Source organism: Blennius ocellaris, assembly GCF_963422515.1.
Source record: "Blennius ocellaris genome assembly, chromosome: 2".
In the NCBI taxonomy this organism is placed as follows: domain Eukaryota; kingdom Metazoa; phylum Chordata; class Actinopteri; order Blenniiformes; family Blenniidae; genus Blennius; species Blennius ocellaris.
Window position 1 is genome coordinate 4554687 of NC_137651.1, and position 61055 is coordinate 4615741.

Here is a 61055-nt window from a genome sequence, read left to right on the forward strand (position 1 = left end):
AATACAGAAATGAGAGTTTGTAACAGGACGATCTATGAAAATGTCATAACAATAACAGCCTTTTTCTCATTTGTGTTCATGGGATTGGGATTATTTTGCAGACATAAAAAACTCACATACATGATGGGTGTTGGACAGGCTCCTGTCGTGGACAACCACTGCATCCACAGCATCGTGTCATCTCCAAGCAAAGCAGCAGCGAGAGGCTACGATCACAGGCTCCATTAAATTGCAGACTTCCCAGGTTAGGCCTTGGACAGTAGGTACAAACTTAAGCTGGAGGTCTATAAATGTCTCATTTCCTGTTCTTCATGCCACCTCGAGAAAACAAGCAAATGTCTCAGTTCTTACAGAGTATGAATTCATTTACACCAGCATCCAACCCTGGCAGCTCATCACCCTCATCCTCCCCCACCTCCACCTTTGACTCGATTGTGTCTATGTTTGCATGACACCTGCTTGGATCTCCTCAGAGGAGCGATGTAAATTTAATATACTATCACTATTATTACAGTGATAGTGTGCAGCCAGTCACTCAAGTCTGCCCTCCAACTTTCATGAACAATAGTTCACACTGTGTTCATGGAAGCTGGGAACTCAAAAAGTCAGCTGAGAAAAGTCTCAATTTCAAGTTCGCATGACAACCTGATTGAGCCAACAGGCCTGCCTCTGAGCCATCAGCAGAGGAATGACAAACAGAGTTCTCGTCCATTGTGAAGCGACCCCACAGTGTTGCCCCGTCTTTGATTTCATGGTGTTCTTGTACAGTTTATGTCTGATTCCCCCATCGTTTCCAGACATCCCACTTTCCGACCAGAAAGGGCGGCCGTGGCTCAAGTGGTAGAGTGGTCGTCTTCGGAGTGAGAGGTCGGAGGTTCAATCCCAGTCTACACCGGTCTATATGTCGAAGTGTCCTTGGGCAAGACACTGAACCCTAAATTGCTCCCAGTGGTCAACTAGCACCTTGCATGGCAGCTCTGTCCCATTGGTGTGTGAATGTGAGCATGAATGGGTGAATGAGCTGATATGTAAAGTGCTTTGGGACTACCTCAGTGTGGTTAGAAGGCACTATATAAATCTAGACCATTTACCATTTTACCATTTTCCATTGGATCGATGTTTCCATGTTAAATCCAGGCCTGCCCTCTTCACGTCCAGTGTAATCTGATTACTAGTTACTCCTTTAAGTAGCTTAGTGACTTTACTTACTTGTTTTCAAGAGTAACTAAGTTAGATTACAAGTAACTTTTTAGTTACTTTCAGCAGCTGCCAACGACACCCCATCGTCTGAACATAAAAATGACAACCTTTTTTCCAGAAACTCTGTGCTGATCACTGTCTGCCCTCCTGCACCATGTTTATACATAGTTTAACCTTTGACGTTCATTCTTTGTTGGATTTATATCTGACTCATGCTCTTATTATCAGATTTTTACTATTACTTGTATTTATCTACCCGGAGATGTCGTTGTAGTCTGTTGTTGCACTATTTAAGTGTCTATTTATTTGCACAACCTGCTCTATGAAACCTTTTAATTGCCCCCCTATGGACAAATAACATCGCTCATTATTGATTGATTGAAAAAAAAAAAGGGTTGGGCATCATGCCAATGAATCTATTTTTACTCAGGAAAATTTGTGGCCTGTGATTGGCTGAAAGTGGCGAAGGGGGCGGGTCAGACTGTGTGTGTGCGTGTGTGTGTGTGTGTGTGTGTGTGTGTGTGTGTGTGCGTGTGCATGTGCGTGTGTGTGTGTGTCTTTAATCTGATTACTAGTTTGGAAATAGTAACGCGTTAGATTACTCGTTACTGAAGAAAGTGGTCATATAGTAATGCGCTACTAACTAACACATTACCGGCATCACTGTTCATGACCCACCTGTGTCTCGTTCTGCTCCTGCTAGTTTCACGACGCTCTCCTGTGTCCGTACCTCCTTTCCTGGTGTGTCTCATTGCGTGTATAAGCTTCTTCTTATGCTCTCATGCAGTAGCTCCATTTGTCATAGGGGGTATAGGAGCCTCCCACTGGGAAGAGTGGGAAGTTTCAGGGGTGTATTTTTATTTGTGCTGTGATTTGTTTGGCCTCACTTCAGCCGCAGCGCATCCCCCCTTCTGCTACGAAGCCATAACGGTGACCACTGAGAGTGAGGAGTGTGTTTCGCAGCTCAAATTTGGGAGTGTGACGAGCGCACCATCTGGGCATCCACGGTGCATGTAGGCTCAGTCGAGAGTGTGAACGTGTTCACGCTCTCAGAATAGCAAACATAAACGTTCCACACAAAACTTTTCCTGGAGTATCCACTGCTTGGCAAGTTACACACGTTGCAGTAATATGTCGGATTCAAATGACACCAGCTTTGTTGACTCAGCAGGATTTCTTTTGCAACAACACAACCCTGAGTAGGGGGAAACTAAGCCGTCTCGCGACGGTCTAATCCCGGCTCACGTTCCCTATTAGTGGGCGAACAATCCAACGCTTGGTGAATTCTGCTTCACGATGATGGTGTCAGATCTCTGTGTCTCACCTCGTGTTTCCAATTAACCACCTGTGTGCTTCCCTTACTTGTATATTTAAACCCCTCTCCCTCTGTTGTCTTTGTCGGTTCGTCTCGTCAACATGTCTCGTCAACATGCCTCGTCAACATGCCTCATCATCTTGTCTCCTTGTCGCTCCTGCCGTCGCCCTCGTGTCTCCTCGTGTTGCCTGGACTGCAATAAACCTGGGTTTTATGGAACTATTTGAGTCTGCGCTTGGGTCCGGCCGTACACAACAACTGATCCATGACAGACGGGAAGAGTCGGCATCGATCTGTTGTCACAGGAAGACATGCCAAATGCAAATAAACAAACTTCCAGTTGCTGAGTCATAAAAACTGTTTGTTGTCTGAATTATTGTGATTCACTCCCTTTTTTAAAAAAAAAATCTACACTACTTTAGCTGTTATGATATATACAATTCATTTTTCTTTTTAATTTAACTTGTCTAATTGTTTAATTAGATTTTTTTGTCTTGTCTTTTCTTGTTTTTTCTTTTCTTGTCTTGTCTTGTGATATTACTCCTTATCCTGCCCTGTCTTGTTAGATCCAGTCTTCTTGTACCCCATTGTATTATGTCCTATCTTGTCTTTCCTTGGTGTACATATCACTTATATATGATAAGCTTAAAAAGTATTTCATGAGTCATTTAGTCATTTAGTTGTTCATTTAGTCACAATATTTTTCTAAGATATCCCGTTTGAATTCCATTGCTGAAAGGCCCTTTACCCCAGCAGCTCCACTGAAAAAAAAAAAAAAGAACTTTTGCATCTATAAATAAGGTTGTTATTGCACAATTGTGGTTGATGTTTATCACATCTTTTAATTAGAGTTTCATTAAGCTTGCATCCCCCTCGAGTCTTTCTTTTTTTTCTTTTTTTTTCAAACGCAGCATTTTGCACTTACCATCTGGCCGAGTTGTGTTCCAGGTTAACGTGTCATTTTCTCTCGCGTCCCTCGTGACGATGGATGTTCGAGAGAAATGAAATGGACTGTGACTCTGCCAAAGAGACGGTGGACACATGAATAATCCTCTGGATGCTCAGCCCTATTTCAGCAGGATCGAGCCGCTGGAGCAATCACACTGAGCTGAGCCAGGCGTTGTGTCCCATCAATAAAGTGGACAGGACTCTTTACTCTTTGGGTGGTCACTTTCCCGCAGACCCTTCATATTTCTTTATCTGTCTCGCTCTCAGTCATGTCCCGGGTCTGTCCGTTGCCTGGCTATTAATGATTGATGCTTCACGCAAGATTTATCTTTAAAACCATCAAATTCTATATGTCTTGAGAGCTGGCAGTAAAATGTTTGCAGGTTTGTCCTTCATTCGTAGGAGCTCCCTTTTATCTCAGATTTTAAACTCTGGTGTAGAAATAATCACTGCTTCTGTGATCAAAGTGCATCCCTCTCTTCTAATATCCCTCAACGTATGTGCTGAAAATGTTTCTGTACTCTTTTCAAACAGCCAAATCATATTAGGAATGTTCTACATCCTTTTGTTGTTAGATTCCACTCGTATAGTTTCAATCACATGCAATATATTTTTTTTCCGGAGTGAATTTACAGAAAGCTTTAAAATCAACATCTGACATGGAAAATGGTTGTTCCCCGATGGGAGCGTGTTATTCACACTGCACTGTGAACTATGTACATGCTTTAAAGTGCATTGTTTAGGAGATTTTGGTCTACAAATACATTTTAAGTCGAACAAACAGATAAAAGGACTGGTAAACAATTGGTGGGTGATAACTTGACCGGTGGGTTTTGGATCAGATACCCCTATAACGCAAACAAATTGAATGCTTTTTGTATTTGATCCGGTTTTCCACACCAAAGTATAAAATAACCAACTTTGTCATTCAGTGGCTGTACGTCTGCTGCTGGTAGGGATGACACGGATTGGTTTCGCTTGTCTCCGAGGACGTCAGCCGATATCCGTCTTTGTCTGTTCACATTCCTGAGGTTGGGTTGGGGTGCCGGCCTCCATCTACAATACTCTTCCTCAAATGCTGTTACCCTGCTCTCCAACCCCTGGTGGGGCCCTTCAGCCGGTCCAGAGTCCAGAGACCTTCATCCAGAGCCGTCATCTGAAGCTAAACCTGTTTTTGTGTCACCTATCCGCTGATGTCTGGTTTTACACTCCCTGATTACTTTTGATCATTGTCAGACGTGTCTCTTTTCTCTGTGTTTGTATAGAAGAATATTTCCTAAGTTCATCAGTCCCGCTCCATCCTGTCCAGTCCACTGTCTGCCCTGAACAAGCGCACAGTTCATTAATAAGCCCTTACGTCTTAACTGTAACACTACGTACAGTGGGGGGTAAAACATCTTAAAGTTTCTTGCCCTTTCTAGACTGAAAACTTGACGCGGACATTTGTTTGTCTTATGTGCACTACTGATGCCATAAATGTGACACTTTAATAACTGCTGTCTAGCTGGTGATGAAATCTCTTTTCCACCCCCCCCCCCCACCCCCCCACCCCCATGTGTGTGTGTGCTTGAGTAGCACAGCTTTTGTGTGTATTTTGCACAAGCGTGCCTGCGTAAGTGTGGGAGTGTGTTGGTGCCTCACGCTGAGCTCTCTCCATTTTGATAGCTCTTGTATCCCTCAGTGTTTCTTTCCTTATGTAAGATAAATAATTTAGGCCTCCAGAGACTGAGAGCAGAGCGGGAACATTCATGGAAAGAAATGAAAGAGTCATGAAGCCCCAACTTTCTCTGTGCATTGTCTTTCAGGGAAGGATGGTGAGTACAAAGGCTGTATTTCCTCTCTGGTGGAGCATAAAACCCAGCGATAACACTGCAGCATGTGCACACACACACACACACACACACACACACACACACACACACACACACACACACACACACACACACACACACACACACACACACACACACACACACACACACACACACACACACACACACACACACACACACACAAATCATCCTTCATCAGCTGTGTGCAGCCCAGACGGAAGGCTGAGCTGCTGCATTTACATTTTGCCCAAAGTGCTTGGCACACAAACAGGATCTCTTGTTAGCACTTCTCGGTTACAAGGATAATAGATTACATCTTGCGAAAATATCAATACAGCCCCCGGAGCTGCTTCACAGCCAAAGAAAACGCCAACAGGCTCGTGAGAAGAGCATTCAGGACACGTGTGCACATAATTTTAGTCTCGGTACTGAATAAATGAAATGACATGTTATAAACCAGCCACACAGGTTGAACATGTTGGAGCAATAATCATGTTTTTGGACAGTGGAGAGGGATATTGTTTCCCCTCCTCGGTGAGTATTAGATTAGCTGTGTTTTCCCTACTGAGCTACTTACCACCTCAGGCTCCCAGCTAATACTACCCCCCCCCCAACACACACACACACACACACACACACACACACACACACACACACACACACACACACACACACACACACACACACACACACACACACACACACACACACACACACACACACACACACACACACACACACACACACACTTCTCTCCCCTCTTCCTATCCCCTTGCAGGGTTTGCTGAGGTGGCCATCCATGTGGAGATGTTGCTGCCACAGCGCTCCTAAAGGGAAAACACAACCTTACTAAAAATATCGAGCTCTGTTCTGTTTGCCCGCAGCTTTTTGGTTGTTGTGGATATATTATTTTTCTTTACATCTCATTAGGAGTAACGACACTGAACTTAATTTGAAGCCTAATGACACATGACGCTGCCGAAAACCCTGCTGCGGTGTGTGAAGATAGCGCCGTTACATCGAGATCAGCCGCCGACCCGTGGCGGGGTCGTCGACTCAACACCTTTTCACTTGGAAGTTGCCTCAATCCCTTGTTAGCTCATTATTCTTAAATCGGCTTGTGGAAAATGACTGACGGGGACGGCGATAAGAGTCTTATTCTGTCTAAGTTGAATGTCCCTCAACAGCCTCACAACTGATTGGACAACTGAAGTCACACTCTTGTATACGAGGAGCTTTAAGTTGAGAAGTTGAGGCGAACAGCAGCGACAGTGTTGAAAGGTCAAAGCCTGAAGAGGATAAGTCCAGTAATAGCTGTAAAAAGACATGAAGACCAAGTGTATTTGAGCCATAATAGTGCTTATAGATACCACAAATCATCAAGGTATGTGTAAATCACAGCTTGCTTTGTATTTCACTTTGGTTTATGCTTCAGGTTAATATTGTAGTTAATATGAATTTGTTTCTCCATAAAATGATTCATTTAGTTTTATTTTACCTTTATTCTACCAGGCAGTTGTTTATGAGCACCAAAAACATTTTTTCATCGATTTATGAAACTCGTGACAGCTAATTCAGTGAAAAGGACCAATGATATGTCCCGGATGTTAATCCACATATATGCATTTGACATTATTCCCATGAAATAAACTGGTTCAAATGTGCTCGAATTACCTGTGAATAACCATCAGTTTTCTTTACCCATCTGCTTTTATCCAATCCCAGCTGGCATTGGGTGAAGACGGGACACACATGGACAGGTCTCAGACAAACTCACATTTACACCTATTCAATTTTTCAGTTGCCAAACTCATGCTCTTTGCCAGGAAGGGAACCAGAGCACCCAGACAATAACCCTTACATGCACAAGGAAGCATATGCCGAAAGCTCTGACCCAGACAGCCAAACTGTATGTGGACGCCTGGTAAATGAGACCATGAAACCACAAGAAAAAGGACTTAGCAAGGTTTGTTGAGGTCTAAAGTGGTCCAGAACAAGCTTTTGATGGTACAATATTTATTTGAACATGTGAGACGAGACTGAACTTCAACTTGCAAGCTGAGAATGTGAGGTGAATGGGCTTCATGAGTGTAGCCCATTTACTATTCAAATCCACAAATGATATACTGCGATCGGTCCTTTCCCCCTCCACAGCCACCTCCATGTCTCAGCTACGTGAACAAACAAGATGTAACAGCATAAAAGGTTGAAACCGATATTACAGCTTGGCAGTCTTGTTGTGGTGTTGACGTGACAAACCTTCATCAAATTTGTGAAAGACAATGTTGCTTCCACTCTAAGATCAATACGGCCGTGATGTGAACAAAGCAGGTATTGGGCGAACCCTGCGCAATATCATTAGTGTCCTCATTTCTCTCCTCCCACCAAATCAATCCCCCCTCTCTCCTTCTCCATCTCCCCTAACTCTACATGTTTCAGCCCATGTGTAAAACAGCAATGATGGGAAAAGAGAGGAGGAGGAGGAGGAGGAGGAGGAAGAGAGGCCAATGGAAGAGTCAGAAAATGGAGTGATATGGGGAGGCTGTGCTCAGGCTAAGGAGAGCGTATTGATCTGTGCTTTATGATGGACTGAGCGGCCGCTTGTCGCTCTGGCAGCCGGAGACAAATGGAGCATCGGACAGGCGGCTTTGCGTCTGTGCAGACCGGATGAAAAGAACCAAACAACGTGAACAAAAACAACAAAAAAACAAACAGCCAAAAGGTTAAACCGTGTCTGGGGGAGGGGGGATTCGAGCTAAGAGCAGTGCACCTCATTAAATACTCAGCGTAAGCCCCGTGGATTTCATTGATTGCTGGTGTCCAGCGATGCCTGAGCTTTATCCCGCTCGGCCTCCCCCCTGAAAGAGGCGAACAGCGCACGGGCCCGAAGCGGGGATGATTGTTGTTGCGTCTTGGGTCTATTTCTGACCGGAGATCTTAACGTGGACTGGCCGGGGTGACTAAAGTGGGTCACAGGGTGAGGCCAGCACGGAGGGGCTGACACAAAGCAGAGTCATCCTCGCCGGGGGGCACCTCACTGCGTCCACGTTGGAATGGCACACACACACACACACACACACACACACACACCCATCAAGAAATCCACTGCATAATCCCCCCCCCCCCCCCCCCCCCCCCCACACACACACACACACACACACCCTTCAGTTTTGATTGCTTCCTCGATTCTACTTTTGTGTTTGCTACTCACAGCAGCATCAGGAAGAATTTTCTGATTTTTTCATCCCATGCTTGCACCTTGCCTGCGGATATTGCATTTGCAGCTTGTCCAGAGTCCTCACATCAACCGCGTGTCCCAATGAACACCATACATTTGTGTTTGCTATAACCTTAAACCCCCCCATTGCTGGATCCTCAAGTCTTTACCCTCAATCCTAATTCCAAAAAAATCAAGCCCTGACCCTGTTAATCCTCTTAAGGGAGTAAGAAAAGGCCAAATATCCTCACTTTGCTTGTGCACGTCCCTCTTTATACCCTTATGGCAACCTTTAAGTAATTGGAGCAACAAACACTGATGCAAAATCTGCAACACCAGGCTTTAGGACCCAGATCTCTCCGCCATAATGAGGCAGCAGCAGAGCTGAGGACGGCAAAGGCTGGAGGAGGAGGAGAAGGAGGAGGAGGAGGAGGAGAGGGAAAAGAAGACAGAGAGGGGTGGAGAAGATGAGAGAAGGGAGAGGAGGAGAGCTGTTGTTTGGGAAGTGGAGGAAAAAGCTGAGAGTGGCAGAAGAAAGTTGACTGCAGCAGGGATTTAAAGGGAGATCCTCTGCTTTCTGTTGAGGAAGAGGAGGAGGAGGAGGAAGAGGAAGGGAGCTGTGGAGCTGGATGCGAGAGAAGATGTTGCTCTCTTTGACAAAGCGTGCACGTTATCACTGCGGGGCCACACAGGTGTAAAAAAAAAAAAAAAAAAAAGGTGCACTGCACGATCCATGCACAGCTGATGGAATCCGGACAAGTTTGATCCTCCAACTTTACGCACACTCCACGTCTGGACACAGTGTGTGTATATTTAGATGCACACCTTCCTCTGCACACTCCCACGCTAAACGCCAGCAAAGAGAGGGGGGGGAAAGAAAAAGAAAAAACAACGCAAGGATCAGCGTGCAGCAGCCCCCTCCAGTTCCCGTGGATGCTTTAAACCAGGGCACCGGATTGCACCGTTTCCTCTCGTAAGGACTCATCCAGAGGACATCACAGGACAGGAGAGGACAGAGCAGAGTTTCCAACAGAAAGGTGAGGAAATACTACATTGCTCTGCATGCCCTGGATCTTTTGCATTACATTTTATTTTTGCGTTATTGGAGCCACATTCTTATTTTTGAAAGTTATAGCGGTAACAGATGACACTCAGGACATTGCTGAAGCCTAGGACAAAGGTCTGTACCTTTAATTGTATCTGTTAATATTCAACTTTTGCCTGAAATTTCAAGAATTGACATTATTACTGTTTTGATCCCAGTCAGCAGTCCTCTTTCCCTCTTGAATCTAAAGTGGCGGTATGACTGCTGATAACGTGGCATCCCGGCAGTGAAATCTCTCTGGTTGTCATTGTGTGTACATTCATTTCTTTTTTACTTGCTGCTTGTATTTGTGATGGAATAGACAGCGGAGGGAGGACGTGCTCCTTTGGAGTGGAAACCCCAACAGTAGCAGCAGCCCCCCCCCACGCGCACGCACACACACACACACACACACACACACACACACACACACACACACACACACACACACACACACACACACACACACACACACACACACACACACACACACACACACACACACACACACAGCTCTGCTCCATTGTTTACGTTTGTGCAGCTATGTACAAGCCTTGGGTGCAGCAGGAAGCTGCAGCCCACTGATGCAGTCAGATAACCTGACAGACATGCATGCATCTATATTTGAGATTAAAAAAAACCCAAAACAAAGCAAAAAATTCGAAAGGCATCCCAAGTGCTTTCAAAGGACATGCAGGGTGTTTTGCTCGCCAGCAGTCCTGATTAAGAGTAGGGCTTTTATCTGCTGGGACTAGGCAGCAGGGGTGGGGTGGGGGGTGGGGGGGGGTTGTTATACACAGTATGGCCCCACTTTGTGATGGTGATGGAGATGTAGTGGTGGTGGTGGTGGTGGTGCTGAGGATGAGACCATGCAGGAACTTGCATGAAGCCAATTTCCTATTACAGCTCATTACTGTGCATGCACATGCACACACCTACATGCACAGTCCTATTTCTTTCCCAACGGCCGGCTACCCTTGACCTTAATCACATCTCAAACATCTCCAGCAATTGAAAAACTTTGATAGTTTGAACCACCACAGATGTGTGTGTGTGTGTGTGTGTGTGTGTGTGTGTGTGTGTGTGTGTGTGTGTGTGTGTGTGTGTGTGTGTGTGTGTGTGTGTGTGTGTGTGTGTGTGTGTGTGTGTGTGTGTGTGTGTGTGTGTGTGTGTGTGTGTGTGTGGGCGCTAGTATTAATCTCAATATGGTGACATATAATCTGTTTACACACACGCACAGACATAAGCATACATGGGTCATTACACTGCATAACAACTGATGTAAACACAGCCTGGGCAGCTCTGTCAGTGCAAGTCATGTTCACAGACATTTGCACAGTAACAACTAACTGGATTTAAGTTTATTGCCTCGTCTTATCAGCCTTTTTCATTAGAGGATTAGTTATAATGCCTAAAATACAATTTCAAGAGATAAAAATTCACGTTTTATTTGTCTGTACTATGGGTTGTTGAGTTGGTTCTGCTTCATTTCATCAGTAATTCAAATATTCACACACAAAAAACTCGGACCTATCACTGACATTTTGTTCAAAATGACATCAAAAACACAAATTTATAAACACATTATTTCTATTTTTAGCAATTGGGGAGACCAGAGGCAGGGCCAAAGACTTCCTGCTCTGAGATTGTCAAATTAGATGTTCACATGTCTAATAAAACCAGATTTAGACACTTTAGTAAAAGCGAGTACAGGCCTGAAAACTCCACCTCTTATCTTGGAAGCTCCTGTTTTTGTATTTTGGGAATAGTGACTCAGTCCATTCTGACAACACTGTAATGTTTTGGCAGCTTTTCTTTGTTCTTCGTATCGAACAACGAAGGTGGCAAACTACTGCCGTCAACACATTTGAATGCTGGCCGAACATTAGTAATGCAGTTTATATTTTATGCATACACCGAGAATACAGGAAAGTCCCCTCTATGCAAGTGCAACTCCAGGTAACAGATAACAGAGTAGAATACTGCATTTCATACTTATTAAAACATCCAAACAGCACATGATAAAATGCAAGAAACTAAAATGCACACACATTATAACACAAATACATTTAAACCAGCACATGCAGACTAATATGTAGCTCAGGTGGAAACTATTAGACCAAACACGTGAAGCACTTTATAAATCAATACATTAGTAAGCTTTAAAGTACTTAATGAAATGTATTAGTGAGAGCATCTCTTCTATTCATTCTCGTGATTTATATTCAACGAATTAACAATTGGATTTGTTCCTGCAAATAAATGTTCTTTTTAATCTCTCTTTCAAGGCATAAAATACTTGTCATAATGAAACGTGTGTCATGCTTCTAATGTGGAGTCTTTACAGCTGTGTCACGTATGGGTATGGATTGTGTTGCATGCCATCGACACACAGCACAAACAGGTAACCCTTTCTGAAACGGTCACATTTCTCTCACTCAGGAACAACAGTCATGCATCCTTTACATGTACGCCCCGGACAACGTTGGCAGGCATATCTGCTGCGGGAGCCAGCGAACCACAAACGATTTGTGCACAACCACACAAAGCTGCACACACAAGAGAACATTGTGAGATATAGCCAGTCCCTGTACGGCGCGTCCCCAGATGCTCGCAATTCCACGTATCTGAACACTGAACACACGCTGCAGAGACGCTGGAGCTGTGTGCAACATATTGCAGATGGGTAACTTCACATTCCTTGGGCCTCGCTGCACACGGGCACCAGCTGGGGCGAGTTTTGTGTGTGTCTGTGTGTGCGTGTGTGTGTGTGTGTGTGTGTGTGTGTGTGTGTGTGTGTGTGTGTGTGTGTGTTTATTTTTCATGTCTGTGTGAACACGTGGGAGGTTGTGCATGTGACGGGAGAGGCTTCAAAGAGTTTGCATGTCGGAAAGGGCAAGATGATACAAGGGCCGCATAGGACTGCCTGTATGTGACTGCTTGTAATGAGGAATATTAAGTGTGTGTGTGTGTGTGTGTGTGTGTGTGTGTGTGTGTGTGTGTGTGTGTGTGTGTGTGTGTGTGTGTGTGTGTGTGTGTGTGTGTGTGTGTGTGTGTGTGTGTGTGTGTGTGTGTGTGTGTGTGTGCGTGGAGTTCGAGTCAGGTTTGCTGATTAATGACCTCATGCTGTCATACGCACATTCTGCACAGTTGGGATGGAGTAAACCCAGCGCCTGGCGTGACTGCACTCATTTGTTATTATAGAGTAATTCTGCGGAAATTGCAGTCTGAAACGACAGTAACATCCTCACTGCGAGGCAAAGCAATGCCAGAATTATCCCATCCAGTTATTATCAAGCCAAGCAGAGGAGCAGCACTGAAATGGCAAATTAGCCTCTGCTTCATTTATCCTGCAGTGAGCACTCCACTCCACGGTGAATGTGTTTCCATAGGAACATGGTGTTACTTTGAGCTTCACGAGCCGTGCAGCGCTCTCTACGCTCCCTTTTTTCTTCTTGCTTATCCTTTCTGTTCAGTTTCCTCTCCTCTTGTCAGTCACTCCACATGCATCAAAGGAAGAGAAAGAGAGAGCAAGAAAAATCGTTTGGAAATTAAATCAATAGGGCCATTTAACCACCACTTGGGTTTTTTTCAATGTATTTATTTTTTTCTTGCTTGAGCATATCTCAAAGCCTGCTTTGGTCTAATCAGTCTGACATCAGTGTTTTTCAATCTGTCTTTTTTATTAGAGCACGTAGGCATTTAAAGCTCCAATTTCCTACAGCCACTGTGGCGTTTCTCTCCAGAGCACATTCACTGTATCTGCATCTCCTCGATCTGTATCAGCAGAAATATTACAGCCATTACATCCAGCACGAGTGTAAGCGCGCGCGTGTGTGTGCGTGTGCGTGTGCGTGTCAAAAATATGGCAGAGTTGCAAAAAAATGTAACAAAAATCAGCAGCAACTTCATGTCAATGCAACATTTCACTTTGGCTGCACCTCTCTATGTGGTTGGAGCACAGCGAGTAGAACATGGGCTTTACCAAAAGTATTGTCAGACAAAAAATTTAAAAAAAGGAAAAGATCTAAACCAGATAGTGGGATGGAAGTAGTGGAGGTGGCTGAGCAGATGTGTGGTTGTGTACGAGTGTGACAAAGCAGCTGACTAAAGAGGAGAGAGAGAGAGAGAGAGAGAGAGAGAGGAGAGGAGAGTATCTCTTGTAAAAGTGTCGCTGGTGATTTGCAGCAGCGTCCTTGCAAACCTCCCCTCTACCTGACTGGATGTTTTATGAGCGTTGCAGAATCAGAAAAAGGAGGCAGGCTTATAATACAGCTGACAGAAGTCTTTTTATGGTGGATGGGCAGAGGTGGAGGCGGGGGGGGGGGGGGGGGGGGGGGGGAGTGTAATAAAGATGAGTGCATCTCTCCTGGAATGAAGCTGCAGTGATTGGGGGGGGGGGGGGGGGGGGGTGTTGGCAGGGCTGGTGAAGTGCTTCAAATATTTGTGAACGTTTCAGCACAAGTGCGTGTGTGCAGTATGAAATGTACACGCACACGTGTGCGTATGTATGTGTGTGCGCGTGCGTGTGTGTGTGTGTGTGCGTGTGTGTGCGTGTGTGTGTGCTGACGTCACTGTGTAGAACAATCACTCAGCTTGTTCGGTAGAAGAGGTACTCGCCCTCTATAAGGCCGCCAGAAAATGGAGCTCTCACTATGACACTGGCCTGAAGACGCCCAATTATCCCACCTTTTTCCCGCGTGGTTTCTGAAGCGCAACGGGGTCATTGAATGCATCTCCATCCTGCGAAGCCCTCTGCTACGCAGACTGAATGCTTCCTGATAATACATTATGTGTTTTGTTGAGATGACACTTTATTATTCTGAAAAGAGCCCCCCCCCCCCCCCCCCCCCCCCCCCCCCCCCCACCTCTTCATCTCAATTGTCAGTTTAGTGCATTTCTCCACCACTGACTCTGTGCTACAAATATGCAAACTCAAAACACACACTGTCTTATTCCAATATTCAACCCCGCTGGCTATCGTCTTAAGTCATTTATCACATACTTACACCCTTTAAGGGGGTGACACGTGCACAGTTTTCTAAGCAGTTTATCTATGCAGTATGATTCAGGACTGGAGTGACTCCAGCATGAGGCTGGGAGGGGGGCAGCCCCTGTCAGGGAGGCATTTCAGGGATGCCCTTTCTCTGGTGTACAGATCCACAGTTTCCGAATTAGTTTCCCCACACGGAGTGATAAAATGTGTCTCACAGTGAATAAAGTGACTTCACCAGCGGGTCACACAGACCACTTACAATAAATGTTCGAGTGCTTTACATTTGTTGCATTGCAGTTTGTTTCGTCAGTATAATCCCACAATATTCATCACATCGTTTTTCCTCAAACATGAAGTTCTGAAGCTTATTTTTGGCTTTTGAATTTGTTGTTATCATATTTACCCTCACCTTCCGGGACAACTTACGATCTGTCACTACTCCACCACCGTGCAGCTGTCAACTTATCCGATTTCCTCTTATTTCTCATAATTCACACTCTCACCTGAGTCATTGAAAAAACAAACAAAAAAACAAGCTAACAAGCACGTGAGCGGACGTCACTCACGCAGCGGCACATTTTGAATTGATTTAATGGTCTCAAAGCGCGTGGTCTAATCAATTTGAACTAGCGCCTTACGTGGACCAGGTTTCCTTCAGGGTGGGAGAGCAAGAAGCTTTAACCACATTTTACACCCCAAAAATCTTGATTGTTCTTGCCTATCAAGTAGTAATTTATGGTTGGATATTGGATTTTGGACAATATTACAGTAACACCTATAGGGATCCATTTGGCAATAAAAGCCATTTCATTTGGAATCTTGGAGTGTTTTAAGAAGCTAATTGAGAGGTTCAATCCTTAACTTGTTTCATCTTAACAGGGTTTTTCCTTCCGGTTTGGAAAAGTAATTCCCCTGACTCCCAGATTCCTCCTGCTGCTCAGGTTGAGGACCACCAACCTAAATTATTACCCACATGTCACATCAGAACAATGAATGCATCATTCTGTTGTTTTAGTCCCTTGTAATTGCTGTTGTAAACACTGATGTGTTGCGTTATCTTATGTCGAATAACTTCTTTTAATAATGAATGAATTGTGACAGTTTTTCTTTATTTGCTACATTCCAGATATATCCTGAATCGGTTAAAAGTCGGGATACAATTTTTAAACAGTAGGTGGATCTCTGCTTTTGACTCCGCTTATTCAATGGCAGAACGTCGTGTCCACTGGTGCATGTCCATGTGGACAATCGCAAAAAATTGCTTAAAAAAAAAAACACATACTTGGTGGGCATGTCACTTGCAGGCCACGAGGCATGTCTAAAAAGACTCATCACTCTATCAATAACTCTATAACTATCCTGCCTGCAGCTGATTGAACAAATGCGTTGCCTTGGGGACTGTCTGCTCCTGGAGTTCAAACTGACCCAGCATGGCGACTATGTCACAAACCTTCTCTTTTATGACTAAAAGAGTTCAGTGAAAAGTTTTATAAAAAAAAAAATTTGAGATGAGAAGTAAGCTGTGCAGTTGATGACTCTGTCCCGGTTTTGGTTCCACTGCAGCCTATTTAGACATTTTATAAAAGTTTCTGCTCCCCGGCCATAATATGCATGAAGTTGGGGAACTGCAACTTTATGCAAATGAGCTGAGGGGCGACGCCCTGTACCGCGCATGCACACGGTGCATTTCACATAGACAATGTTTTTATCTTCATAATGATAAACTTGGTGTTCCTTGATTATGGACTAGTTGTTGGCTGAAGATATTTTAGGCTCTTATTCTTTAAGAAACTGAAAATTACTTCAATAATACTGTATTGTGTAAGATAAGCTTAATATTACTTTAATGAATAAGTAGCATGTATTTAATTTTCTTTTGATAATTAAAAGAAAAGTGAGAGGCTTGTATTAACTTGGTATCTTAGCAACTATGTGACATAATAATTTTTTTTTGCCAGACTTATCATAATGTGAAGTTGGTCTCTCATCCTGGGTGTCATTAACCTTGTGTTCACTGAAGTTTTATCAAAGGATATTTCAACTCTTTTGATTCGTGTTAAAAACATCCTCATGTAACATTGAAAATATTATAAAACATGTGGAAATAGCATTAAAAAAAAATCACACCCATTTCTACATTTCTAGCTTTGATTGCCGATAAACTCCTCACTTGATTTTGTAAATGATAGAATACTTACTGTTTAGTATCATTATCTTCATATATTGAGTATGATTTGCAAAAAAAAAAACACTTTTACAACGATTACAATGCTGCGTGCAGCTGTAATTTTTCAAATTTCTTTTAATAGAAGTTTGAATTGTTGATACCTGATCACACCATTCCTGCTCAGGTGATCAGGTATGGACTAGTCACCCTGAACAGGAGGCCCCGCCCACAGCCCTTGTCATTTGCAGACGTCTTGACTCATCCAGTAAAAGCAACGACAAAAAGCAAATGGAAAAGACAAAGACAAAGACAAAACAGGAGAAGCATTAACAACATGGAATACACAAAGACAAGATAGAAAAAGAATGTAACTACCTTTGTATATTTTTTTTGTATTATTGATTCTCTTTATATTTCCACATTTATTTCATTTTAATTTTGGCCCTCCTGTGATTCCATACGGAGGACGTTCTGTTGCTTTTTCCCTCCACATGGTGAAAACTCACATGCTTTGTGTTGTCCTTGAAAACCGGAAGTAGTATTATTCGGCATTATCTTTGAAGCAAAATAACAAATCACTGCAAACTAAAGTATTAACTAACCATTTTTAGAACTTTTATAAATTTTTAACACATTAACTTAGAGAGAAAAACAGAAAACAATTGCCCTAAGGGCAACACATATAATATTGTTTCCATATCATTTAATTTAGATGAGTTGTTATTTATATTTAAATCTTGACAGATGTCATTATTCTCATCACATCAGTTTTGTTCTTGTATTTTGTTTTTGAAATATCTTGGCTTTTCTCTTTTAAATTGTAATCAATTATTTAGTTTCTTTCATGTCACTGTTCAGGTTGTCCCATAGTCGTTCTCCTTTGATGGAAATGTTGCTGCCACTCCACTTTGTTGAAAATGTTCTCGTTGTTTGCTGGTAGAAGTGTTTTATGAGACTTGAAGAGTAAAGATGAGCCGTGCCACCACTTTATCTGTGGAGTTTGCATGTTCTCCCTGCACAGTGTTTGCATGGGCATTTTCTCGTGAGGCAGGCTTGTTGACTCTAAATTGTATGAGTCTGAGATAGTTTATGGGTGACTGCCTCGCTTTGTGAATGTACGCGATAGTGAACCCACATGCAGACACAAGGTTAAGATTAGGTCAACATCAAACAAAATAAACAAATGAGATTGAACGAACGAGGTCAGGAAACAGTCAATGGTCAAAGCCTGACCGATTATGAAGCTGATGAGTGTCGTGCTTAAAGGTTAATACAGACTTTGTGAGTTCAGCAGTCTAATAAGTTTATGAGCTTTCACTCTGAGCTGAATCACAGGTGACAACGACTTCAATACCTGTCAATGACGATATTGTATTTTTAACAGCGGTTTGTGTGCACTGTAAACTTAACGAGGTGTGGATACACTTATCCTCACCATGACAAATTTAATTGTGGTTTTCCTTTTAAAGCATTCTGTGAAAAACTGAAGAATACAGTCTCATTGAAAGACAAATATACCATGATAAACTCATTGAATATTGCTTATTACTATTATTCCCTGATGTTTGTGGTTGATACATTTCTACACTGTTTTCCCCACATTATGTGAATAGTATTTTTAAAATCCATGATGGAAATTGCATTAGAAGTAAAACCAAATGTGAGGTCAAAATGATTAAAAAAACAAAAACAAATGATATGATATACAAATATGAAAAATATGAATAAAACCATTAATCAGAAAGTTAATATGATAAAAGTAACTTTGCTCTTTGATCTTTATGCTTCATATGTTTGCATGTACCTATCACAACACTGCAATGTTATGTCATATTAATAACATCTGTAGAAAAAAGATCTCTTTGGCGTTTGCCTGTTCTCTCTGAGTTTTGCGACCGTACATATACGTACATGTATTTGAAGCAAACTAATGACTTTTGATTGTGTGTGCGTGCCTGATGGTCTCTCTGTATTTGTCTCAACTCTTACTGGAGTAATTGAATTATTGCTTTGTCCCCATCTAATTTGCATCTAAATGTGCATCTACTGTGTAGAGTTTAACGCGAAAGTATTCACTCGGTTGACAGAAGCAAGTCAATTAGTTGAAAACAGTCGCAGTTTTCTTTCTTTGGGCTGCTTGTGGACTCATCTCAAAAACTATTTTTGTCCTGTGGAGTCTGGATGTGACCGTCTGCAGTCCTGTCAGCACCTCAGGAGCTGTGCGGGTTGAGGGAACATGTTGTTCTGGGGACAACGACTGAGATGAAGGTCACCAGTGGCCTTCATCTTATGTGATGTGAAGTTGACATAAGAGTTAAGGCTGGGGAGGATGATAATGGGACAGGCTGGAGTTAAGCCATAAAGTCTAAACATTTTCGTGTGACCTTGTTCTTTTCTTAACAGACTCCACCGACCTCGGAGGTCACCTGGATAGAGAGTCGCCTGGATCCTCTTCTTGCCCTGCCCGACATCCTTCTGGGGCGGAAAAAAAAGTGGAGGAAGTGCATTAAAAGTACACTGACCCCACCGGAGTGCTGCAGCGCCGAGTCACAAACTCGCAGCCATTAATCAACATCAGAGGACTTTGATTTCTTCATCGTCGCTTCCCGCAGCAACGACAGTGGAGCAGACATGCTGGCAGGCCTGCTGACCGGCGGACGCGCAACGTAGGATTCTATTTCTGGAGCCTCATTGCTTTTACAGATTAACTGCCCTCAAATACGGCCCCAATCCGTTCATCGCGTCGCTGGTTTGACTGCCGCCGCCGGTCGTGTGTGCTCGAGCTGCAAAACGCCCTGCCACGTGTCAGTCCAGTCATCTGAAGGACCCCGGGCCGCCGGCCTGTCTGTGGAAGAAGTGCACTTTTTCCTGCAGAGGCTGCATGTCGTGACTGCTTCTTCTCCTTCTTGTGGTCTGAAGGGGAAGATTGACTTCTACCAAATCACTGTGCTGAGATTAAAACTGCATTCATCACCTGAGACTTTTCCATTGAAACCCTGAAGGGAATTTACTTAGAAGTCGTGGGGCTTCCTCAAGTTCGGTTCATCATCAAAACTTGATATCCGCTTGAGAGCAAAAGTAGCCGACAATTGTAGATTTGTGAATGCCCACATTCCCAACCATGTGAAGTTTGAAGACAAGGGACAAAGTCTGAATCATAAAGCTCTGAAGACATCACTCATGACATGTGAGGAAAGGAAAATCCTGAATCATTCAGCACAACTTCAGAGCAACATCCCTTAAACACAACGACAGCAACAATAGAAAGACCCAGCACTGTATCTCACTTGCTTTCCGTCGTCAGAGACTCTTCAGGGAGACACTCTGCCGGCCAGTTACCTTTGCTCGTTGATGCGGTGGCCTCTTGTGCTGTTGGTATTTAAAGCGAGGGATGGAGAGTCTAGATGAGCTAGAGCACCCTCTTCTGGGAGAAAACCCCAACAACGGTCGGGCGTCAGTGCCGGGCCCACGGCCGGCGCCGGGCCCGCTGACCGGTCAGGCCCCGGCCATGTTCAAGGGCATCCTGGTGAAGTGCGAGGAGGACCGTGCCTACCCTCCCTTGGCTTGGAGCAACTACTGTGGACATCCTCCTGAGCTCCAGCAGCAGCAGTTCTTAGATCCTTGCTCCTTGCCTCGCACGCTGGAGTCCTACTACCCAGCAGCCCCCATCTGGGGCCACACGGACTCGCTGCTCAGCAAAGACTACCTGGAGACCACCTTTGTGGACATCCGGCCCGGCTCCACGCTGGAGAGGAAGCTGCTGGCCGAGACGCAGGACTTCCACAGCGTCGCCTACAGCATGGACGACGAGGACGACCTGCTGCCGGACTCTGACGTAAGACACGCCCACTGCCACCGCGTTTACAACATCAGTACGCACAACAGTTCTTCCAGTTTAACACAGATGGACAATCTCACACTATCAGACTATGTTCAAATAGAAAGATATGCGACATAAATACAGTGACAATATGTCCTAATTCTGTCTGTTAAATGTCAGAAATAGTTGTAATGAAGTGTGTTTTATTCATTCCATCCAGCAGATTAAATCTAATAATAGTTTGTAAAGGTATAAAAATACACACAGTCTGACTGGAATTACTGGCTACTGGGGGAAATATTTCTACTGTGCTCAAAGTAAATATTTCAGATATCTGCATTCAACGTTTTTAACTTTCACAGCCAACATTTGAAGAGAAATGTCTCTATACTTCTTACATTGTACAAACTGGACCATCACTTGCCTTTATCCTCTATGAGGACAAGTCGAGTGAGTTTGTGCTGCTAAGACAAAGAAAACCATCCATCCATCCATCCATCCATCCATCCATCCATCCATCCATCCATCCATCCATCCCATCTCATCTCAGTGGTGCAGGATGACTTCTTTCATGTAATATTTTTAGTTATTAGGAACTAAAAGAAAACATAAAATCCTGCTAGTTGTTGAACAGGATATATATATATATATATATCATCAGAATATTGGGTGTTTGGTGTTGGCCACACTGTGTTTTCATGGGAAATGTATATAAAAATACTGTATTTACATTAGAATCACTATCATGATCCTGAGTGTTGAGGGACCTGGATTCAACTCTAAGGCATAACAGGAAAGACGTCCAGTGTAAAAACTACTCAAGTCCACGGTGCAAAGACTTTCTGTGGCGACTCCCTATAAACAGTGTGACACCACGAAGCAGCACTGAAATGTTAAAACGCTGGTCTCTTTATGTATTCCATTCACAAAATGAACCTATTAATAGAAATATCTCTCTTTTCCATATGTGTTCTTTTATTCAGTTTCTTCATTCGAGCTGAAATCAATTTAAATGTTGCTTTGACAATAACTATAGTTTCAGTTTGCAGGAGTTTAAAGTTCTCCGGGACTTTTTAAAAATGTAAAAAGAAAAAGTTGCCAGAAAGATCAAAACTGAAGTCACGCGCCTCTTCTCCTGCACTGTCATATCATCTCATTTATAGCACCTTGTGTTTTTCTTTTTTTTTTGCATTAAAAGTGAAGCTTCTGCTCTCACTGCAGGATCCAGGAGCCAGAGAGGAAACTAAAATAGACACAAGAGTGATATATTGAAGGGCAGGAAGCAACTCAATGCTTATTGTTACAAGAAAAAAAACAAAAAATCCAGATTATGTAAAGCTGCTCTCCTGCTGCAGAGCAGGTAATGGCTCCACAGCAGTGATGGAGGATGCCACTTCTATTTCATAGAACACTGAGCAAAACCCACCGTGGAGTGAAATGTAAAGCTCCTATAAAACTCTTGAAGTGGTGACGTGACGTTTAGGAAGTCAGAATACATGTGGTTCAAATATCAAAAATAGGAAGTCTCTGGTATTTATGCGTTTTGCATAGAAGTGTATATATATATATATATATATATGGAATGAAACCTTGCGCTGACCTTAAAGAAGAACAAAACTCCTCCTTTATTTCACTTCACATGGTTAAAGACTTGCCCTATGAAGCTCATTCTTCACTGATTAATTGTTCGTGGAGAGCCGATCGATATCATGAGTGGGCGACGGGGGTGACCTGGTGTTCAGATACCCTTTGAGGAGTGTTTTTCTATTTTTCTCTTCTTTTTTCTTTTATCTTTTTTTCTCTTCTTTTATTCTTTTAAAAAAACAACAACAAAGATTTATTCACATTACATATTGTGAACTTGCCTCTTCTTATTTTCTCGATACATGATTGACTATACTATTTCGATAAACTCCCGTTTACTGGACGAGGAGCAGCTAAATCCCAAACCAACACTGCTGACGTCTACATTAAGGAGCATCATCCTCCCTCTAACTGATGTAACTTGAATAGGAAGATGCGTGATTCAGCCATTAGTCTAACCTGCGACATGCTGAGAGCTCAGCTACTGTATCATGGTAATGCTACAATAATACATCTCTGTGCACATCCCAATGAAATTATAGTTTCTCGAGCAACAAGGTTTATTTTCAGTCATTAATAAGCAGTAAACTCATTATTGTTTTTCACAACTCTTTGTGACACTGCATATGAGTGCTGTATTTATTCGCCTTTTGTCCAACACGATGACAAAACAAGCGGCAGAGTCTTATTTTAACAGACCCAATGAATCTCGCAGACGTATTTAAACAACCTTGTGAACTGATCCTTCTATTTTTGTCCGCTCAAGACAAGCCGGTGTGCGAAGCGTCTGGCAGACTGTAGCAGACGAATCATTTGAAAGTGAATTTCAAGCACAAAATTAAACAAGTGAAGTAATATGACAGGGTGTGTAGTGAGAGAGGAAGTCAGACTGGATATCCAGCTGTTTCAAAAAGATGCATGAGTCACGAATCGCCCGCGGTCAGCAGAGGCTGCACACATCCACGATAACCCCATTCAGTCACATTATCTCTCAGGCACCAGCAAAGTTTCCCAGTGATTGTGAAGGGAACATGAACACATCACGAAAGGTTATATATATTACCGCTTTGATTGAACTGTATTTTTCCCTGCTGAATTGTTATGGAAGCACAACTCAAAAGGACAAATATCTGTCAACTTCACCCAACGAAACCAAAATGAAGTCCACCGCCACTACAAGAGGCCTCTCTATGTATTTCACTGGTTCCTCTGACCTCGACTCAACATAAGTGCACTCTGTTTGAATCCCAGGACTCCTCCATTGATGACTTTAGTGATACAGACAGTGAGAGCAACTTCCCTCTGATGATCCCTCAGGACTACCTGGGTCTGGCCTTTTTCTCCATGCTCTGCTGCTTCTGGCCTCTGGGCATCGCTGCCTTCTACCTTTCACAGAAGGTACACACACACACCCACACACCCACACACACACACACACCAGATGAGATGTAACCTGGCACTGCAGTTCACAGCTGAGGGTTGGTTCTTGCTTTCTGCTGCGTGAGTGCAAATTAACAACAGGTCCGACATTTTATGTTCTGTGCAGACGAAGACTTTCTAAAACAAAGTTAGGGCACAAACCAGCCATGTGTGGGTGTGTGAGTCATATCTAGGTCACTTTTAAGCCAACATACTCAATAACGCTACTGAAGAGTCTGGTGTGAAAAGTCATTTTTGTGCCTGTTGAGGTTATTAAAGGTTACCGTACTTTTCATATACTCCTGCCATGTCTGGAGAATATATAACATTGTGATGTTGGCTGTTTATATTTATTTATTTATTTATTTATTTATTTGACTAAAGTGGTCTCCAACTTCTTCGATGAATATGCTCAGGTATCAGGGTGCTGTGAATACTCACTTTAAAAATAATGTTGGCTTGTCATAGAATTGCCAGTATTTCTTTGCTTCAGATACTGCAGCAGAGTGGTGATGCTGGTGTCAAACTACATGTGCTCATTGCCTCAGGTCAGACTACCAGGGTGAAAGTGTTTTTTCAGAAGGGAAAGTTGATATTACACGACCAAACTTAGTCAGGATTTTCCTTCTGTTACAGCCCTTCAGGGTAATATACCCAGAGATCAAGTCAGTATTTCACAAAAACAGTGGATAAAAAACAAATTGATGTGTTCTGGTGTGTGGACTGTGAACGGAGGGCAGTCTCTTGAAAGACAAAGCTGAAAGAAACAGAGTTCTCGTTTGTCTCTATTACCAACGGTGTGAAAAAGCCCGAAACACCTCTATCTGTATTCGCCAGGGACCTCTGCTCTAATACAGGCATCCTTCCAGCAGTGCAGAGAGGAGGTAAAAAAATCCCATTAAAATGTTTGCAAAGCTAACTGGCAGTAAGCTGCGGAGGCCTTTTCATCAGATCAATGGCCTTCGTTAAGGTTTAATTAGAGTCATAACAAGAAACCTCAAGGTGATGGATTTCCAATATTGTTGAGTGCTTCCTAAACCGGGGGTCAGAGTCAAAGGCAAGGACTGGAGGGGGAGGGGGGGGGAGGAAGGAGGGTAGGTGAAACTGATGAATGAGTCACAAATGGCAGTCGTGATTCAGAGATGGAATATAATACGGGCTTAGTGTGTGATTGGAATGAGTGGAGGAGGGAAGTGTAGGCCAGAGGAGACAGTGACAAACGATGACAAATGGCCCCTCTCCTGTTTATTTCCCCTCCTCTAAATCCTTATCTCGCTGTCTCTCCCCAGACCAACAAGGCATCGGCTCAGGGGGATTTCCAAGGGGCGAACGCCGCGTCTCGTCAGGCTCTGTGGCTCTCTGTGCTGTCCATCGTGTTCGGGATCATCACGTACATTTGCGCCATCGCTGCACTGATTTCCTACCTGTCTGGAAAACCGCCCTAAGACCCACCCCCCCCTTTCTCTCTAGCTCCTGCACAATAAACAGACTAGTCACATGTTGTCACATCACACAAGCCGACTTTTCACCTGTACGATAAACACAGTGTTCGTCCATCGACTTATCTGAACATTTATTTCATCTGCACCTGCTGGAAAGAGCAGCCATCAGACAGTTAAAAAAAACAAACAACCTAAACAGATCCAGTGTATCGATCATATTCACTCCTAATTGGTGATGTTCTTCACACATGGAATGAAAATCACAGCGTCACTTTGTCAAAGATTTCGTATGTAAGTGTCTTTTAATTTACATGACTGTCTGTTTTGTAGTTGTCATCAAATGTTAGCATTCCTTAAGTAAAAAAAATAAATAAAAAGGTAAGACACGCAGACGTGGATGGAAAAAAAAAAGGAGGGCAACATACGTCCTCATCTGCCTGGACGGAGAACAAGTGGAGGACAGTGGCGATGAAGTCTGCAGATTTATGAGAAGGTCACCACGAGGACACGGCGTCAGATAAATCCCGATGGACTCCGCTGTGGGGGGGCCTGAGCCAGCACTGTCCCTCCCGGGGGTGGACTTCTCATATTTATGAGACTTTTCATATTTCTAAACATATGAGAAGTCTGAGGCAGAGAAAGCAACAACTCCTCGCCTGCATCTCAGGCCAGAAAGAAGAAACCCTGTCATCGACCAACACAACTCTGCATATCCAGATTCCACAGTCGGCGTCACTCATCATGTTTACCTGCAGAAAAGACTTTTTTTTCTGCTTTGTTCATGCCAAGTTGACTGAGTAACTTTGTTTAAACACATGTGGGGGGGAAAAAACAACCTTGATAAATACATATAGTGCCATTATATAAGATAATAAATAAAAATATGGAGTTCAAGGGTTTAACAATGAAATGCAGGGTCGAGTTATGGATTTAAAGCTTCTATATTTACACACAGCATACGGTGATGGGAACGTAGACAGGAGTGCAGACCTGCTATGAAAAGTGCCAAAAATATTGAAGAAACTCTTGAGGATTATCCTTTTTTGAGCTGTTCCATTAATAGAAGCAACCAAGCTGTTACACCAAACCTCCCAATATAGTCTGATATTTTCTCCCAAAAGAAACTGGACTGAAATTCTTCTTGAACCTGCTTTTTTTTTTGCGGAATAATAATTTTTTTAAAAAGGTGCAATAATGAAATCAAATGAAAGTAGGTATCAAGCAAAAAAAGTTATAACCCAGTTAGTTTGAAAGGTAAAGTCAATATTATTGATTTCATTGTTTATTTTGGCCTATAAAAGGTGAACAAAATGTCAATTGAATTGTATCTGAAAATTTGTGTTTTCCGAATGCTTAAAACTGGGAAAATACACTCTCCCAACTGGTAACGTTCTCAGTTCCCAGTTTCATGAACGCACCATTACACTTGAGATGAAGGGAAAACAACATTGTTAAAAAAAAAAAAAAAAAGTATTGATGAAGACTTTTCGAGTCCAGCAATATGAGATGTTAGTTATGGTGCGTTCATAAGTGACTTGGGGAAAAAACAACTGGAAGTGGTGAGACTCAAAACTTTCCAATAAAAAAATATAAATTATCTAAAAATCTTACTGAATATGATGTAATTTACCACAAGGACAGTAGTGACAAATAGTCACAACCCTTACTATCAAGTAAAGATAGATAAATGTCATCATTCTTGTTAGGGAGCTGCAAAAAAACTGCAATATTTTCATGTGTGGAAGCCGTGATGCTTGTAAAGTCGTAATCTAAATTACAAGTTTTGTTGACTTTTTATGGCCGTCAACCGTTGGGAAAAGGGCTTGAACCAACTGGTATCTTTCTGAGGTTTTATAGATCTTAAATTTTAATGAAGCACCATTACATTTGAACGAAGTTAAAATACAGCAAAGAAAGAAAAAAAAAGCCATCAGCCACACAGTGCATGAGTCAGTAACATCACAGGTTTGGTGGTAACAGAACCCTGCACAGTGAGTCTGTCACGTCCAAACCGGCTCCAAGCTTCAGGTCCAACGTTTGAGTTTTTGCAAGAACAGCTTTGATAAAAGAAAACCCCTCCAGCCATATTGGTTTGTGCTTCAATGTGCCATTAAAATGAGCCGTAAAGACAGGACACTCCAGTAGATAATTAAACCTGTGGGCGTACGCAGTGAACATTTTCTATGTAGATGTATAGTTTTTATAGACTCCACAGCTGGCTTAAAAGTAGCCCAGATGAACTACCTTGTTCCCTGCAATCCCAGTGTTGTATCAAGACTGAGCTGAATACTACAGTATGGTCACTATAACTGGTATCTCTGTGTCGGACCCTCGTCGGCCACCACCGCTGCACTGACCGTCCACACGGCGTCGTACTGTTCTGACAATCCTGAACCTTCAACTTCAAACTCCTCTGGACAGTTAGAGAGAGAACTAAATAAAGTCTTTGTATTTACAGCCAAGTTACGACAGTCAGTCATTTATATGGAGCATCTATCGCTGACCCATGAGGCTCTGGTAGGACTTGCCTCGCTCGTTCGGTTAACGAGTCGGAGACGCAGTGAAGTGGACAATTCGTGGACTCAAGTCGACGGATGTGAGACGCGGCAGCAAATGAAATTTGTTGGTTGGAGAGATACTCAGTTCACATCCTTGTATTACTTGTAAATAATAAAATGAAAGAGAATCTATGACTCCCAATAAATGCACTTGTTTGACATTCATCTGGTTTCTTTTTCACGGACGGTTTCAAAGTGTCGTCTCAACAACAAAACACACCAGCCACAGCACAGCAGGCTTGCACTGAAGCAAAGGCTCCTCAAAGTAGATGTTAAATATTTTATTACAACATCAGCCATTGTGGGTTTGTGTAAAAAAAAAAAAAAAAGTAGGAAAATAGGAGAGCAGCTTTTTCTTCAGAGGTTTTTAGAGTATCGCCGTCTGACTGAGTCCCTGTAGAACTGGAAGATCTTCTCTGATGCTTTTTGGCTGACAGCGATGCACTGCTGCAGCTGTGGGATGAAGAAAAAAAATACAATAAATATATCACAATTTAATCAATCAGAATAGAAAAAAAAATAAAGACAAGACAAATGTGGTGTCTGACAGAGTTCGGCTATTAATATGCAACTGAGGCAACTCCAGCCTGGCTTTGGACCACGCCTCCACACTCGATAAGAAATATTACCTTATCCACTCATGCTCATGTGCATCATGGCTGTCATGTTGCTGGTTCAGCTAAGGTTTTATGGAGACACTGGTCATGAATGGCTCAGTTGTTACTCAGGTTATATCTCTTGGGGATGAATTTAATCCAGATATTGGCCAACACGTCGTCACTCACAGTAAATAAAGAGCGTAGGGATTTTAATAATACAATTCCAAGACAAAACGAAGCAGCATTGCAGCATTTAAATGAGTTAAATGTGCCGCAGCGACTACAAGAGGATATTTGTGCAAAGTCAGACATTGTAAGGCTCATGCAAACAGTGCAATTATTTTGTGAATGTAAGTTTGACTGGAGGATGACCTCCTCCACTGAATCAGAGGCAACAATGAAGCAAAACAACAATTGAGCCCTTGTTTAGCAACAGTTATAAATGGGGAAAAGTAAAATGATGCAAAGTCTGATAAATACCCAATCGTTCATCTGTGGAATGACAAAGGAAGTCATTTCCAAGTCAGCTGGTAGAAGGAAAGGACATCCAGACCAGATGACCACACACGAGGCAGAATACTAAGGTTTTTTTTTTCTGTTTTATAAACTGACCTCATGAACTGAAAAGGATCCTTTGGTCGATGACATCAAGACTCCCCGTTTGGCGCAGTCGATGGCGAAAGTCATCAAAGCTCGACTTTCCTATTGAGAACGAAGAAACACGTTCACACACTCATTGAGGGAGTTTGAAGCAGCCGACACAAAAAACACTTTCAAATAAACATTTGTATTAATTTAAGAAAATAGTTTAGTAAGAACACATTTTTATTTACGACGTTGACGTTGCAAAAAGGAGGGAGAGCCAGAAGATTCTATTCTGTTAGACTCAGATATGTAGGAGTTGTGTTGTGACCGGGAATCTTCATTTGACCTTTAATGACGTGACTTTTGACATTTCTTAAAGAACACCCCTAATCTGTAGATCTCATTAAAAAGAAGACTTGAATTTGAAAAATAAACTAAGAGAATATTACCTGTAATCTCTCAAACATCATGAGTCAAAAGACATGATCACACTAGCTCCTGGAAATATATAGTTTTATTTACCACGGATGTATAAGTGTGTGTGTGCATTAAGATATAGGCAAAAAAAGACTATTTTAGCATCAAAATAATAATAAAACAAGTTTAATGATAGATGACAAAATGTCTGCAAAAGGGGATGTAGAAGGAAATGTTTGGCTCAATTAGCAGCATTTAATTTAATATCCATGTAACCTTTTTGACAGACTCAACCGTGTATGTGATACGTAAACATGAATCACTCCTGAAAAGGAGTTTCAAAATTTACTTCCATAATTTGCTTAAATTTTTATGGCTCCATTCGTCCATGTGCTGCAACAAAACCCACAGACGTTTTTATCCTCAACAAAATTGACTTCATATTTTAAATGGAACCTGTGCTTCACCGTGATCAAACTGCATCGCATAAACTCTTCAATGGTGTGAATTGGTGGTTGGCAGCTCACATTACAAGGCATTACCGCCACTAACTGTTAAGCAGAGTGAAAAAATACATATATTTTTTTTTTTTTGTGTCCTGGCAAAGATCCAAGACCCATTTTTGAGTTTCCCCACAAGTTGAGAATCACTGTAGGAAGTCACTGATTCTCAGACTGTGGCACACAAGCTCCCTCTAGTGATGAACGCTGGAAAGTCTCCGCAGAAGAGGAAGATGGAACTATCTTATCAGTGTAGCACAAAAACTACAATGAAAAAAAAAAGATTGAAAACATGATATTGATATTTCAAATAAATATAATCTTTCATATATTCCTGTCTGAACGTGAGCCTGATACATTCACTTCTTGTACTTAAAACTTAAACACTTTCAAGATAAAGCACATTGTTAAGATGAGTTTGCATCTGGAAAGCATTTGGAAAGCTCAACATTTTCTCATTTCAAACGGTGTAAGAACCATTGATTTCAGATATAAATTCAAAATTACTCAGGCTTTGGCCATTATAAGTGAAATTAGATGACAATCTGCAGATCTACCTCTTTACAGCAATTGGTTCTAGCTTGTCTGAACTGGTTTATGAACATTTCAATATTATGCAAAGCTTTTCATTTTATGTATTTCACTCATGTGGTTTTTTTTTCCTGTTTGTGGACTCTCATATTTACCTTTTCTTGAGCTGCGGTGGGGTCTGTGATGATTTCCCCATCCGCATTGATGGCACAGGTCACTCCACAGAAGAGGGAGCTCATAGGAAGCCCTGCGTCCATCAGAGCCATGCAGGCGGCATTCAAAAAGCAGGACAAGAGCTGACGAGTAGCTGAGGAAAAACACTTGCTAAAGATGCTACATTTCAACACGTAGACGACAGTGACCCAGGTGTGGAATAAAGGATACGGAGCCGTCATTGTGCAGCACCTGGAGGATAAGGGTGAGCGACGATCGAGGGTGAAGAGACAGAAGCAGAGATGCTTCGCAGGTCTCTCGTACACACTGCTCCTGTGATCGCTCTCGCACAGCTGGAATTAAAAAGAAAAATCAGAGCACAGACTGTAAAGCAGCGGTTTCTGCAAAAACAGACTTGAAAATAGACATGAAAACAACAATGTTAACTTCCTGCCACCTAAAGGATGAAGAGCACTTCATGTGTATATTGGTTCATTTCTCAAAATCATGAATTTTTGATTCCTTTACACATACCGTAACTATGCGACTGGATTAATCTAGTGCTTTCCTTTGGTCATTGATTCCCAAATGTGAGCTCTTCCAGTGGTACGCAGAGAAATGCCAGTACTCTTTATAATCAAATACATTTTAAAATAACAAATATTAACAAAATGGTCCAAAGAAGAGCACAAAATTACACACACACACACACACACGTGGGCACATTTAAATAAATGGAAATAATAACTAAAATAAGAATTATCTAACAGACATTTTTGTTTCGATATCAGCCAATGTCTCATCCATGCACTTAGAGGTGCAAACTTGACTGGTTGAGCCATGAGTCGCGGATAAATAAATAACCCTCATATCGGTGTAAACATGTCACTTTACATAATGGTGGTACTTAGAGATTTCAACAGTTTCTCAGGTGGTACACATTATGAAAGCTCCCTGTGATAAGAGCTTACTTGGCAGTCCCACTTTAGGTTGGATCAACACCTCCAGTGTCGCCCGGTCGTAGATTTCCTTACTGACTTTGACCTCAGCAGGTCCGTACACTCCAGCCATCACACTTGTGTCTCCTAATTATTCAGAAAACAAAACAAAAGAAATATATGTCAACCAGAGGAACAAAACAGAAAAGGAAAAAATAAAGATCTAGAATGTAAAATAGTATATCTGCTGGAAGGGATACTTTTAACACTTTTCTCACAGTCCACCCATGGACAGATGGATTTATGTTCACTCCCTAAGCTCTCACTAAGCAGGTGCAAACAGAGACATTATGCACCGGATGTTTTGTAACTTTATTTCATAACGATTACCTTGAAAGAGCCTCTAAAGATACTTAATTCGACTGTAAACACAAACGGTTGCAAAAGGCGTGTGAGTTATGGTGTTGTAACAGCCATTTAAACACACCAATCTTCATTAAAAAGATGTCTGCACATTTCAGAATCCTCTTGCAGCCTCGATGTCTGGTAAATGACACGCTGGGATAAAGTAGAATACAGTACCTGCACTTCCCGACGAGCTGGGGTCTCACTAAAGCTCAGCTTCATAGTAATTATTGCAATAAAAAAAAGCCACCGGTGACGCACCAGAGGTTGTATTTTGTGTAATCGTACCTTGCACAAAGGACGCGGAACCATCAGGTCTGGATAATAAGTTCTGTTCACAGCCAAACTCTCTCAGAGATACGGTAGATGGGTCGCAGACCTCCATCACGATGTTTCCACGGGCGCTGGATGTCGCCGACCGATTGCGTCACGTGTTGTCATGTCTCATATTGATGACATCACAAGTAAACCGAATTTTCAAAAGCAAAGTGATTGTCGGTTTTTTACTGTAATTAGGAACAATGCATCACAACCTTTTGTTGTACAGAGTGGTATAGAGGCTGGATAGATGACAAGAATGTGAAATTCAGACTAATTTCAGCAATTTAGTGTCAAAAAAGTTCATCATTGTACTATGTTGCATTACGAGTTGTTTTTTTCAGACAAAACTTAATGTGATATTCTCTGCTTTTAGAACAAGTCACTTGTTGTCTAGTACACGCATATGTATTTTATCAACCTGAATTTATATAGCAATTAAGAAATAGACATTTAAGATTTGTTATACTGTTACCACAAAAGGACAGTGTGAGGAGGTGACAGAAAACATGAATGTGACACTTAATACAAAAAAGAGAGGCAAAAGTCACCTTTTGAATGGCAAACGGTCATTTTTTACAACATAAGGTACGGTGCAGACTGGACTCCAAAGAGGCCTCTTGCAGCAATATGACAAACTATAAAATGTGTTCTTTGAGCCTTTGTATGACTTTATGTATGACGGTATCTTTTTTCTTCAAACGTTAATGACAGTCTGATTGCATTTTAAGAACCACTCAACTTTAGTCCAGTTTGAGACCAGTTTGGAGTTTACCTCTGGAGAGTTTACAAATTCACCCATTGTGTGAAAAGCATCCAAAACCTTGAATTGCGGGTTAAATTGTGATTTAACTTTATCCTTTGGTGTGAAAGACCTATCCAAGGTGTACCTCCCTTCACCTTTTAACCAAGATCTACTGATCATGAATTGAAAAAAGAAATGTACATGAAAGGATAGATATACGATTGTTTTCACATTTAGTAAACAGATCTTGATGTATCCTTGTGACGATAGATGGTACATTTTGGTCTTGGTTTAGTTTATTTTTGCAGAAAGCTTTTGGTGTCCCCTGCATTAGCGCTCCAGAATCCATCAGTCTGATCATGGTGTGTCAGAAAGTGCCTCTTTTAAATACAATTACAATATTCCATCAGTGGACGAGATAAGAATCTAATAAATATGACCTTTTTTTGTGATAGACTTGCAATCTCTCATACTCCAATCCATAGTAAGCTGAGATTGAGTCCAGTGCCCTGTGACCTTGCACAGGATTAAGCAGAAGATGGAGAAGATGGATGGATGGATGAGCTTCTGTACAAATGTTTTGACCTCGACTGTATTGTAAATCTGATTCAATTTCAGACACACAAATCTGAACACGCAGTTTTCCACTTCACTGCTTGGGTTATCATATATGAAATATTGTGGTACAGTAAAACTGAGGATAGAATTAACAAACTACAGATATGTTGCTTTACTGCTACAATTTTCAAATATTTTAGAGCAGAGTAGACAAATTCATAGAAAAATCTAAATCATCTAAATTACCATCCAAACTGTTCAGGATAGAAATTAAAAACTACAAACCACCTAGGTCCATTAAAAATCCGCCAAATATTTGAAATAAAGTGACTTTTGAAAAAAAAAAGTCGTCTGGATTTTGCAGTTTACGGTCATTGTGTTGTAATAATGCAGCTGTAACATTTTTGTGTACTTTGACACATAAATGAAATGAATGAAAGGTTTCTTTGTCACTGGTCCATGTCAATTTCCTTTCCGCCTTGTTTTAGAACAATGAGGAAAAATGTTGCACAGACAAGCTTTTTTTTAATGAAGGGTGTTCATACCGGAAACGATCTGCAATACCTTCAAAATCAAAGCAGATGAAGACGATGAAAACAGTTCCCCCTGCAACTCTGTTGTACTATAAGATCCTTAATGATGAGAATATTGTTTATGTGTGGTTTATTTATTTAATCATCTTACTTGTATTAAGGAAGTCTTTTTTTTTTTTTTTTTTTTTTTTGATAAAACGTATGTTTGTGTACCTTAGTGTGATTAAAAACTGGTCAGGCTACTAATCCTTATCCTTATCCTTATCCAATCCTTTATGAGGAAAATTAATACTATACTTTTCTTAAAACTGTGAAGTAGATAATCCATCTCTCCATCTTACATATACTTTATAAAATTGAAGGGAAGGGAGCCAAGCTGACAATGGGTAAAGTGCAGAGTGCAATATGGAGCAAGTTCATCACAAAGTTAGTCAGTTAACTTTACACATAAATTAACACATAGGAGCCATTTAAAGTCACAAGTTGTTCAAATTTTTTGGACTGTGGAAGGAGCACATGGGGGGATGATCCACAGATGCACATGGAGAACATGCAACTCCACATTGGAAGGTCCAATCTGGACTGAGACTTGGGAGACGAGAGCACTACATCCCCTGCAAGCATGCAGTATTATTGGTAATAGTTTTACATAGTGTTTGGTGTTTTGTTCTCCTTCAACAGCATTGTTGCTGTATTTTGAAATCCAACCGGATGTCACGATAAGAGCCATTGAGCTTGAGCCCGGCAGGATCTCTGAAGAAACACTTTGGCCTTGTGTTGCGTGTACTGGCTGCAGAGGAGCCGTGGATGAGAAGTGGAGCAATCTGTCGCTGCTCACGAGTTGATCGCAAGAACCTGAGACATTTCCCGTAAAGCTTTCACGTTTCCAATCCAAACGACCGCCGCAGAGAGAGCCGATGGCGGCGGTGAGCAGTATGAGCAAGATGTATGGACTGTGTTCCCACGCTGTCCGTCAGACGGCAGGACTGAAGGCGACCAGGCTGCTCCAGCGCAGGTCCTTCAGCGTCACTGTAAGTTACAACTTTGTTGATCTGTTCAGGAAAAGTAAACAAAACACACAAGGTCGCGCAAAGCCGAAGAGCTCACAGAGGTTATTGGATCGACTGGTCCGACGTTCGACCTGGACAACCTGCAGGAACGGTCGAGGGGCAACATTGAAACATGTCACATTAGTTCATGTAGCAGGAGATGGTTCCGCGCAGGAATTATGCCTGAAAAACAGATGAGAAATAGTAATATTTACACTAATCTTCAACGACGCGTTGACTTCAGTTCTCGCGATAACTTGGGAGGCAGCGAGCATTGCAACGACCTTTTAGGTGGCGGAGTGATCGTCTTTAAACAATTCCCCACAAGGGCAACACCAACACATGTCGACACTGGAATGCCTTAGTGAATGGGTTTGTTTTTTTGAGATGTATTCTGGTTTGTGCTTGAGTTTATCGTGATTGTTGTTTTTACAACAGCGAGCCAGGCGGCTCGACGTGAAGATAGCTTGATGCTGATTGGTGGAGCGAAGGGGCGTGAGGCGGAAGTGTCCCTGAAATCAAGTCAGACCAGTTTTTTTATTTTATTTTATTTGAACAATTGAACAATATATATACATAATAGCGTAGTTACAAAAAAGGATGAAAAGCCTGACATCTAACAATATCGTTTACATCTCAAATACATAGATACATATGCAAGTAAACAATAAAGGTATACATTAGAAAAACAAAATAAAAGGGTGCTCGAGGTATAAATAAAGATCATATAAATCAAGCAAAACTGTACATCCGACACAGCTGTTGGATATGACTTGCTTTGGAATTTATGCTGTTCTTGTGATTGTTTAGACATTTGGAGATCAATGAAAGCAATTATTTTCGGACTCTGGTGTGCACATTTAGTGCAATGTATGTGAAATTTGGCAAAAATAATTAAAAGATTGATAATATATCTTTTCAAGTCTGACAAGTTATCAAGTTTCACCAAATCCAATGTGCGCGAAGTGGATTGCCACATCATTTAGATTGAAACCTGATGTTTCATTTGTCCTTGTCAGGTGTGTGTGTGTGTGTGTGTGTGTGTGTGTGTGTATTGACAACAGACTGCTTTTATATATATATATATATATATATATATATATATATATATAGTTTTGTTGCAATTTCTGTCAAATCAGCTGCCTTAAAAATCGTAGTGTCAGGAAGGAATAATATGTTCGATCATCCATATTGAGACGGTGACAACAGAAAAGGAAAAACTCAATTTTAGCAGGAGGAAGCTTTGCTGAACCAGGCTCAGAGGTGGGGAGTTTCTACCTTTCGAGTCAGGGTTAGTTCGGGGATGCAGGATATAAAAAGATAGACAGACGGACATAAATCCACTCGCTAAAGACAGAGAAGGGCAGGAGGCTCAGACCACGAACTTCCATTTTCACTGTCAGACATCAAAAGAAAACACGTATATATTGTGGAATTAAGACAAAATGTGTACAAAAACGGACTTACTTTAATTACAGAGGACATCCAAGTAGAAATTTTTTTAAAGAATTGTGTTAAATTTTTTTGTTTGTATTGTTGTAATGTATTAAATAAGGACAATAGGTGAATAGTCTAAATAATGGAATCAAACCTGGGCTGTATTTTGTGAAAGTAAAACATATGCTCCTGCAACCAATGAAACCTGCCATGGATGAGTCTGAAATTCTTGGAAACTATGCCAAGAAGCAAAATAGTTATGATGAATGACACATTTGAAATAGTGAACAATAGTTATGATGAACATTCAGTTGTTCCTAACATTCAGGTTAATTAATTACTTTTTGGTGATACAGCACTGTCCATCCATCCATCCATCCATCCATTGGCTACCGCTTTATCCGGGGCCGGGTCGCGGAGGCAGCAGTCCAAGCAGAGTTGCCCAGACTTCCCTCGCCCCAGACACTTCCTCCAGCTCCTCCGGTGGCACCCCAAGGCGTTCCCAGGCTAGCCGAGAGACATAGTCTCTCCAGCGTGTCCTGGGTCTGCCCCGAGGCCTCCTACCGGAGGGACATGCCCGGAACACCTCCCTCGGGAGGCGTCCGGGGGGCATCCGAAATAGATGCCCGAGCCACCTCAGCGGGCTCCTCTGGATGTGGAGGAGCAGCGGCTCTACTCCGAGCTCCTCCCTGGTGACTGAGCTCTTCACCCTATCTCTAAGGGTACGCCCAGCCACCCTACGGAGGAAGCTCATTTCAGCCGTTTGTACCCGGGATCTCGTTCTTTCGGTCATGACCCATAGTTCATGACCATAGGTGAGGGTAGGAACGAAGATCGACCGGTAAATCGAGAGCTTCGCTTTTTGGCTCAGCTCCTTCTTCACCACGACGGACCGATACAACGTCCACATAACTGCAGACGCTGCACCGATCCGCCTGTCAATCTCACGCTCCATCTTTCCCCCACTCGTGAACAAGACCCCAAGATACTTAAACTCCTCCACTTGGGACAAGGGCACTCCACCGACCTGGAGGGGGCAAGCCACCTTTTTCCGGTCGAGAACCATGGCCTCGGATTTAGAGGTGCTGATCCTCATCCCAGCTGCTTCACACTCGGCTGCGAACCGTGTCAGTGCACGCTGAAGGTCCAGGCTTGATGGGGCCAACAGAACCACATCATCCGCAAATAGCAGAGATGAGATTCTGTGGTCCCCAAGCCGGACCCCCTCCGGCCCCCGGCTGTGCCTAGAAATTCTGTCCATATATATGATGAACAGAACCGGTGATAAAGGACACCCCTGCCGGAGGCCAACGTGCACAGGGAACAGGTCCGACTTACTGCCGGCAATGCGAACCAGACTCCTGCTCCGGGAATACAAGGACCGAACAGCCCTCAACAAGGGACCCTGGACTCCGTACTCCCGGAGCACCCCCCACAGGACATCTCGGGGGACGCGGTCGAACGCCTTCTCCAGATCCACAAAACACATGTGGACTGGTTGGGCGAACTCCCACGAACCCTCAAGCACCTGGTGGAGGGTATAGAGCTGGTCCAGTGTTCCACGACCAGGACGAAAACCGCATTGTTCCTCTTGGATCCGAGGTTCGACTAACGGCCGGACCCTCCTCTCCAGTACCCTGGAATAGACTTTCCCGGGGAGGCTGAGGTGTGTGATCCCTCTGTAGTTGGAACACACCCTCCGATCCCCCTTCTTAAAGAGAGGGACCACCACCCCGGTCTGCCAGTCCAGAGGTACTGTCCCCGCCCGCCACGCGATGTTGCAGAGACGAGTCAACCACGACAGTCCCTGCACATCCAGAGACTTAAGGAACTCTGGGCGAATCTCATCCACTCCCGGTGCCTTGCCACCAAGGAGCTTCACAACAACCTCGGTGACTTCAGCTTGGGAAATGGACGAGTCCACCTCTGAGAACCCAGTCTCTGCTTCCTCAATGGAAGACGTGGTGGCGGGATTGAGGAGGTCCTCGAAGTATTCCTTCCACCGCCCAACAATGTCCCCAGTTGAGGTCAACAGCTCCCCATTTCCACTGTAAACAGTGTTGGTGGAGAACTGCTTCCCCCGCCTGAGGCGCCGGACGGTTTGCCAGAATTTCCTCGAGGCCGACCAAAAGTCCTCCTCCATGGCCTCTCCGAACTCCTCCCAGACCCGAGTTTTTGCCTCCACCACAACCCGGGCTGCGGCTCGCTTGGCCTGCCGGTACCTGTCGATTGCCTCGGGAGTCCTATGAGCTAACAGTGCCCGGTAGGACTCCTTCTTCAGCTTGACGGCATCCCTTACTTCCGGTTGCCACCACCGGGTTCGGGGATTGCCGCCACGACAGGCGCCAGAGACCCTGCGGCCACAGCTCCGAGCAGCAGCTTCGACAATGGAAGTGGAGAACATGGTCCACTCGGACTCAATGTCTCCAACCTCCCTCGGGATCTGTGAGAAGCTCTCCCGGAGGTGGGAGTTGAAGGCTGCGCGGACGGAGGGCTCGGCCAGATGTTCCCAGCAGACCCTCACAACACGTTTGGGCCTGCCGAGTCTATCCGGCCTCCTCCCAGTCCAGCGCATCCAACTCACCACCAGGTGGTGATCAGTTGACAGCTCTGCCCCTCTCTTTACCCGAGTGTCCAAGACACGCGGCCAGAGATCAGATGACACGACCACAAAGTCTATCATTGACCTCCGGCCTAGGGTGTCCTGGTGCCACGTGCACTTATGGACACCCCTGTGCTCGAACATGGTGTTCGTTATCGTCAAACTGTGACTAGCACAGAAGTCCAATAACAGAACACCACTCGGGTTCAGATCGGGGAGGCCGTTCCTCCCAATCACCCCCTTCCAAGTCTCGCTGTCATTGCCCACGTGGGCGTTGAAGTCCCCCAGGAGAACAGCACTGTATTTTTTTAATTAATCTTTTTGTGGAAATACAAAAAGGTCAACTCGGGATCCTTATAAAATATTGAAATACAGTGGTAGAGCAGGGAGAACAGGTCAACTCTTGTTGATAGAATGAGGAGCTTAGCCATCCGGGAGGGGCTTGATATTGAGCTGCTATTCCTCCACATTGAGAGGAACCAGTTGAAGTAGTTTGTCAGGTTGGAGGCTCCCTGGTCAGCTCCCTTTAGAGGTTTACGAGACACATCTGGCTGGGAGTAGACCTCGAGGTCAGCCCAGGAACCGCTGGAGGAATCACATCTCCGATTGAGCCGGAGGAAGTTTTGGGAGAACAGACTAATAATCATAATCATAATGATGATCAATTATTTTTATTGTTGCCATTCAGGACACTCAAGGTCACCATATGGGGTAAAATATAAATGGCAATTAAATACAATAACATGAAATATTAACAATTAAAAATAGACATTATGTGCTTCATAGTGAGTCGATCATGTTTAAAAATTTATATTTTAGTGACGTGACCAAGCAGTCAATGCTTTGAATGTAAGGTGTTGGTCGCTCCAGAGGCGGGGGCAGAGTGGTATGAGATTCTGGTGGTCATACGGTCTGGAAGGACGGTAATACTGATGAAGGAAGGGAGGAGAAAGACGAGTCCTCCTCAGTTTGCTCCAGCCGCCATGTTGTGATTAATAAGTAATGCTGGTATTCAATCTTTCAGGCCGTCCACCGGCAGCAGCCCTTCGACTCATCACTGGAGAAACCACAGTTTCCCGGAGCCTCGGCCGAGTTCGTCGATAATCTGGAGTTTATCCAGCCTAATGTGATCTCTGGGATCCCCATATACCGGGTGATGGACAGGCAGGGCAACATCATCAACCCCTCTGAGGATCCGCAGGTATGCCTGTTCTGCCTGCACTTCTGATTATCAACAACTATAATTAGAACTTTGTTGGTGATGGGTTGGGTTTTTTTTTCCATTCTCAGCTCTCCAAGGAGACGGTTTTGAACTTTTACCAGAAGATGACGATGTTGAACACAATGGACCGTATTCTGTATGAATCTCAGAGACAAGTATGTTGTGTGCATGTTGTTGTGTATTTCCTGATGTGTTGCTGGGGCAGGTAAAGCATGATGAGGTGTGACCATCTTATTGCCTCACAGGGGAGAATCTCTTTCTACATGACCAATTATGGTGAGGAGGGGACACATGTGGGGAGCGCCGCTGCTCTGGATCCAAGCGATCTGGTCTTCGGCCAATACAGAGAAGCTGGTAAGCGTTTTCATTGCATGGGGGTTGAAACGTTTTGTTTTGTTCCCCAACAGAGACATGGAGTCACTTCCCAAAGCCATAATTCTTTTATTTGAATGAACAAAAACCTCAAACTGTCACATGCAGACTCTGCAGTCCTGCGTATGTCTCTTCCGAAGATACTGACAAACATCTGGCACTTTGAGATTTTATTGACCTGAATTCTGAAAGCACATTATTAAATGTATTTTATACACTATTTATTCTCTCACACCTGATGTGTCTGACCTACATATCAATCACATTAAACGAAAGAAAAATAAATGTCAACTTACTCACCAGCTTTATTGGTTTAAATAAAACAAAAAACCGAGGACACAGGATAATTAAATGCGTTGTTTGTTGTACAGTGTAAGATCTATTTACTTTTACTTACAGGGCTTAAACATTAGGTAATGCTATTGTTGCCTATTGTTTAGTTCATAAAAAGGCTAATGATGAACAAGTCAAACACTCAGTTATTTAATGCTAATAGAAGCATCGTCATGCATATGAAATGCTTTCTGTAAATGTTTGTTTTTAATGCGCACTTTGACAAAAAACTAGGGTTAGTGAACCTGAAATGCTTTGAGGGTTTTTTTTCCAAAAAACATTCTGAAATACTGCTTGCTATAGTGTTTCTCCTCGGACTTTAGTCACTTCTCAGGCTTTTGCCAGGTTTCACTGCAACAGCTTCCTGAATCAGCTTTTCAGTTCTCTGCCTCAGTGCTGTGCTGTTTGCTTCTAAACATAGTGCAGCTGCCCGGAGTACAAATTAGGAATGGTGGATGTTTTATGGAGGGGGAAAAAAGTAAATTCCAGTTCCTTTTTCAATATGCAGTATCAACTTGTGTGTTGGATTAGAATTTCTGTTTGATGTTCAAAAACACATTTACACAGATATTAAAAATTGTCTTGGAAATTCAGACGGAAGTTGTTGCACTTTTTTGACAATTCTGTAGCCATACAGTCAAAGTAAATCCAATGGCAAAGATGGTTAAAATGCTGCTTGGAGCCTGTTAACTTTACCTGCGCAGGTGTGCTGGCGACAATGACCACACAGCTGATGACACCTGATTCAGGAAGTGCATCATGTGGTGTTCTTGCAATACATCCATGTTGAAATGCATCGGTCAGGCCTTAAGAGAAAATAATTAAACCAGCTTTTGTGAGTGGATCAGCTTGAGCAAACTGCCAACTACCACCATAAAACATTTCTGTGCTTTGTGTTGTATAAAATGCACACGACCGCTTGAATTTCGAAACATTTGTCAGTCAGGTGTCCTATTCGAGTTTTGCATGAAAATCTTGACTTCCTTTGTCAAACTTGCCTAAATTCAGGGCTTATAAACTCCAAATGTCTCAGGCCAATTGAACCAGTAAATGATGTAGACGGAGAAAATATTCTTGCAAATTATTTGTGCATTTTGGAAAATGTCATGTTTAATACATTATGATTATTAGTGCAATAAAAAGTGCAGCCTTTAATAATCTTTTCCACGGGGGTTTCTCTTTAGACTAACTTTGGCAAAAGCTTGTTGCTGATCGATCAGGTTGCATGGTTTCTTTTCGCATGCATATTTTCTAAGTCCCCCTTGCATTATAGGCTTGATTTTAATATAGAGCGAGCTCCCTGCACTCTGCTGATTTTATGAAAAGAGTGAAGCTTCAAGTGAACAAATTCTGAGTCGAAGCAATTTTCGACTCTTGGAAAAAATGACATTTAATAATTCCCATGTTTCCCCGCAGGAGTGCTGATGTACCGCGGGTTTCCTCTGGACCTGTTCATGGCCCAGTGTTACGCCAATGCCGACGACCTCGGCAAGGGCCGGCAGATGCCCGTTCACTACGGCTCCAAAGATCTGAACTTCGTCACCATCTCGTCTCCTCTGGCGACACAGATTCCTCAAGGTGAGCAGGCTGCGTGGCTGCAAGGTGTCTGAGCCGCTGCTGCAGCAGCCACAGACGATGTGATTACATCCGTGTCTTGCTGCAGCCGCTGGAGCCGCGTACGCCGTGAAGAGGGAAAACGCCAACCGTGCCGTGATCTGTTACTTCGGGGAGGGCGCAGCCAGCGAAGGGGACGCGCACGCCGGCTTTAACTTCTCTGCCACGCTGGAGTGCCCGCTGATATTCTTCTGTCGCAACAACGGCTACGCCATCTCCACCCCGACCAACGAGCAGTACAGAGGAGACGGCATCGGTGGGTCTCGGTGGGGTTTTCTGCCTCGTCCTGTTCAAGAGTGTGCTTTCATATATTTCGTTTTCAACCCCTCCTCTTTCCAACAGCTGCACGTGGTCCGGGTTATGGCATGCTGTCCATCCGCGTGGACGGCAACGACGTGTTTGCGGTGTACAACGCCACAAAGGAAGCAAGACGCAGAGCCGTGGCTGAAAACCAGCCGTTCCTCATCGAGGCGATGACCTACAGGTCTGCTCATCATTGAAATAGGACTGCGTGCTGGAAATACACTTCAGAGGTTCTAATTCGACATGTAAAATCAAAAAAATAGAATTTAGGTTGGAAAAATTATTTATTGATTCAAATGCCATTGCTGATGAGTCACAACTAAAACAAACCAAAAATCCTCTTCACGCTAAATTTGACACTTTATCGGGCAAGTGACTATGATTTTATTCCCACTTACTTTTCAAACTATGATGGCAATCACTTTCATTACAAAACTTTTTCAGGATATCAACAGAGTTTTAGCTCATTTGGACTTCTTTTTTTTTTAATCATGAAACGCGTTATTGTATTCAGTTACTCACTTTTCTGGAGATGTTTTTTGCACAATATTTTCAAAATTGGAAGACTTTGCGATCTCATTGATTGAATCTAGAAACATTCAAATGTGGAGAATAGATTAAAAACAAGAGCAATCACAGATTTCTGACATCCGCCAAAGTCCATCACTGGTGAAAATCTGTCATGTGGTTTGACGTAATCCTTAAATGCCTATAAAATGAAATCCGGATCCGGATCACTTTTAGAATGTAGTGGAATCTTCCATGGCTTAATATCCATCTCTGGTGAAAATTTCGACCAAAATGTCTTGACATCATCTTGCTAACAGACAAACAAATATACACCAGTGGTTTTATTACGCGCTTGGTGGATGTAAATAGAATTTTTTGAATCCCATCCATGAGCTTCTGTCCAGTTTTAACCCATTTAGAAAAAGACCTTTTATCACCTGGTTCTACCTCTTCAGAATCGGACATCACAGCACGAGTGACGACAGTTCGGCCTACCGCTCGGTGGACGAGGTGAACTACTGGGACAAGCAGGACCATCCCATCTCCAGGCTGCGGCACTACATGACGACCCGCGGCTGGTGGAGCGAGGACGACGAGAGGACCTGGCGGAAGCAGTCGCGCAAGATGGTGATGGAGGCGTTCGAGAAGGCCGAGAGACGTCTGAAGCCCAATCCCGAACTGATGTTTACCGACGTGTACGAGGAGGTCACTCCCAACCTGAACAAGCAGAGGGAGGCCCTGTGGAGGCACGTGCAGCAGTACAAGGAGCACTACCCGCTCGACCTGTACGACAAATAAACCGCCCGAATGGGGATTGAGACCGAAATACACTTGCACACGTTTTACTGTGGTCATAGAGTAGTTTCGATATCGTATTTCTTTCTGGACAGTGAGAGAGAGAGAATAGATGAGATGCGTGACACGTACTTCCAAAAAACATCATGCCTCTGGATTTGGTGCCTTAAGGTTAAATATATGCTGTCTGTCATAAAAACACGAGTGAATGAAAGTTAAAACCGCACATTCGTTTCACTTGAATTCCAGGATCTTTTTTACCATTTGTTTTTTGTTTTTTTTTGGTTTAAAAAGCACAGAAAAAACGGCTAAAGCGATCCCAGTCAGTTATGCAAATCTAGCAAAAAAAAACTTTTTTTCTGGTTGTTGGTTCTTTCTCCTGCAGTTATCCTTTTCACTGATGACGGTATTGAACAGGTTTTCTCGTGTCCTATTTGTATGTTTGTATATGCACCCAAATTCTATATGGGTTAGTATGCGTTCAGCTGTTACACATCGCAGCACTGTACCCTCACCCCGCTGTATGATTGGTGTTTTCTTTGGTGGAAAATAAAACTCTGGAACTTTCACTGTGTTGCTCCTTTTATTTCAAAACCCAAGTTACATTGGAAAAGTAACTCAACTCAATACCGGAGTTGCCCTGAGAGTGAATTCTGGATGCTTGAGCTGCTAATCGGAAATGGTCAATTCAATTAAAAGGATAGTGAAACCAAGAAGCTTTGATAAAGTCTGTTTAGTTCATGCACTTCAACACGTCAGCCAGGGGCTCTGAATCCCCCTCCACAGCATCTTTATCTGCTTCGGCGTGCGCTGGTGAACCAGCATGAGACGTTTATGTACACACAGATTCTCCCGATCTTTGTCCTTCACGTCAAAGGTCTGAAATCCTCCGTGTGCCTGAGGAGATACGCCGAGGGCCTTAAAACACATCCCCATGTAGACGTCGTCGATGGGGAAGAAAGGGATGACGAGTGAAAGTGAAAGTAGAGGCTTTAGCAAAGCGCCAGAGAAAATGAAGCCTCCGCCCCCGGCGTACGCTGGGTACAGGCCTTCGAAGAAGCTAACAGGAATGTAGTATTTGCTTGTGGAGTCTCTGAGAGCGCTCGCCGACGTTATAACGTGTCCGACGTACAGCTGGGACGCTTTGGAGGAATCCACAGACTGCAGGTAGCTGAGCACCAACGGCGTGTTGACAAACACGTCGTCGTCCCCGCTGAAGACGAAGGAGACGTCCGGGAATCTCTTCTGCGCCCACTCCAGGAACGTGTTCATTTTCAGCGTCAGGTTCAGGAAGGATTCGTAGAAGTCCCACTGCAGGAGGTCACCAAAGTGCCGGGCTTCGGTTCTCAGCAGCAGGGTGAGGTCCGGGTCGTCTGGTGTGGAGCTGCCCAACAGGAACACCGTGCGCACTCTCGCCCCGCCCGGATACGCCCCCTCTCGTCCCCACGTCTCCCGCACTGCCTGCCTCTGGGCAAAGTTTTCGGGAGTCGACTTGATGGCAAAAAGCAGGAAGACCTGGTCGCTGCCCTCCGTGTCGGTCTCGCGCTTTCTGGGCTGTTCGATCAGGGGCGGAGGAGACCTGCAGCTCATGCTCTCCAAAAACGACTGAAACAAGACGGGGTAGGAGGCGAAGTCGTGCACGTTGGTGTGCAGGTGATCACGATTCGTCTCTGCGCAGCGGGACCAGGGCGCCGCCCGTCTGGGACCGTTTACGTCTTTCTTCCGACCCTCCGGGGCCGAGTACAGCAGCCGGTTCCAGTACGCTCCGTTCTGAGGGATCATCTCCTTCAGACCCATGAGCGTCGACGCGTTGAATGAAGGAGCCGGCGTGCTGCGGCTCTCCCGCTCGGGTGGCTGCGTTTTCATGTCGTGACCCTTCAGATGCCCGTCCTGTCCAGGCTGGTGACCGTACGTCGTCTCCAGGTGCAGGGTGGTGTAGAAGAAGACCAAAACGGTGGAGAGGAGTAGCATCAAAGCAACGAAGTTTTGAATGCGACTCATTGGCTCAAAATAAGTGCAAAACACCCGCGTGTGATGTACTAAGAAATGAGTCACGCTTCGGGGGAAGAGCATTGGAGTGTCGTCTTCACGTGATTTTCACCAGGAGACTCACAGGATGATTTACCTGCGGACAAGAAGTGACTGAATGAATGAATGATCTTCACTGTCAAAATGCATTATTCAATCAAATTCTGCAAGGATTCTCTCTCAAAGTTACAGACTAAAACACTATTTAAAATTAAATAGCAAGGAAAAGAAAGGAATGTTTGGCGCTTAGTACAGCTTGAACTTGACATTATATCTGTACAAATAACTTACAAGGACACCAATTTGTTCACCAATTGTTATCGTATTTGAATAACATCCTCAAACACCCATGAGGTAACAACCAAACTATGTGTCAGCAGTTATTCATACAAATCCTGCTTCTGTTCCAAGGATCAACATGTACAACACAGTAATTTAACTGAAATGCTCTTTATGTGAAGGTACTGGACGACAAAAACACTTTCCACTTGTGAGCTCAAATGTATTTTCAGATGTAATAATCTTGTGGGTATTGTTGAAATGTCTTCTGTTAACAAAATAAATACAGAGGAGTAATACCATCCACTGGATGTTGATGGATAACTGTTACACCAGTTTGTAAAAATCAAAGATGAATAAGAAAACGATTGGATTATATTTTGTACAATATATGACACCATGTTTTGTGTTTATATTTATTTAACGTGCAAAAGCAACTCACAAGATGGTTCCGCTACTTGATAAAGGTCCCTATTTTGTTGATTAAAGAAATACTCTTAACAGCTAAATCAATAGAAAAATGGGCTGAAGTGCATCTACTGCATTTCAGGTAAAGATACTGTTGTGAACAAAACAAAGTACTCTTCAAAAAATACGACACCGAACTATACTAGTACAAAGTACTCTTCTAATAAAATACTGCTGATACATTGCTTGAATAGTATTCAATTACAGGTAAAAGTACTGTTAAAATAAAAGTAAAGTCAGTACCTGTAATGGAGTACATTGAACAGTTGGTATAAGAAAAAACTTCATGCTTTTAATGTATTGTTATAAAAGTGTTCAAGAACAAAAGTACTATTTTAATAAATACGGCTGTCACACCGTACTCAGTTAAGGTAGCAAGTATTATTACAAAAAAAATGCTAAAATACTTTTCCTCAAAGTACTACTATTAAATTGCTGACATTGCACTAATTTACAGGAAAATATATTGCACAAATAATACAATTACATCATATTCGATTACAGGTAAAGAACTGAAAAAGAACTGTTGTGAAAAAAATAAACAACAAAGTGCTATTCTCAAAATGTATATTATTAAATTGTTTTATTTAATTATAGTCAGAGACATGTAAAAGTACTTCAGTGGAAAAGTCTCAACAGTTACAGTAAATCTTCTAGAATTACATTACACTGCAATTAATCAGCAAAAACTATTGAAATAAAATAAATTATTTCATAAAACTTTACTGCTGCAGTGCAAAGTACTGTTATAAAATAATCAAAAACTCCTTCAACTATGCCACCTTTAATCATAGTGAGTTCCATTGATAATAGCAGACGTTAAATTAATTTAACCCGTTTTATATATCTATGTTCAAAATGACCAGTAAGACAATTAAACCATTTTGTGAACAAATGTGAACATAGAGCAGGAATTCTATCTGTTAAACAATTGACTTATTCAAACATGCCAATCAAAAACTTTGAATATACTGTAAATTCAAATGTACTCAGTGGCAACTTAACATTACAAAGTAACAACTGGACGGTGTGTTTAAATAGGTGGAACGTTAGAAATACGTTGCATCTTCATGCTGGAAATAAATACACTTTTATTTTTGCTCCTACTTTTTTTTTTTTTTTAATGAGTGGAACTAAAAGATCGAAGATTTTTCTATGAACACAAAAGGCCCTTTGTTCTATTCCTCCAAAATATTGTTCACACCTATTGTTGTGACTATCCAAAAAACCAAAACTTTATAGTCACATGAAATGGTGGTTGAGAAGGTGCTTGACTCAACTCCAGAGAAAAAATAAAAATGAAGATTTGCAGGTTGTCTCTTTGGGTGAGGTTCCCATTTATTGTAACAAAATTATAGAGGTAAATAACAAAACAGAAATTACCAGGTTTCTCGGTTCCTCTGGATCTAGGTAAAACTGTGTCTTTTCCCCACCACCATTCAACTCAAACTAATTACTTCCCTGATCTTAAGCAGCTGGGCACCTGCTGCTGGCAAGGAAACACAACAGAAACACCACCACCCCTTGTGGTTAAAAGTAAAATACATGCACAACAAAAAAGAATGGCTCCTACACACAGGCCCCATAATTGTGTTGGTGTGCACTACAATTACATACACATATACATTTCATAAAAGGAGCCAAAAAAGGTGTATGTGCAAATCTTCCAAATCTTCTTTCTTCCTTTCTTTCAGAAGTCAATGTCCACATTTTCAGTCTGTTAATAACAGTCCTTAATTACATGTCTCCAGTAACATGCATAGCTTTGTGATAGGCCTCTCTAGAAAGCCCGTCTTGGTCTTAAGCTGAACTGACCGGACGACACCTCTCCTGTCTGGAAAGGTTTTGGTCACTTTACCCATCAGCAATGAATTTCTTGGGGCAGAAGGGTCCATGATAATAACAATGTCATCCACAGAAAAATTCCTTCGTGGCTTTGTCCACTTTTGTCTTTCTTGGAGCAGTGGAAGGTACTCCCTTACCCACCGCTTCCAAAATAAATTCGACAGGTACTGTACCTGTCTCCATCTTCGTTTGATGTACATATCATTTTCATCAAAAAGTCCAGGAGGAAGAAGGGGTTTGGCTTTCAACAGAAGAATATGATTGGGTGTAAGTGCTTCCAGGTCATTAGGGTCATCAGACAGTTTAGTTATTGGGCGACTGTTGAGAATAGCTTCAATCTCACAAAGAATGGTACAAAAGCTCTCATCATCCATGGTTTGCTGTTTGACAATGGAATACAGCACCTTTCTTATGAGGCGAATGATCCGCTCCCATGTTCCACCATAGTGAGATCCAGCAGGAGGGTTGAATGTCCATGCTATTCCTCTTTTTGCCAAAGTACTTTGTATTTTGTTGTGATCCAGGGCTGTAAGAGCTTCCTTTAGTTCTCTTTCAGCTCCAACAAAATTAGTACCATTGTCTGATCTGAGGTTGGAGATTTGCCCACGTCGACACATGAAACGTCGAATGGCGTTAATGCATGAATCTGTTGTAAGTGAGTGGGCTGCTTCAAGGTGTACTGCTCGACTGGTCATGCATGTGAAGATCACGCCATACCTTTTGACCAAGATGCGACCTCTTTTGATGTCAATAGGGCCGAAATAATCCACGCCAACATTAGTAAAGGGTGGCAAGTCTGGCAGGATTCTTTCAGCTGGAAGGTCAGACATCTTCTGTTCTCCAACTCTCCCTTGAAGACGACGACAGATAACACATTCAGCAATGATTTTCCTGCAGGCTGAGTTTGCATTGGTTATCCAGTAGGTTTTTCGAAGTGTAGATATCATATGGTTACGTCCAGAATGACCCACTTGCTTATGAATATGTTGCAAGATAAGTCTGGATATGGGTTGATCTTTAGACAGAATTATTGGATGTTTTACCGTCTCAGGCATGGATGACCTTGTCAGGCGGCCTCCTACTCTCAACAGTCCATCTTGGAGTACGGGATCCAACCTGTAGATGTCACTGTTGGCTGGCACAGATGATGCTCCTTTCTCCAAGTGAGAGATTTCTTTTTGAAATCTTTGCTGTTGGCAGAGGCGTGCGATTTCCATTTCAGCATTATGCAAGTCATCCCGTGTCAATGGGTGAACCTTTGTCTTTGCTTTGTGTTTCTGATGTCCTTTGTTCTTATTGCATGTTTTATCTTGTTTCCTTAGATGTTGAAGCAGGTCTTTAAACTTCAAAAACCAGGCAACTGAAGTTTTCAGTTTTTTCCAATCTGAAAAATAGTTCAGAAGCTTGTTCATAGTATTAGATGCATCGTCAACAACACAAGCATTAACCGTGAGGTCTTGTTTGACCTCAGGGTCGTCCAAGCTGACGCCAGGTTTGTTTACCTCCTGTTTTGGCCAGGTCCTCTCCTCAGTCAGCAGAAACTCTGGTCCTTTCAGCCATCGCTCACATCTCAGAAAGTCATCAGCTGACAGTCCTCTTGAAGCCTCATCAGCCGGATTCTGTTTTGAGCCAATGTACCTCCACTGGGCCGCCTCTGTAGCTTCTCGAATAACAGCCACTCTGTTTGCTACAAATGTGTGGAATCTCTTTGTTTCACTTGCAATATAATTAAGCACCGTTGTGCTATCGGTCCAAAACACTGACTGGTCCAACTCCAGTTGAAGCTCTCTTTTAATCACCTTATCCAGTCTAACAGCTAATACAGCAGCTGTGAGTTCAAGCCTTGGTATTGGGGTTTGTTTCATGGGAGCGACTCTGGACTTTCCAACCATGAATGCAATGTTTACTTCATCAGAGATGCCTTTCAATCTCAGGTAAGAAACAGTGCCATACCCATACTCACTAGCATCTGAGAAGTGATGCAGCTGTGCATTGTTTACCTTTCCAAAGCTCTTTGGCTTGATACACCGTTCCACCTTTAACAGTGACAACTTGTGAAGACTTGTCAACCACTGTGTCCACTTCTAGAGAAAGGTTTGTGATATTGTTTCATCCCAACCAATTTTTCTTTTGCACATCTCCTGGAGCATCAGTTTGGGAGGCAGGGTGAACGGTGACAAGAAACCAAGAGGGTCATAGATAGAATTGACCACTGACAAGATTCCACGGCGGGTACATGGACGACTTTCCAGTGCAATCTTGAACATGAACATGTCTGATTCCGCACACCAGTGCAATCCAAGAAGTCTTTCAACAGGTAGGTTGTCTTTATCCAAATTGAGCTCTTTGGATGCTTTGGAAAGTTTTTCCTCAGGGATGCTTGCAATAACTGCTCGACTGTTGCTCATCCACTTTGAGAGTCGAAAGCCTCCTTTGGCACATGCAGCAGTGAGATCTTGTACCATTTGCAAAGCTTCCTGTTCTGAGGACACAGACTTTAAACAATCATCCACGTAAAAGTTTTGTTTGATGGTCTGTAACACTTCATCACTATAATGAGCCTTGTTGTCATCAGCAACTCTCTTCAATGCATAATTAGCACAGCTCGGTGATGAAGTTGCTCCAAATATATGAACTTTCATTCTGAAGTCCACCAAAGGTTGTGTCACATCGCCATTATTCCACCACAAAAACCGAAGAAAATCAACATGTTTCGGAGAAACTTTCACTTGGTGATACATTGCTTGAACGTCGGTCATTATGGCAACTGGTTCTTGCCTAAATCTCAGAAGAACGCCAAAAAGGGAATTTGTGAGATCAGGACCTTGTAACAGCTGGCTGTTCAAAGATGTGCCTTTGAAACTTGCTCCACAGTCGAATACAACTCTTAATGTTTTCTTCTTAGGATGATACACCCCATGATGTGGTATGTACCAGATTTTACCTTCAATTCCATTCAGTTGCTGTTGAGGCACCTGTTCTGCATAACCACTTTTAATGACATCATTAAGGAAGTGCACATACTCCTGATGATACTCCTTGTTCCTCTGAAACTTTCTTTTCAAACCCATGACACGCTGTTCAGCAATGCAACGATTGTTTGGCATCATGACATCATCCACTTTAAAGGGTAAATCAACACAGTAGTGGTTGTTTTCAAGACAAATTGTTTTTTCCATAATGTGTAGAAACCTAATGTCTTCTCTTGACAATAAAGTGTCATCACATGACCTTTCATTGAAATCTTGATTGTGTTGTGTAATTAACAACCGTTCCACTTTATCAATGGAGATTCTGTTGACGGTGACAGTAGGGCAGCCATTCTTTCCTACATCACTTCCACTTTCTCTAAGTGGGCCATTCACCACCCATCCCAATAGGGTTCGAACAGCATAGGGTCCATCGTTGCAGCTGTTAATGATTTCCCAAGGTTCCAAAAGCTTTGAGGCATTTGTGCCAATCAACAAATCCACTCCAACTTCAAGCTCAGGAACATCAATCTTTTGCAGGTAAGGCCATCGTCTGATATCTTTTTCTGTTACGATATTGTTTCTTGTAACTGGCATGGTTTGCTGAGTGTAAACCTCAGGTAAGTCTAGAAACCTGTTGTCATCATAACCAGCTACTTGCAATCCAGTCAGAACATGAGTCTTTACAGTATGTGCTTGTCCCATAGTTCGCAGGAAAATGTGTGTTTGGATACTGTCCATGTTCAGTTGTCTCATCGAGCGTTCTGTACAAAAGGTAGCAGAGCTTCCTGGATCAAGGAAAGCATAAGTGGTCAAAATTTTGTTTCCATTCTTAACCTTTACTTGTACAGGTACAATTGAGAGAACACATTCCTGTGTACCGGCCCCAGTACGAGCACAGGTCTGCTGAGGGACAACAGTGTTGTTCGACTGTTCAAATGTTCTGAATTTAGCTGAATTGTGAAGCATAGTGGGATGTCTGGAGTTGCATACATCACATATTAAACGTTTTTTGCAGCTCTTGCTGATATGACCTGGTTTAAGACAACCAAAACAAACACCGCTTTGCCTTAAAAGATCAAGTTTCTCACGATGCACTTTGTTCTTAAGATGAACACAATCTTCTCTTGTGTGATCCTCTTTACATATGCAACATGATGAGGTCTTGCTTTTTGATAGAGAAAAGGCATGGGAAAGTGGCGTTTCTGCAGAGTTTAAACTTGTTGAAGTGCTGACAGCTGCCACAGTTGCAGGATTTTTATTCCTGGGTGAAATTCTTGTGGGAGCGCTTCCTTTGGATGTAGCAGTTTGTGTGTCTTGTAGATTACCAAAGACAGGATCAGAGAGAATTTTGATCTGATGTTCCAGAAGGTTGACCAAATCAGAGAACCAAACTCTACTTCCACGTCTCTCCTGTAGGTCACAAACAGCTGCTCTCCATCTTTCTCTTAATTTGTAGGGAAGTTTCATCACAAGCTGTTTCAAGTTTGATGGTACATTCATCTCTGCTATGTACTGTAGACTTTCCATCATGTTGCAACATCCTCTCAAAAACAACGTGTAGGTTTGAAGAGAGCCAGCATCCTCCGCCTTTATTGATGGCCAACTTAAGGCTTTTTCCATGTAAGCTGATCCAATCTTCATTTCATTGCCAAAGTGTTCCTTTAACAAACACTTGGCTCTGTCATAGCCTTGATCACTTGGCATGTAATAGCAGCTCCTGACCAGTTCTCTTGGCTGCCCCCTGGTGTACTGTTCTAAATAGTACAAGCAGTCCTGGAAATGACTGACTTTTCTTTCAACCGCCTGTTCAAATGCCATGATAAAAGGTCCATACTGTAGAGGGTCACCATCAAATATAGGTATTGTTCATGGTGGAAGAGATGCTGATTGCTGTTGTTGAACCAGCTGAGCAGTGATTTCAGTTTGACGCTGCATTATGTTGCCAATATTCTGAATTCCATTTACATTTGTGCTTTGTGGAGTGATACAAACATTGCTTGGTAATGGATTAAAGACATTTGTATTGCCCCCCAGCGGCCCTTGAAAGGACTGCATTGGTTGTACTGAAGTAAGGTTTTCTGTGAATTGTGTTTGCGGACACTTTATTTCCTTAGGACGTGCATCACGAAGGTGTGAAGGTAGTTGTTGTAGTGACTTTGGCCTTTGTGTAACTTCCGTTTTTGATTTTGTGGCTTTATTGAAATATGAGTTCATTCCATCAGATGGTGCTGCGCCACTTTTTACCATGCTGCTGCTTTCCAGGATGGCGAGTTTAGCTGTAGCAGCAGCTAGTTGGGTTTCCATTTCCAGTTGTTCCTTTTGTCTTTTCAGTATTTCCTCTTGAGCTTCCAGTGCATGTTTCTTGTCCAGAGCAGCCATACGTTGAACTAGTGCTGCATGATCAGCCTTGGCTCTTAAACATGCAGAACTTGTGATAGAAGATTTAGATTTAGATGAGACCCGTGTTTTCCCAAGGGGGGAAACATTTGAAATACTGTCATTGGGTTGAATATTATCCTCCTGGTCAGCGTCTGGTTGCATCTCATCCTGGATTACAGACTCTTTGTCACGATGTTTTGGAGCATCCTTCAACCATTTATTCACATCACACATGAACATTTCATTAACCTTAGCTTTCTGTTCAAACCATGTTTGTTGCCTTTCATACTCTTCTTCAGGCAGTGGCATTTCCAACAATGTGTTGTGAGTTTCAGCAGCAGCATCACACAACTTGCAAAACTCCTTTAAAAGATTTTCAACACTGCTCCTTGTATCAGTTGTTATTTCGACAGATAACAGATTATCAATCTGCAGCTTTATTTTGGATGCTTGGTTTAAGCTTAATTTCCGGTTCTTTTGTAGATTTTCCAGAAGCAGTGAAAAACCTTTTGGAGTTAATTTTCGTTCTCTTTTTTCAACGTCACCTTTTGCAGTTGCCACATCATTTTTTGCAGTTGACTCCTCAGACATAACCTTTTTAACGTCAGCATTTTCCTCCATTTCCACATGGAAAATACGTCAACATGTGACGTCAACAGTAGAAGAATAGCATTCATTCACAGGTGATAATTATTCTCCTCCATTGTTCCATTGTCCAGTTTCCTTAAATCACTCAAACAGGCTCAGTTGCTTTTGGTCATGCAGTTTTATTGTCTGCGGTGATTCCTTTACCTTTCTCATCTGGTTCTGTCTGGTTACGAGGGGGGAGGGGTTGCAAGATCCAAGGCCTCCTGATCCAAGCAGCATCCTCCTTCCAATATTGCCTTTTTCTTGATTCCAAGGCAAACCTCCTTATTTGTCCTTCATCCAGGGCAAACAGTTTTACTTTATGTTGTGACTATCCAAAAAACCAAAACTTTATAGTCACATGAAATGGTGGTTGAGAAGGTGCTTGACTCAACTCCAGAGAAAAAATAAAAATGAAGATTTGCAGGTTGTCTCTTTGGGTGAGGTTCCCATTTATTGTAACAAAATTATAGAGGTAAATAACAAAACAGAAATTACCAGGTTTCTCGGTTCCTCTGGATCTAGGTAAAACTGTGTCTTTTCCCCACCACCATTCAACTCAAACTAATTACTTCCCTGATCTTAAGCAGCTGGGCACCTGCTGCTGGCAAGGAAACACAACAGAAACACCACCACCCCTTGTGGTTAAAAGTAAAATACATGCACAACAAAAAAGAATGGCTCCTACACACCGGCCCCATAATTGTGTTGGTGTGCACTACAATTACATACACATTTCATAAAAGGAGCCAAAAAAGGTGTATGTGCAAATCTTCCAAATCTTCTTTCTTCCTTTCTTTCAGAAGTCAATGTCCACATTTTCAGTCTGTTAATAACAGTCCTTAATTACATGTCTCCAGTAACATGCATAGCTTTGTGATAGGCCTCTCTAGAAAGCCCGTCTTGGTCTTAAGCTGAACTGACCGGACGACACCTCTCCTGTCTGGAAAGGTTTTGGTCACTTTACCCATCAGCCATGAATTTCTTGGGGCAGAAGGGTCCATGATAATAACAATGTCATCCACAGAAAAATTCCTTCGTGGCTTTGTCCACTTTTGTCTTTCTTGGAGCAGTGGAAGGTACTCCCTTACCCACCGCTTCCAAAATAAATTCGACAGGTACTGTACCTGTCTCCATCTTCGTTTGATGTACATATCATTTTCATCAAAAAGTCCAGGAGGAAGAAGGGGTTTGGCTTTCAACAGAAGAATATGATTGGGTGTAAGTGCTTCCAGGTCATTAGGGTCATCAGACAGTTTAGTTATTGGGCGACTGTTGAGAATAGCTTCAATCTCACAAAAAATGGTACAAAAGCTCTCATCATCCATGGTTTGCTGTTTGACAATGGAATACAGCACCTTTCTTATGAGGCGAATGATCCGCTCCCATGTTCCACCATAGTGAGATCCAGCAGGAGGGTTGAATGTCCATGCTATTCCTCTTTTTGCCAAAGTACTTTGTATTTTGTTGTGATCCAGGGCTGTAAGAGCTTCCTTTAGTTCTCTTTCAGCTCCAATAAAATTAGTACCATTGTCTGATCTGAGGTTGGAGATTTGCCCACGTCGACACATGAAACGTCGAATGGCGTTTATGCATGAATCTGTTGTAAGTGAGTGGGCTGCTTCAAGGTGTACTGCTCGACTGGTCATGCATGTGAAGATCACGCCATACCTTTTGACCAAGATGCGACCTCTTTTGATGTCAATAGGGCCGAAATAATCCACGCCAACATTAGTAAAGGGTGGCAAGTCTGGCAGGATTCTTTCAGCTGGAAGGTCAGACATCTTCTGTTCTCCAACTCTCCCTTGAAGACGACGACAGATAACACATTCAGCAATGATTTTCCTGCAGGCTGAGTTTGCATTGGTTATCCAGTAGGTTTTTCGAAGTGTAGATATCATATGGTTACGTCCAGAATGACCCACTTGCTTATGAATATGTTGCAAGATAAGTCTGGATATGGGTTGATCTTTAGACAGAATTATTGGATGTTTTACCGTCTCAGGCATGGATGACCTTGTCAGGCGGCCTCCTACTCTCAACAGTCCATCTTGGAGTACGGGATCCAACCTGTAGATGTCACTGTTGGCTGGCACAGATGATGCTCCTTTCTCCAAGTGAGAGATTTCTTTTTGAAATCTTTGCTGTTGGCAGAGGCGTGCGATTTCCATTTCAGCATTATGCAAGTCATCCCGTGTCAATGGGTGAACCTTTGTCTTTGCTTTGTGTTTCTGATGTCCTTTGTTCTTATTGCATGTTTTATCTTGTTTCCTTAGATGTTGAAGCAGGTCTTTAAACTTCAAAAACCAGGCAACTGAAGTTTTCAGTTTTTTCCAATCTGAAAAATAGTTCAGAAGCTTGTTCATAGTATTAGATGCATCGTCAACAACACAAGCATTAACCGTGAGGTCTTGTTTGACCTCAGGGTCGTCCAAGCTGACGCCAGGTTTGTTTACCTCCTGTTTTGGCCAGGTCCTCTCCTCAGTCAGCAGAAACTCTGGTCCTTTCAGCCATCGCTCACATCTCAGAAAGTCATCAGCTGACAGTCCTCTTGAAGCCTCATCAGCCGGATTCTGTTTTGAGCCAATGTACCTCCACTGGGCCGCCTCTGTAGCTTCTCGAATAACAGCCACTCTGTTTGCTACAAATGTGTGGAATCTCTTTGTTTCACTTGCAATATAATTAAGCACCGTTGTGCTATCGGTCCAAAACACTGACTGGTCCAACTCCAGTTGAAGCTCTCTTTTAATCACCTTATCCAGTCTAACAGCTAATACAGCAGCTGTGAGTTCAAGCCTTGGTATTGGGGTTTGTTTCATGGGAGCGACTCTGGACTTTCCAACCATGAATGCAATGTTTACTTCATCAGAGATGCCTTTCAATCTCAGGTAAGAAACAGTGCCATACCCATACTCACTAGCATCTGAGAAGTGATGCAGCTGTGCATTGTTTACCTTTCCAAAGCTCTTTGGCTTGATACACCGTTCCACCTTTAACAGTGACAACTTGTGAAGACTTGTCAACCACTGTGTCCACTTCTAGAGAAAGGTTTGTGATATTGTTTCATCCCAACCAATTTTTCTTTTGCACATCTCCTGGAGCATCAGTTTGGGAGGCAGGGTGAACGGTGACAAGAAACCAAGAGGGTCATAGATAGAATTGACCACTGACAAGATTCCACGGCGGGTACATGGACGACTTTCCAGTGCAATCTTGAACATGAACATGTCTGATTCCGCACACCAGTGCAATCCAAGAAGTCTTTCAACAGGTAGGTTGTCTTTATCCAAATTGAGCTCTTTGGATGCTTTGGAAAGTTTTTCCTCAGGGATGCTTGCAATAACTGCTCGACTGTTGCTCATCCACTTTGAGAGTCGAAAGCCTCCTTTGGCACATGCAGCAGTGAGATCTTGTACCATTTGCAAAGCTTCCTGTTCTGAGGACACAGACTTTAAACAATCATCCACGTAAAAGTTTTGTTTGATGGTCTGTAACACTTCATCACTATAATGAGCCTTGTTGTCATCAGCAACTCTCTTCAATGCATAATTAGCACAGCTCGGTGATGAAGTTGCTCCAAATATATGAACTTTCATTCTGAAGTCCACCAAAGGTTGTGTCACATCGCCATTATTCCACCACAAAAACCGAAGAAAATCAACATGTTTCGGAGAAACTTTCACTTGGTGATACATTGCTTGAACGTCGGTCATTATGGCAACTGGTTCTTGCCTAAATCTCAGAAGAACGCCAAAAAGGGAATTTGTGAGATCAGGACCTTGTAACAGCTGGCTGTTCAAAGATGTGCCTTTGAAACTTGCTCCACAGTCGAATACAACTCTTAATGTTTTCTTCTTAGGATGATACACCCCATGATGTGGTATGTACCAGATTTTACCTTCAATTCCATTCAGTTGCTGTTGAGGCACCTGTTCTGCATAACCACTTTTAATGACATCATTAAGGAAGTGCACATACTCCTGATGATACTCCTTGTTCCTCTGAAACTTTCTTTTCAAACCCATGACACGCTGTTCAGCAATGCAACGATTGTTTGGCATCATGACATCATCCACTTTAAAGGGTAAATCAACACAGTAGTGGTTGTTTTCAAGACAAATTGTTTTTTCCATAATGTGTAGAAACCTAATGTCTTCTCTTGACAATAAAGTGTCATCACATGACCTTTCATTGAAATCTTGATTGTGTTGTGTAATTAACAACCGTTCCACTTTATCAATGGAGATTCTGTTGACGGTGACAGTAGGGCAGCCATTCTTTCCTACATCACTTCCACTTTCTCTAAGTGGGCCATTCACCACCCATCCCAATAGGGTTCGAACAGCATAGGGTCCATCGTTGCAGCTGTTAATGATTTCCCAAGGTTCCAAAAGCTTTGAGGCATTTGTGCCAATCAACAAATCCACTCCAACTTCAAGCTCAGGAACATCAATCTTTTGCAGGTAAGGCCATCGTCTGATATCTTTTTCTGTTACGATATTGTTTCTTGTAACTGGCATGGTTTGCTGAGTGTAAACCTCAGGTAAGTCTAGAAACCTGTTGTCATCATAACCAGCTACTTGCAATCCAGTCAGAACATGAGTCTTTACAGTATGTGCTTGTCCCATAGTTCGCAGGAAAATGTGTGTTTGGATACTGTCCATGTTCAGTTGTCTCATCGAGCGTTCTGTACAAAAGGTAGCAGAGCTTCCTGGATCAAGGAAAGCATAAGTGGTCAAAATTTTGTTTCCATTCTTAACCTTTACTTGTACAGGTACAATTGAGAGAACACATTCCTGTGTACCGGCCCCAGTACGAGCACAGGTCTGCTGAGGGACAACAGTGTTGTTCGACTGTTCAAATGTTCTGAATTTAGCTGAATTGTGAAGCATAGTGGGATGTCTGGAGTTGCATACATCACATATTAAACGTTTTTTGCAGCTCTTGCTGATATGACCTGGTTTAAGACAACCAAAACAAACACCGCTTTGCCTTAAAAGATCAAGTTTCTCACGATGCACTTTGTTCTTAAGATGAACACAATCTTCTCTTGTGTGATCCTCTTTACATATGCAACATGATGAGGTCTTGCTTTTTGATAGAGAAAAGGCATGGGAAAGTGGCGTTTCTGCAGAGTTTAAACTTGTTGAAGTGCTGACAGCTGCCACAGTTGCAGGATTTTTATTCCTGGGTGAAATTCTTGTGGGAGCGCTTCCTTTGGATGTAGCAGTTTGTGTGTCTTGTAGATTACCAAAGACAGGATCAGAGAGAATTTTGATCTGATGTTCCAGAAGGTTGACCAAATCAGAGAACCAAACTCTACTTCCACGTCTCTCCTGTAGGTCACAAACAGCTGCTCTCCATCTTTCTCTTAATTTGTAGGGAAGTTTCATCACAAGCTGTTTCAAGTTTGATGGTACATTCATCTCTGCTATGTACTGTAGACTTTCCATCATGTTGCAACATCCTCTCAAAAACAACGTGTAGGTTTGAAGAGAGCCAGCATCCTCCGCCTTTATTGATGGCCAACTTAAGGCTTTTTCCATGTAAGCTGATCCAATCTTCATTTCATTGCCAAAGTGTTCCTTTAACAAACACTTGGCTCTGTCATAGCCTTGATCACTTGGCATGTAATAGCAGCTCCTGACCAGTTCTCTTGGCTGCCCCCTGGTGTACTGTTCTAAATAGTACAAGCAGTCCTGGAAATGACTGACTTTTCTTTCAACCGCCTGTTCAAATGCCATGATAAAAGGTCCATACTGTAGAGGGTCACCATCAAATATAGGTATTGTTCATGGTGGAAGAGATGCTGATTGCTGTTGTTGAACCAGCTGAGCAGTGATTTCAGTTTGACGCTGCATTATGTTGCCAATATTCTGAATTCCATTTACATTTGTGCTTTGTGGAGTGATACAAACATTGCTTGGTAATGGATTAAAGACATTTGTATTGCCCCCCAGCGGCCCTTGAAAGGACTGCATTGGTTGTACTGAAGTAAGGTTTTCTGTGAATTGTGTTTGCGGACACTTTATTTCCTTAGGACGTGCATCACGAAGGTGTGAAGGTAGTTGTTGTAGTGACTTTGGCCTTTGTGTAACTTCCGTTTTTGATTTTGTGGCTTTATTGAAATATGAGTTCATTCCATCAGATGGTGCTGCGCCACTTTTTACCATGCTGCTGCTTTCCAGGATGGCGAGTTTAGCTGTAGCAGCAGCTAGTTGGGTTTCCATTTCCAGTTGTTCCTTTTGTCTTTTCAGTATTTCCTCTTGAGCTTCCAGTGCATGTTTCTTGTCCAGAGCAGCCATACGTTGAACTAGTGCTGCATGATCAGCCTTGGCTCTTAAACATGCAGAACT

At 42.7% G+C, this 61055-nt stretch overlaps 4 protein-coding genes across 5 annotated transcripts; 2 read left to right on the plus strand and 2 right to left on the minus strand.

Annotated features, from left to right (window-relative positions):
• Positions 1-20150: 20150 nt before the first annotated feature.
• Positions 20151-25027, plus strand: tmem91 (transmembrane protein 91; the record flags this gene model as incomplete). The annotated part of the gene is made up of 3 exons (XM_080514452.1): positions 20151-20594; positions 23415-23561; positions 24872-25027. The coding sequence occupies 3 exons, from the start codon at positions 20151-20153 to the stop codon at positions 25025-25027; spliced, it is 747 nt and encodes a 248-aa protein (XP_080370578.1).
• Positions 25028-27896: 2869 nt separating this feature from the next.
• Positions 27897-32102, minus strand: exosc5 (exosome component 5). Of its 2 annotated transcripts, XM_080502916.1 has the most exons (7): positions 31999-32102; positions 31339-31452; positions 30599-30720; positions 30370-30510; positions 28794-28883; positions 28662-28708; positions 27921-28035 (listed from the first exon to the last, which is right to left on the minus strand). In XM_080502916.1, the coding sequence occupies exons 1-6, from the start codon at positions 32093-32095 to the stop codon at positions 28694-28696; spliced, it is 579 nt and encodes a 192-aa protein (XP_080359042.1). In that variant the 5' UTR covers positions 32096-32102; the 3' UTR covers positions 27921-28035; positions 28662-28693. The 2 variants fall into 2 exon arrangements, with proteins under 2 accessions (XP_080359041.1, XP_080359042.1); XM_080502915.1 differs by lacking the exon at positions 28662-28708 and having other exon boundaries at positions 27897-28035.
• A 2497-nt stretch (positions 32103-34599) lies between these two features.
• bckdha (branched chain keto acid dehydrogenase E1 subunit alpha) lies at positions 34600-44670 on the plus strand. Its single transcript, XM_080514993.1, has 8 exons — positions 34600-34895; positions 39977-40153; positions 40243-40329; positions 40420-40528; positions 42296-42457; positions 42543-42749; positions 42836-42977; positions 43762-44670. Exons 1-8 carry the CDS (start codon positions 34782-34784, stop codon positions 44102-44104), a joined length of 1341 nt encoding a protein of 446 aa, XP_080371119.1. The 5' UTR covers positions 34600-34781; the 3' UTR covers positions 44105-44670.
• Positions 44671-44848: 178 nt separating this feature from the next.
• On the minus strand, positions 44849-46072 carry b3gnt2l (UDP-GlcNAc:betaGal beta-1,3-N-acetylglucosaminyltransferase 2, like; the record flags this gene model as incomplete). The annotated part of the gene is made up of 1 exon (XM_080505581.1): positions 44849-46072. The coding sequence occupies one exon, from the start codon at positions 46070-46072 to the stop codon at positions 44849-44851; it is 1224 nt and encodes a 407-aa protein (XP_080361707.1).
• Between the last annotated feature and the right edge of the window lie 14983 nt (positions 46073-61055).

Bases quoted from the DNA above. Each gene is read 5' to 3' on its own strand.
- exosc5 (XM_080502915.1), bottom strand. From the start codon at position 32,095: ATGGAGGTCTGCGACCCATCTACCGTATCTCTGAGAGAGTTTGGCTGT. The intron at 30,721-31,338 runs GTAAGCTCTTAT...TTTTAATTCCAG, and splicing joins ACCTAAAGTGGGACTGCCAA to CTGTGCGAGAGCGATCACAG. The intron at 28,036-28,793 runs GTCAGTTTATAA...TTCATCCCACAG, and splicing joins GATCCTTTTCAGTTCATGAG to CTGCAGCAGTGCATCGCTGT.
- bckdha (XM_080514993.1), top strand. From the start codon at position 34,782: ATGGCGGCGGTGAGCAGTATGAGCAAGATGTATGGACTGTGTTCCCAC. The intron at 34,896-39,976 runs GTAAGTTACAAC...TCAATCTTTCAG, and splicing joins GCAGGTCCTTCAGCGTCACT to GCCGTCCACCGGCAGCAGCC. The intron at 42,458-42,542 runs GTGAGCAGGCTG...GTCTTGCTGCAG, and splicing joins GGCGACACAGATTCCTCAAG to CCGCTGGAGCCGCGTACGCC.